Here is a 69,929-nt window from a genome sequence, read left to right as displayed (position 1 = left end):
ACCCTATTTCGGAGATTTTTACAAGATATTGACATAAAAAAGGCGATTATTAGGATTTTTTTTAAAAACTGCAGAACTGTAACAAAACAGATTTGCTGTTGTTTTTTTATTTGGTCGGGTTGTTGTCTCTTTGACACATTCCCCATTTCCATTCTCAATTTTATTGGTAAAGGGAGCAAATAATAATAAACCACACTGTCATTTTTATTGAAGGTTGTACTTTTCATTATTTCTTAACATCTTTTAGTGAAACAGTCATTATGTTTTGTTTTGTAATCATTTTATTGAATTTACTTTATGGCATTTAAAACTGTTGACACTTTAGTTCTATTTTTTCCCTAAACTGCAATGAAGTTGATATTTAAGGGTCAGTATATCCAAAATTAAAGCTCCTTTCTATTTTTATACAGATGTATTCTTCCTGCTCTGTTAGTTTTTATGAGAAAATTATATTTTTGTTTTCCGTCCATTATTGAAATTATTGATATGAGTTGTATTTTTAAACTATAAAAGGTAAAGTAATCCGTCCCAACTTTTGATATAATTCTGTTAGAGAATGTCAATCTACCTCATAGATTAAATAGTTAGACTTAGATCTAACAAGTTATTTATAAACAGTGTTAACATGGGTAATATTTATTGTTATTAGACTTTATAGAAATTACTTGGTTTGTATAATTAAAACGGCTATTTTAACAGAAATAATTTGTAATGTTAAATGCAGATTATGGTAAAGATAGCTAGTGGCTCAAAATGTATAAGATAAAATTTGATTGCAACAATAATGTACAATATATAACCGTTTCGCATCATTTCTGCACATGAACTAAGTTTTATGTCACACAAGTCTCTACCGTTAACCTTGCCTTTATCAATCACATATGTATGTATTATCTATTTTATAGTTAATTTTAGATCTGAGTCTATTTATACACAATCTGTGATTGGTTTATACTTGATTATAACAGAAGTTTATTTACAATCAGTCTTGTTGATCATTTATAATTATATAATAAAAATCTGTTACATTTTGTTGAATTATATATCAGTTATTCATCCAGTTACCAAACTCATTGTTTGATATGATGTCTTTCATCCAGTTAACGAAATTCATGGAACAATATGATGTCTTTCATCCAGTTAACGAAATTCATGGAACAATATGATGTCTTTCATCCAGTTAACGAAATTCATGGAACAATATGATGTCTTTCATCCAGTTAACGAAATTCATGGAACAATATGATGTCTTTCATCCAGTTAACGAAATTCATGGAACAATATGATGTCTTTCGTCCAGTTATCCAAACGTATTGATCTATATGATGTCTTTTATCCAGCTGACCAAACTCATTGATCGATATGGATGTCTTTTATCCAGTTAACGAAACTCATTAATCGATATGGATGTCTTTTATCTAGTTAACGAAACTCATTGATCGATATGGATGTCTTTTATCTAGTTAACGAAACTCATTGATCGATATGGATGTCTTTTATCCAGTTAAAGAAACTCATGAATCGATATGGATGTCTTTTATCTAGTTAACGAAACTCATTGATCGATATGGATGTCTTTTATCTAGTTAACGAAACTCATTGATCGATATGGATGTCTTTTATCTAGTTAACGAAACTCATTGATCGATATGGATGTCTTTTATCTAGTTAACGATTCTCATTGATCGATATGGATGTCTTTTATCCAGTTAACGAAACTCATTGATCGATATCGATGTCTTTTATCCAGTTAACGAAACTCATTGATCAATATGGATGTCTTTTATCCAGTTAACGAAACTCATTGATCGATATGATGTCTTTTATCCAGTTATCCAAACTTATTGAACGATATGACGTCTTTCGTCCAGTTCACAAAACTCATGCATCGATATGATGTTTTTCATCTAGTTATCAACACTCATTGTTTGATATGTCTTTTATCCAGTTAACGAAATTCATGGAACAGTATGATGTCTTTCGTCCAGTTATTCAAACGTATTGATCTATATGATGTCTTTTATCCAGCTGACCAAACTCATTGATCGATATGGATGTCTTTTATCCAGCTATCAAACTCATTGATTGATATGATGTCTTCGTCCAGTTAACAAAACTCATGGAACAATATGATGTCTTTCATCCAGTTACCAAACTCATTGTTTGATATGGATGTCTTTCATCCAGTTATCCACACTCATGCATCGATATAATGTTTTTCATCTAGTTATCCAAACGCGTGGATCTATATGATGTCTTTTATACAGTTACCAAACTCATTGATCGATATGATGTCTTTCATCCAGTTTATGAAATTCATGGAACAATATGATGTTTTTCATCCAGTTACCAAACTCATTGATCGATATGATGTCTTTCATCCAATTACCAAACTCATTGATCGATATGATGTTTTTCATCTAGTTATCGAAACTCATGGATCTATATGATGTTTTTTATCCAGTTATCGGAACTCATGGTACGATATGATGTCTTTGATCCAGTTATCCACACTCATGCATCGATATGATGTCTTTAATCCAGTTACCAAACTCATTGATTGATATGATGTCTTTCATCCAGTTATCGAAACTCATTGATCGATATGATGTTTTTGATCCAGTTATCGAAACTCATTGATTGATATGATGTCTTTCATCCAGTTATCGAAACTCTTTGATCGATAAGATGTTTTTGATCCAGTTACCAAACTCATTGATTGATATGATGTCTTTCATCCAGTTATCGAAACTCATTGATCGATATGATGTTTTTGATCCAGTTACCAAACTCATTGATTGATATGATGTCTTTCATCCAGTTATCGAAACTCATTATTCGATATGATGTTTTTGATCCAGTTATCGAAACTCGTTGCTCCATATAATGTCCAGTTATCAAAACTCATTTTTCGATATGATGTCTTTCATCCAGTTATCAAAACTCATTTTTCGATTGTGATGTTTTTGATCCAGTTATCGAAACTCGTTGCTCGATATAATGTCCAGTTATCGAAACTCATTGATCGATATGATGTGTTTGATCCAGATACCAAACTCATGAATCGATATGATGTCTTTTAATTCAGTTATCGAAACTCATTGATCCACATAAAACGGTTCCTCTCAAAGTTTTTGATTTTTTTTTTAGAAATTGGAATTGCATGTGTCACTGTGATTTCATTTATCATCCGAAAGTCTATGCAATACCTCAGTTACCTGTTTTATAAATTTAGACAAAACACGGTAGACTATTTCATGATCAGGTGTTTCAGTGAAATACCCAATACCCTGGATAAATGAATTGCGAGAATTCATTTTATCGTGGCCTCTAATAATTAAACTAAACTGGAATTAAATCATGTCAATATATTTTTGTTATGATACGGATAATAAATGTCCAAAACTGCAGGTAAATAATTACACTTACTGACACCATCTTCGTATCACATACCTATCGTCGGAGTCTTGAAGATTATGGTTTAATAAAGAAAATTATGGAAATTCAAATAATGCATTGAATACATATTGGTGACCTTCTTCTGTTGTCTGTTCTATGTTCAGGTTGTTGTTGTTGACACATTTGCCATATCCATTGTCAATTTTTATCTTGTTTAGTTTTCTCTTGTATGTTAACTTCAATTTCCGTTATATCAGAGAATAATTGAAAGTTTGGCGACTATATCGAACGCATCTATACCAATTAACTTGAAATAAAGGACACAACAGAAACAGTAGTAACGTTTGTCTTATATCTTGACTTGTAGTTGAGAACAAAACTTTACGACAAGAGATGAATTAGCTTTCCCCTTGTGAACCTTCCATTGCTATTTAGCATCCCATCAGCGCTTTAGCATTTGGTTTTCACGTTGATACAATATCCTAATGTATCCGACGCATTTCCATATCTACATTCCAAGCTATACAGCTATTTTTGCATAGGTACTATTTCTGTATTAAACATTTGTAGTACTGGAAATCTACCTTTAATGTTCAGTACTATTTTGTTACTGTAAATTATTGTAATATTTAGGTAACTGTATTTTACAGTACTTTATTTGTACTTGAAATTTAGGTACTACAGATGTTTGGTTACTACCTTTACATTTTTAGCATTTTGAAAGTTTTCTATTTCAAATCTCTTAAAGTTATGATTTTCAAACATGGAATATTGTATTATTTCTGTACCAAAATATTTAGTACAAATCTAATACTGTAAAATACAAGTACCTAAATATTACAATAGTTTTAACGTAAAGAAATATAACTAAATATTAAACGTAAATTTTCGGTACTGCATTTTTAGTACAGATATAGTACCTATGGAAAAGTAGCTGTGTAGGGGTAAATCGAGTCCCCTTTTTGTTAGCGAGACATAAGCACTGTAAGTGAGTGAGTCTTACATATTCCGCCATTCTCCATTTCAGATTAACCAAGAGAATGCCAAATCATATCTAACAATGATTTTGGTAACTGGATGAAAGACACCATATTGTTCTATGAATTTCGTTAACTGGATGAAGGAGATCATATCAAACAATGAGTTTGGTAACTGGATGGAAGACATTATATCGATCAATGAGTTTGGTAACTGGATGAAAGACATCTGTCAAACAATGAGTTTGAAACTGGATGGAAGACATCATATCAATCAATGAGTTTGGTAATTGGCAACTCTTTTTGTTAGCGAGACATAAGCACTGTGAGTGAGTGAGTCCTAAATATTCCGCCATTCTCGTTTTCAGATTAACCAAGAGAATGCCAAACATTTTCTTTGTAACCCATTCGAATTTTCTTCCAAAGAAGTTTAGTTAAGACAGGTACATCTGTATTCTTAGAGGTAAGATTTGTTGTCCGTCTATTGTGTTGTTAAAAGAGTACAAATTAAAGTCTTTATGACAGTTAGGTCCCTGAACCAAATTGTAAGTTTTTATTTAAGACAAATACAGACTACGATGACTTTCTTCCGTGAACAATAATTAATTCTAAAACTTTTGTCGGGGTCGACATCATATTTTCCGATACGATCATGTTTCTCGTTCTTGGATCGATTTTTTTCTTCAGTTTTATGATCGATAGGGATACCACGTACCAATTTAATGCGCGGTGTCGACCAGAAGCAAGGTCTTGTCGAAATTAGTCTCGGCATATTATCTCTTCTTTTTGGCAAATCTTGAACAGTTTATGCAAGATATGATGGTTTGGATTTTGATAAGTCAACTGTTTCTTTTGATTAAGATACTCCTCCTTGTGTCTTTTTCGTTCCTACTCTTCTCTTTTCATCTTTGTGCCTTGTCTCCTTGATCCTCCTCGAGTCCTCTGTCTGCCCTTTTCCCTACTCCCTCTTCTAATATCTCTCCCCTTTTCTCTCCTAGCTAAGATTGAATATAAATGATCAATGAAATTTGAGTTCGTAATTGTAAACAACTTTACGTAAAGAGCGAAGAGTCCCCCTGGAAAATGTTATATTTTCAGCTATTTTCCCCGATACCATATGTTTTAAGTGGATAGTGGTAATATGCAGAATTAATCATCTTGTATCCAGATCTAGAATTGCCTACTATGCGTGTTGCCGACTTGTTTCTTTATTCTTATGAGGCTGACATCATACAAGAACTTCTTAGGAAGAAAGATAAGAAGTTAGCAATATTCTTTTTAAATCTACTTTCCGCTATATTGATGATGTTCTTTCACTAAATAATTCAAAATTAGTTGACTATGTTGAACGCATCTATCCCATCGAACTAGAGATACAGGATATTACAGATACAGTTAAGTCGGCCTCATATTTTGACTTACATCTAGAAGTTGACAATGAGGGTCGGTTGAAAACAAAACTTTACGACAAAAGAAATGATTTCAGCTTTCCAATTGTGAACTTTCCAATTGTGAACTTTCCATTTTTAAGAAGTAGCATTCAAGCAGCACCTGCATGCGGGGTATATATCTCCCAATTGATTCGATATTCCCGTGCTTGCATTTCCTATCATGACTTTCTTGATGGAGGGTTGCTGCTCAAAAGGAAGGTATTAAACCAAGAGTTTCAAATGGTGAAGTTGAAATCATCCCTTCGTAAATTTTACCGACGCAACCACGAGTTGGTTGACCGTTATGGATTAACTGTTTCACAAATGATATCGGACATGTTACTTACGTCGTAACCACAATCCCTTCCCTTTCATGAATGTGACGTACCGAATAAGACTATTTGCCGGGTTGTTATCACTAAAGCAACACGACGGGTGCCACATGTGGAGCAGGATCTGCTTATCCTACCGGAGCACCTGAGATCACCCCTAGATTTTGGTGGGGGTCGTGTTGCTTATTCTTCAGTGTTCTATGTTGTGTCATGTGTACTAATGTTTGTCTGTTCGTCTTTTTCATTTTTAGCCATGGCGTTGTAAGTTTATTTTCGATTTATGAGTTTGACTGTTCCTCTTGTATCTTTCGTCCCTCTTTTATGCATGTTCTGTAATTATTCACAAACGTAGTTCAAGGAAAATATATTTCCGTTCTTAAAATCTGCAGTTAAAATGAATGAAGATAAAACACATCTTCAATTTGAAAATACCATCTATCATCAAATAATGGTTTGGGATCTATTCCGTGCGCTTTGTAAGGGCCATAAATTTGTAACAGACCATATATGGTAGGAGGCGTATGGAAATGCATATAGATACAGAAGGGGGCAGCAGGAGGAGAAATGGAGTACGTAGGAGAAGGCATTGCATCATTTGATTCATGCCGTACAGACCATCAATAGTAACACCTACCTTGATACTAAAATAGCCTATAACATATATAAAATATATAAAGTAAAGCAGTTGTCTGTTGTCACTCTCTAAATTGAGGGATTCATATTGATTACAAATATCCTATTGTCTGTTATAATTATAATGCAGATAAATTATCTTAATTTTTTATTCTTCATATGCTTTTGATCATTCCTCCGTGAAAAAAACCCGGTATGATTGAGAATGGTATACCTACTGAATGATCATAAGGAATCTCAATGTTTGAATTTAGAATTTTTTGAAAGTTTTTTGTCGAGCCTGCTACTTATTACGCAGGAAGCTCGACATAGGGATAGTGATCCGGCGGCGGTGTTAGCTCACTTCTTAAAATCTTTATATTTGAGAAGGTGGAAGACCTGGATGCTTCATACTTTGTATGTGGATGCCTCATGTTACGAAGTTTCTGTCAGTCACATGTCCAATGTCCTTGACCTCGTTTTCATGGTTCAGTGACTACTTGAAAAAAAAGTTAAGATTTTTTGTAATGTTAAATTATCTCTTATTATAAGTAATAGGATAACTATATTTGGTATGTGCGTACCTTGCAAGGTCCTCATGCCCGTCAGACAGTTTTCACCTGATCTCGACCTTATTTCATGGATCAGTGAACAAGGTTAAGTTTTGGTGGTCAAGTCCATATCTCAGATACTATAAGCAATAGGTGTAGTATATTTGGTGTATGGAAGGACTGTAAGGTGTACATGTCCAACTGGCAGGTGTCATCTGACCTTGACCTCATTTTCATGGTTCAGTGGTTATAAATAAGTTTTTGTGTTTTGGTCTGTTTTTCTTTTACTGTATGCAATAGGTCTACTATATTTGGTGTCGTGAATGATTCAGTGTAAGGTGTTCATGTCTATTTTGACCTTGACCTCATTTTCACGGTTCATTGCTTTGTGTTAAGTTTTTGTGTTTTTTTCTTTTGTTTTTAAACAATAGGCAATGGGTCAACTATATTTGTTGTATGGAAGAATTGTTAGCTGTACATGTCTGCCTGGCATGGTTCATCTGACCTTGACCTCATTTTCATGTTTCAAAGGTCAATGTTTAGTTTTCTTGGTTTGTTAAATTTATGTGACAGTTGTAATAAAGCTTTATATTTAGGACTATCAACATAATATCTATGATTCGTAAAGAAGGCGAGACATTTCAGTGTGTGCACTCTTGTCTACCTTTGGCATAGGTTATCTTAGCTGCATTTGGCAAAACTTTTTGAAATTTGGTCCTCAATGCTCTTAAACTTCGTTCTCTATTTGGCCTTTTTAACTTTTTTTGGATTCGAGCGTCACTGATGAGTCTTTTGTAGACGAAACGCGCGTCAGGCGTATTTACAAAATTCAGTCCTGGTATCTATGATGAGTTAATTTGCTAGTTACATGCTACGAGATATACATAGTATCTGGCTTTGCTAGTAGGGCTTTCATATTCTTAATAAAATTAATTGACCAATGTGTAAGTCATGGTTTTACTAGTGCATGTCATATTGTATAAATATAAACATTTGTGTGGTCGTCTTTTGTTTTTTGTCTTTGATAACACATTGTCATTTAAACTTTTATTCAAACCTATGTTCTTTTTTCGTACACAAAACTCGTACAACTTCTGATAATCAAGGGTGTTACGGTCATGAGAATAAGCTTCTGTCGTAACATATCACTTGGTTTTTTTTTCATAGTGTAAAAATGAAACTTAAGTGAAATGTTACGACAGATGCCGGTGGATGTCTCACCCTAAAAGCCATTAATCCTTGTACAATGTTCATGATTTTTTTATTGTGTAAAAATTAAACTTATGAACATTGTACATGGAATTATGGCTGTCATGGTGAGACATCCAGCGGCAACTTGAAAGCATAGCCAGACGAGAACCTGTTATTGTGATATATGGATATTATGGGCCAGCTGAGTTCTGGTTGCTTTGATTTAGCCACCAAATACCCAGGTCACCAACATCTAACTGTATCTAACTGTACACAGTCCTATAAGTCAACATTTTGTGATTACTGAATTCCAGATTACTAAAAGTGACAGTCTTCATATACAAATCTTGGTAGGGCAAACTCGACCTGTACAAAACACAGTAAATCTACCTTCATTGCAGATTACTAGCAGTCAGCCTTAACCTATACATATCATGGTAGATCAAACTCTACCTGTAAAAATCACAGTTAATCTACATTCATTGCAGATTACTAACACTCAGCCTTAACCTAGACAGATCATGGTAGGTCAAACTCTACCTGTACAAAATACAGTAAATCTACCTTCATTGCAGATTACTAACAATCAGCCTTAACCTAGACAGATCATGATAGATCAAACTCGACCTGTACAAAATACAGTAAATCTACCTTCATTACAGATTACTAACAGTCAGTCTTAACCTACACAGATCATGGTAGGTCAAACTCTACCTGTACAAAATACAGTAAATCTACCTTCATTGCAGATTACTAACAATCAGCCTCAACCTAGACAGATCATGATAGATCAAACTCGACCTGTACAAAATACAGTAAATCTATCTTCATTGCAGATTACTAACAGTCAGCCTTAACCTATACAGATCATGGTAGGTCAAACTCGACCTGTACAAAACACAGTAAATCTACCTTCATTGCAGATTACTAACAGTCAGTCTTAACCTACATAGATCATGGTAGGTCAAACTCGACCTGTACAAAACACAGTAAAGCTACCTTCATTACAGAGTACTAACAGTCAGTCTTAACCTATACAGATCATGGTAGGTCAAACTCTACCTGTACAAAATACAGTAAATCTACCTTCATTGCAGATTACTAACAATCAGCCTTAACCTATACAGATCATGGGAGGTCAAACTCTACCTGTACAAAACACAGTAAATCTACCTTCATTGCAGATTACTAACAGTCAGCCTTAACCTAAACTGATCATGGTAGGTCAAACTCTACCTGTACAAAACGCAGTAAATCTACCTTCATTGCAGATTACTTAAAGTCAGCCTTAACCTACACAGATCATGGTAGGTCAAACTCGACCTGTACAAAACACAGTAAATCTACCTTCATTGCAGATTACTAACAGTCAGCCTTAACCTAAACTGATCATGGTAGGTCAAACTCTACCTGTACAAAACACAGTAAATCTACCTTCATTCTACCTGTACAAAACACAGTGATTCTACCTTCATTGCAGATTACTAACAGTCAGCTTTTAGATCATGGTAGGTCAGATTCTACCTATACAAAACACAATAAATCTAACTTCAGTATTTATAACTGAAAATCAGTATCTACCTTCCAGATCATATTAGATTAAACTCTACCTGAACAGAATACATAAGTCTACTTTATTGGCGACAATTGAAAGACAGCCCATACATTAACCATCCAGATACTTACTATCTACAAAGAATTCTTGTGTGAGTGTATCAGATATTACCTTTAAATAACCTCCAATTATTAATTAACCTAATACTTCTATAACATGGCAAAATAAATGTGAATAATTTACAAGTTACCAATTAACAGCAATATATGTCAAGTACATGAATTACAAAGAAACAGAATTCAGGTCTTACTTCATTTTGGTTAGTCACTTGGTCAGAATTTTGATTAATATGAAAAATCAAATTGCTAATATTTATTACATTATCTTTGTAATATTTTTTTACATTTTAATGCAGTAAATTAAATTTCAACAATCAAAAATATATATACATTTACAATTTTACATACTAAATATACTATTTCTAATAAATAATTCCATTTGAAACCAGAAAAACTATTAAATGATACTAAATTACAAACGAGAACATTTATCAGATATATCCACCAATATTGTTTGTTGTAGTATTTCATCTTTCAAAAAGACTAATGGATTAGAGATAAGTTTTACAACTTAGTAACATCTTCTCTGTTTATTTAAGTGGTATCCAACACTTGAACTAAAATTAATTTGGCTTGTTTTATTTTCTTAAAATTTTGACAAAGTATTTTACTTTGACCATTTGACAAAAATATGAAGAAAAAAAAAATTTGAACCAACCGTTTAACAGAAAAATTACACTGGTTATATAGCAGTCTGACAAACACTCATTTTGATTATTGAGAAGCTTAATATTCTTTCTACAACACAATGTAATTAAAACGTTTAGCTTATTTTACAGAGTTATCTCCCTGCAGTGTTAGGTACCACCTTAAAGGTTTAATATTAATGAGATTTTGCTGTTTCTATATTCATTATGAAATGTTCTAATGGTATGTCATTACTGAGAAATCATTATTTATAAACAAATATAGAAATTAAGTGATATTATTTTCCTATATAAATTCATATTTTTCTTTAAACAGTGATTTTCTTCAAATTATACATCATGGGATTTGCTCATTGTTGAAGTCCATACAGTGACCAGTAGTTGTTAATTTCTGTGTCAATTTGGTCTCTTGTTCAGGGTTGTTTTATTGGCAATCATACCACATTGTCTTTTTATATTATAAACATATTTCATAAGTACTGCAAGAATCTGCTGACATATAGCTGAATTTTCAAAAGTGATATTTTGTTCTTGAAAAGCTGTCATGAGTGCCTTAAGTTGCCTTGAAATAAATGGGTTTTTTTAAATTTGACTGCTACCTGGTAACAGATGTTCTGCAGGTAATGAATGTAAGCAAATATCTTAGATTCGGCATGTCACAATACCATGTAAAGACCACTGTTTAGCCTAAAGACCAACTGAGACCAGAGACAAATTCTAAAACATATTGAAGACAAAATGATTATTTAAATAGTTAACTGACCAAAACCAGCATATATTCAAACTAATTAACCTATATATTCAAAAATAACTGTTGCTTCTGTATTAAATTTCAAGAGTGAACTAAACATGTGATAAAACAGATAAATAACAAGACTTTAACTGAAGCTGCCTTATTGTTAACACTTATTGCTGACAGTTGATGAATCTTAATACAATAGTTCATTTTTACAATTGTAAAACTTCCAAATTTCTGCTCAAACAGTCCAAAATGAAACAGAAATCTGTTTTACATAACTAAACTGAACATGGTGTGTTACCTTAAACTATCAACGATCATGTGCAGACTACTAATCAGTGTTGACTGATGTTTGCACAGGGAAAGTCATTTCAGTGAAATTTGAATAATTATTTAATAAATGATAATTTTTCACTTCTCAATTAGTAACATTGAACTATTTCCATATTCACAATCAAAATTAGTAGTATTAAACAAAGTGCACATGTTTAAGCTCTGACTGAATTACTGACCATTTACAATATTTACATATATGTACATTTATGATATCTATTTACATGATAATTACATAAAATTTACATATGTTACAGAATATACAAGGATGAAGTAACCTACCCTGTTTATAACAATTATCTTTGAATTCTACTATCTGTATCGCATTAAAGCAATGCATTCAGTGTGTATAACTATAAAACACAGAGCAATACATAAAATGTGTGTTACTGTAACACACAAGGCAAAACATTAAGTGGGTATTACTATAACACACAAAGCAAAACATTAAGTGTGTATTACTATAATACACAAAACAATGTGTTAAGTATTTATTATTATAACACACAAAGCAATATATTAAGTGTGTGCTACTATAACACACAGAGTATAAAATTAAGTGTGTATTACTATAATACACAGAGCAATGCATTAAGTGAGTGTTACTATAACACACAAAAAAGTACTTTAAGTGTGTATTTCTAATACACACAAAGCAATGCATTAAGTGGCAATACATAAAGAGTGAATTACTGTAACACACAAAGATTAACATAAAGTAGGTATAACTATAACACACAAAGCAATGCATTGAGTGAGTGTTACTATAACACACATATTAGTTAAAATTTTAATTACTGTAAGTTGCACTTTGTAAATACAGCTGTTTCACAAACCACGCCTCTTTTAGGGAGATAGATAATATTTATTGACAAACCTGTTCCAAGATTTGATCTCATAGACAAAAACTTGGGACTTTTACCAGTATAAAAACATACTATTGCGATAAAAATTGAATTCTAAACGTGAGACACAAATAGGAGGTAGAAGTAGTACAGAAATTTAGTAGATGTTTAAACTCTTAACAAGTTCAGGGCATATAAATGTTTAAAATGTGCCGCACAGCCCTAGGTTTTGACCTTTGAAAAAAATGGAAGTGCATTACATCTTTCCATTCTAGGATATAATTTGTTATGTTATTTTGTAGTAAAAGTGGCACAGTAAGGGAGTTATATGGAAAATTGAATTGTCTATATTTACAGAAATGCAACCTATAACAAACAAAGCAATACATAAAATGTGTATAACTGCAACAAAGATTTGAAACAAGTAAAAAAATTCCTAGTCCAAACCATTTTCTTATTTAGATATAAGAAGATATGGTATGAGTGCAAAAGAGACAACTCTCTCATCCAAGTTGCAGTTTGTAAAGTAAACCATTATAGGTCAAAGTATGGTCTTATATAGCTTTAACTCACAAAGTACAGCAAGATATAAAGGGCCCCAAAAAGTTACAAGTGTTAAACCATTCAAACAGGAAAACCAACGGTCTAATCTATATGAGAAATGAAAAACACTTGTGAACCACATCAACAAACAACAACTACTGAACATCAAATTCTTGACTAAGGACAGGTGCAAACAAATGCAGCTAGTAATTATTGTGTGAATATTTCCAATAACTACTAATCAAATAGAATATTTCTGATACCTAAAAATTGATTTGATTTTTTTTTTAAATGTCACGTTAATAAGCAATTTTTAAACTTTATTATATATGTAAAAATATATCTATTGAAAACAGGATTCCAGTAAAAACATTAATATGTACATGAAACATTTACACTATACAAGACAAAAAACAATTTAAACCAAAAACTACCAAGGAAAATGGAAAAACAATAAAACAACCTGTCCCATTTAATTGATTATCAGATGTGTTATAATATTCTTACATAATGTATACTGATACACTAACAAAATGTACAGAGAGACACTTACAAGATGTACACCAATACAGTAACAAGATGTCTACTGATACACTAAAATGATGCTTATACACTGACATGATGTGTACCGATACACTTACATGATGTTTACAGATACACTTACAAGATGTGTACCGATACACTTACATAATGTTTACCGATACACTTACATGATGTTTACGGATACACTTACAAGATGTTTACCGATACACTTACATGTTTACGGATACACTTACATGATGTTTACCGATACACTTACATGTTGTTTACCGATACACTTACATAATGTTTACCGATACACTTACATGATGTTTACAGATACACTTACAAGATGTTTACCGATACACTTACATGATGTTTACCGATACACTTACATGATGTTTACCGATACACTTACATAACGTTTACTGATAAACTTACATGATGTTTACGGATACACTTACAAGATGTTTACCGATACACTTACATGATGTTTACGGATACACTTACATGATGTTTACCTATACACTAACATAATGTTTCAAACACTTACATGATGTGTACCGATACACTTACATGATGTTTCAAACACTTACATGATGTGTACCGATACACTTACATGATGTGTACCGAGACACTTACATGATGTGTACCGAGACACTTACATGATGTTTCAAACACTTACATGATGTGTACCGATACACTGACATAATGTACACTGATATGATTAAATGATGTTTACTGATACAGTCAGGGTATGCCATAGCATAAAATATTTGTCTTATGTGGCACATAATACATTGTTATAAATAGCCACTATAGTCTGGGGGATCAGGCATTACATTATCATTGGTTTGGAAGTTTGTAATTATCCCCTTTTTGCAGCCTAAAGCATTAAAACGTGATCATTTGGAAATTCTTATTCTAATACAAATTACAGAGAAAGAATTTTACTTAGTTCTTATATAGGATGTATTTATTTTTAAGTTGAAGCTTCGATCAACGATTATCGGTAGATATAAGAGAAAAATATTAACCTGCCCTCCTGTGCCCTAAATATAATAGTGTGTATATGATGATCTATATATAACTAATAGTTTAGGGTTAAGAATTTCTACCTTGATTATTCTTGTAATTGTTTCTTTATTTGACTATACTTGTGTTGTGTAATACCATATCATTTTTCAGAATTTATTGATTGTTGTGAAAATTTGGCAAAATATTTTTTCATTTTGAGTTACAATTTATCAACTAATTTTGAGATATTAAAGCATTAAATTGTCAGACTCAAATATCTCATGCAAAAATTGTCAAGTCCAAATAGAATTATAGTAAAGTCATCTTTATATGATTAAAACAATCTTAATAAGTGTGTGAATTCTTTAGACAAATGGTCATGGAGTAGATTCATTTAGTGTCAGGTTGCAATCGGTCAAAAATTGTCAAATTCCCATTACTTGGCAAACATTGTTAAATTTTAGTGGGAAATAGTACGGTCAATAGCATATGATGAAAAACCAATTTATCAGATAAGAAATGTGTTACTGGACAATGGAAAGACCAAGAAAGGGACAAATAAAGACATTTTTATGCCTTATTTTACAATATCGCATGGTAAAAGAACTCCCATGAACATAGCACCTTGTACACTAAATAACTAAACGATACATACAATATTGAATACATAACCAAAACAATAACAAAAAGAAAATAGCACTTCTCTGCATCAACAAATGAATGAGAGTATATACAAAATCACAGAATGTTTATGTACAAAATGATCACCAAAATGTGCAAGAAAATATATAAATAATTTACACCTTTTTAAGTGTTATCATTTATCAACAAAAAGTTCTGATTTTGGCAATTTTACCAGATAAAGAGAAAATGGTGATTCATATTGTCATACAAAAGCAGTGGTATTAATTTGACAACAGAAAATAGATGCAGATTAAGATTTTTTTTTTTAAATTACAGAAAAACTTTTTCATGTTTTACTTCTAACTAAACCAGATGTCAAATATCTTATACATACAAATAGAACATTTAACTTCTACAAAGGTTTGATGTGAAATCTAAAGCAAATATACATATGACCGTTCAATGATTTAGATATAACATAATAAAAATACTTCACTAATAAAAATATACATGAATGAATTGAATATAGTAACTAAAAATACTGTGTAGCTATTTAATTTAGTAATGCCTGTTTCCATATCTTCATGTTTTTTGGTTATCTAGTTTAACAGTACACAGCACAATGTTAAGTTAATAGAAATTTTCTACGCTTAGACAACACAGAAATGTTTTTACCGTTATTGGTCATAAAGGTACCCCTATTACAACCCTCTTTCTTGCCTGCTGAAGCGGTGAGACATTGTTTCCAATCAAATCATGTTTCAGGATTTATCTATTTAGTTTTCATTATTTTCTTCATAACAGTGGAAAGCATATATAATGTTTAAAATTATGGTCAGACTGTGTAAGAAGTGTTGCATATTGTCGTAAATCTAAATTGGTGGTATTACTTATTTCGTTTTGTTTGAAAGTAGATATTTTCTTTAAAATTGTTCAAAGATAAGTCGTATCAAGCAAATATAATGTCTTAGGCCTTTGGTCAGTATAAAACAGAAAGTAGTAATACATTGACAATAAAAAAAACATCATATAATCATATTTAAGTTATTTTGGTCTATTCCTGAATGAAAATGAACAATTGAATGTTTTGACTAGCACTTTTCAAAAATAATTTATTATATTCAAATGTTATAATGCCATCTGATGCTTATGAGCCCTGTGCAACAATTAATTTTATTGACTATATCAATAAAGTGGTTGATAAAAGTGGTTTAGTTTCAGTGTTAAGATAAAATTGAGAAAGGAAATGGTGAATATGTCAAAGCGACAACCACCAGACCATAGAGCAGACAACAGTGGAAGGCAACCAATGGGTCTTCTGACTAAATAGATGAATGGGGCTGAATATTAAAATACTACTTTTTGATAGAACTGCTTACACTAGTCTATACAAAAACCAAAAATTACATGGTTGCCTTTTTTCATGACATTATAATAGGAAATTTTGAAGGTAGCAAGAAATTTTGACTGCATAATCCAATTTTGACCAATGAAGAACTGAGACTAAAAAAACTACACGCTCATTAAATAAAAATAATCAACCATTAAAATAAAGATAAATTCTGTAAGAATTAGAGAAAAACAAATACACATCTTATAACATTAGCTTTCAATCTACGCTGTAAAATGTAACTGAATATAATGCATTCAGTGAGAAATTTAAATAAAAATTATATCATCTTGTATAGATTTGAATGATTTTAACTGCACATAAAGATTTTTAACAATATTTACAAAAGGTAACTTTTTTGTCCATAGTAATTTTAACTAAGGACACTTGTTGTCATACTTGGGTGTGTTTGATTGGTTGAAATCCAGATGTGCTTGGACTAGCTGACAATGATATATTGGGATCAGAAATGTCTGTTATATCTGATGTTTCTGAATCTGTTGTCTGCATGTCTTGTGAGTCCCGTGAATCACGAGAGTCCTGCCCAAGTGGCATAAAAGTATACATGTTTGGCTGATGCTGGTATCGTAACCTGATATCTTGTGTATTATTTCCCTTTGGTACAGTCTGTTCCGGGCTACCATCTTCTAGACTACTCGATGATACACTAAAAGAGAAAACATGTCCATGGAATATGTACATATGATAAGATTGTCAAAACAGAGCTGTATAAGAAATCTTTAATATATTGAGGATCTATGGATAACTTACCAATATCCCAGAAAAATCAATCTTAAGTACAGGTTCATTCAAAAATGAATATTGACATGATTGATATGCTGTAATTTATATGCATTCTGTGCATCCTATCTGAAGATTTTCAGAAAAATGTTATACATGCTCAGATATTCAAGTTACAAAACAATGTTAAGCCTGTCAAGAAAATTACATAACTTTTGCAAGGTGCAAGAATCTAATATGTGTTCTAAAAATATAAATGATGTCATTGTTAATTTCATCTTGAAAAATTGGAGTTATCTATCTTGTCCAGAATTGTAGTCAAATCAACTTAAACCAAAGCTTTATTGACAAAGCAATATTCTATTTTATTTCCAACAGAACCCGACCATAGAACAGACAGCTTCTTCAGCTACTGAAAGTAAAATAATGTCAAAATTGAAAGTGAAACAAGAGTGAACAATTATTTCTCCAAGCCAGGGATGGACATGCATTACATTATCTGGTGTGATTGGTCCTATATGTAACTTACCTATGGTGGCTGTGGGCTAAGGGATGGACATGCATTACTTTATCTGGTGTGATTGGTCCTATATGAAACTTACCTATGGTGGCTGTGGGCTTAGGGATGGACATGCATTACTTTATCTGGTGTGATTGGTCCTATATGAAACTTACCTATGGTGGCTGTGGGCTAAGGGATGGACATGCATGACTTTATCTGGTGTGATTGGTCCTATATGTAACTTACCTATGGTGGCTGTGGGCTAAGGGATGGACATGCATGACATTATCTGGTGTGATTGGTCCTATATGTAACTTACCTATGGTGGCTGTGGGCTAAGGGATGGACATGCATTACTTTATCTGGTGTGATTGGTCCTATATGTAACTTACCTATGGTGGCTGTGGGCTAAGGAATGGACATGCATTACTTTATCTGGTGTGATTGGTCCTATATGTAACTTACCTATGGTGGCTGTGGGCTAAGGGATGGACATGCATTACGTTATCTGGTGTGATTGGTCCTATATGTAACTTACCTATGGTGGCTGTGGGCTAAGGGATGGACATGCATTACGTTATCTGGTGTGATTGGTCCTATATGTAACTTACCTATGGTGGCTGTGGGCTAAGGGATGGACATGCTTTACTTTATCTGGTGTGATTGGTCCTATATGTAACTTACCTATGGTGGCTGTGGGCTAAGGGATGGACATGCATTACTTTATCTGGTGTTATTGGTCCTATATGTAACTTACCTATGGTGGCTGTGGGCTAAGGGATGGACATGCATTACTTTATCTGGTGTGATTGGTCCTATATGTAACTTACCTATGGTGGCTGTGGGCTAAGGGATGGACATGCATTACTTTATCTGGTGTGATTGGTCCTATATGTAACTTACCTATGGTGGCTGTGGGCTAAGGGATGGACATGCATTACATTATCTGGTGTGATTGGTCCTATATGTAACTTACCTATGGTGGCTGTGGGCTAAGGGATGGACATGCATTACTTTTTCTGGTGTGATTGGTCCTATATGTAACTTACCTATGGTGGCTGTGGGCTAAGGGATGGACATGCATTACTTTATCTGGTGTGGTTGGTCCTATATGTAACTTACCTATGGTGGCTGTGGGCTAAGGGATGGACATGCATTACTTTATCTGGTGTGGTTGGTCCTATATGTAACTTACCTATGGTGGCTGTGGGCTAAGGGATGGACATGCATTACATTATCTGGTGTGATTGGTCCTATATGTAACTTACCTATGGTGGCTGTGGGCTAAGGAATGGACATGCATTACTTTATCTGGTGTGATTGGTCCTATATGTAACTTACCTATGGTGGCTGTGGGCTAAGGGATGGACATGCATTACTTTATCTGGTGTGATTGGTCCTATATGAAACTTACCTATGGTGGCTGTGGGCTAAGGGATGGACATGCATTACTTTATCTGGTGTGATTGGTCCTATATGTAACTTACCTATGGTGGCTGTGGGCTAAGGGATGGACATGCATTACATTATCTGGTGTGATTGGTCCTATATGTAACTTACCTATGGTGGCTGTGGGCTAAGGGATGGACATGCATTACATTATCTGGTGTGATTGGTCCTATATGAAACTTACCTATGGTGGCTGTGGGCTAAGGGATGGACATGCATTACTTTATCTGGTGTGATTGGTCCTATATGTAACTTACCTATGGTGGCTGTGGGCTAAGGGATGGACATGCATTACATTATCTGGTGTGATTGGTCCTATATGTAACTTACCTATGGTGGCTGTGGGCTAAGGGATGGACATGCATTACTTTATCTGGTGTGATTGGTCCTATATGTAACTTACCTATGGTGGCTGTGGGCTAAGGGATGGACATGCATTACTTTATCTGGTGTGATTGGTCCTATATGTAACTTACCTATGGTGGCTGTGGGCTAAGGGATGGACATGCATTACTTTATCTGGTGTGATTGGTCCTATATGAAACTTACCTATGGTGGCTGTGGGCTTAGGGATGGACATGCATTACTTTATCTGGTGTGATTGGTCCTATATGTAACTTACCTATGGTGGCTGTGGGCTAAGGGATGGACATGCATTACTTTATCTGGTGTGATTGGTCCTATATGTAACTTACCTATGGTGGCTGTGGGCTAAGGAATGGACATGCATTACTTTATCTGGTGTGATTGGTCCTATATGTAACTTACCTATGGTGGCTGTGGGCTAAGGGATGGACATGCATTACTTTATCTGGTGTGATTGGTCCTATATGTAACTTACCTATGGTGGCTGTGGGCTAAGGGATGGACATGCATTACTTTATCTGGTGTGATTGGTCCTATATGTAACTTACCTATGGTGGCTGTGGGCTAAGGGATGGACATGCATGACTTTATCTGGTGTGATTGGTCCTATATGTAACTTACCTATGGTGGCTGTGGGCTAAGGGATGGACATGCATTACATTATCTGGTGTGATTGGTCCTATATGTAACTTACCTATGGTGGCTGTGGGCTAAGGGATGGACATGCATTACTTTATCTGGTGTGATTGGTCCTATATGTAACTTACCTATGGTGGCTGTGGGCTATGGGATGGACATGCATTACATTATCTGGTGTGATTGGTCCTATATGTAACTTACCTATGGTGGCTGTGGGCTAAGGGATGGACATGCATTACTTTATCTGGTGTGATTGGTCCTATATGAAACTTACCTATGGTGGCTGTGGGCTAAGGGATGGACATGCATTACTTTATCTGGTGTGATTGGTCCTATATGTAACTTACCTATGGTGGCTGTGGGCTAAGGGATGGACATGCATTACTTTATCTGGTGTGATTGGTCCTATATGAAACTTACCTATGGTGGCTGTGGGCTAAGGGATGGACATGCATTACTTTATCTGGTGTGATTGGTCCTATATGTAACTTACCTATGGTGGCTGTGGGCTAAGGGATGGACATGCATTACGTTATCTGGTGTGATTGGTCCTATATGTAACTTACCTATGGTGGCTGTGGGCTAAGGGATGGACATGCATTATGTTATCTGGTGTGATTGGTCCTATATGTAACTTACCTATGGTGGCTGTGGGCTAAGGGATGGACATGCATTACTTTAACTGGTGTGATTGGTCCTATATGTTACTTACCTATGGTGGCTGTGGGCTAAGGGATGGACATGCATTACTTTATCTGGTGTGATTGGTCCTGTATGTAACTTACCTATGGTGGCTGTGGGCTAAGGGATGGACATGCATTACATTATCTGGTGTGATTGGTCCTATATGTAACTTACCTATGGTGGCTGTGGGCTAAGGGATGGACATGCATTACTTTATCTGGTGTGATTGGTCCTATATGTAACTTACCTATGGTGGCTGTGGGCTAAGGGATGGACATGCATTACTTTATCCGGTGTGATTGGTCCTATATGAAACTTACCTATGGTGGCTGTGGGCTAAGGAATGGACATGCATTACTTTATCTGGTGTGATTGGTCCTATATGTAACTTACCTATGGTGGCTGTGGGCTAAGGGATGGACATGCATTACTTTATCTGGTGTGATTGGTCCTATATGTAACTTACCTATGGTGGCTGTGGGCTAAGGGATGGACATGCATTACTTTATCTGGTGTGATTGGTCCTATATGTAACTTACCTATGGTGGCTGTGTGCTAAGGGATGGACATGCATTACTTTATCTGGTGTGATTGGTCCTATATGAAACTTACCTATGGTGGCTGTGGGCTAAGGGATGGACATGCATTACTTTATCTGGTGTGATTGGTCCATATGTAACTTACCTATGGTGGCTGTGGGCTAAGGAATGGACATGCATTACTTTATCTGGTGTGATTGGTCCTATATGTAACTTACCTATGGTGGCTGTGGGCTAAGGGATGGACATCCATTACTTTATCTGGTGTGATTGGTCCTATATGTAACTTACCTATGGTGGCTGTGGGCTAAGGGATGGACATCCATTACTTTATCTGGTGTGATTGGTCCTATATGTAACTTACCTATGGTGGATGTGGGCTAAGGGATGGACATGCATTACTTTATCTGGTGTGATTGGTCCTATATGTAACTTACCTATGGTGGATGTGGGCTAAGGGATGGACATGCATTACTTTATCTGGTGTGATTGGTCCTATATGTAACTTACCTATGGTGGCTGTGGGCTAAGGGATGGACATGCATTACATTATCTGGTGTGATTGGTCCTATATGTAACTTACCTATGGTGGCTGTGGGCTAAGGGATGGACATGCATTACTTTATCTGGTGTGATTGGTCCTATATGTAACTTACCTATTGTGGCTGTGGGCTAAGGGATTGACATGCATTACATTATCTGGTGTGATTGGTCCTATATGTAACTTACCTATGGTGGCTGTGGGCTATGGGATGGACATGCATTACGTTATCTGGTGTGATTGGTCCTATATGAAACTTACCTATGGTGGCTGTGGGCTAAGGGATGGACATGCATTACTTTATCTGGTGTGATTGGTCCTATATGAAACTTACCTATGGTGGCTGTGGGCTAAGGGATGGACATGCATTACTTTATCTAGTGTGCTTGGTCCTATATGTAACTTACCTATGGTGGCTGTGGGCTAAGGGATGGACATGCATTACTTTATCTGGTGTGATTGGTCCTATATGTAACTTACCTATGGTGGCTGTGGGCTAAGGGATGGACATGCATTACTTTATCTGGTGTGATTGGTCCTATATGTAACTTACCTATGGTGGCTGTGGGCTATGGGATGGACATGCATTACATTATCTGGTGTGATTGGTCCTATATGTAACTTACCTATGGTGGCTGTGGGCTAAGGGATGGACATGCATTACTTTATCTGGTGTGATTGGTCCTATATGTAACTTACCTATGGTGGCTGTGGGCTAAGGGATGGACATGCATTACTTTATCTGGTGTGATTGGTCCTATATGTAACTTACCTATGGTGACTGTGGGCTAAGGGATGGACATGCATTACTTTATCTGGTGTGATTGGTCCTATATGTAACTTACCTATGGTGGCTGTGGGCTAAGGGATGGACATGCATTACTTTATCTGGTGTGATTGGTCCTATATGTAACTTACCTATGGTGGCTGTGGGCTAAGGGATGGACATGCATTACATTATCTGGTGTGATTGGTCCTATATGTAACTTACCTATGGTGGCTGTGGGCTAAGGGATGGACATGCATTACTTTATCTGGTGTGATTGGTCCTATATGTAACTTACCTATGGTGGCTGTGGGCTAAGGGATGGACATGCATTACTTTATCTGGTGTGATTGGTCCTATATGAAACTTACCTATGGTGGCTGTGGGCTAAGGGATGGACATGCATTACTTTATCTGGTGTGATTGGTCCTATATGTAACTTACCTATGGTGGCTGTGGGCTAAGGGATGGACATGCATTACTTTATCTGGTGTGATTGGTCCTATATGAAACTTCTTGGCTGGACTTATATATCCATCTGAGGAATCATGATCCACTATAAATAAAAGAGATTATTCTGTACTGATAAAACTTTAGTCAGTCTTTCTAAATGAATGAATATGCAAACTGTAAACCAACTTATTTTTGCAGATATTTCATTTGGTGTTTTTTCTTATTCTTGTTCACCTCGGGACTATTTAATTTCGTAATATTCTTATTAACTTAGTTTAGTTTAATAAGGTGAGATCCAAATTTTAAATGTTCGTGGCGATTTCTATTCGCATAATTTTTCTTATTGCAAAATTTGCCAAAAAATAAATTGCGCGCAAAAATAAGTTTACAGTAATCACCTGCGTAAAAAGGTATAATCACCGCATGCTTTTTTTTATACAATGTTTGACTTTAAGTTGATTTTGGTAAATACCTATTGTTTTATACATATTTTTCTTTCTCTGAACATAGAATAAATCAATTACTGTTTCGATAAATATGTTTTTAGGTTTAATAGGTTTAATTGACTTTAGTAAAACCTAGTGACATTCACTTCTGTCCTTGGCCTCAGTGAATATCAGTAATAAAACCACACATATACCTCATCAAATGACAGTAATTGTATATTATTGTACAATAAATGGCTATAATGTTTATCATGTTCTACAAAATAAATGTAAATTTACCATAAATTACTTAAAACCTTTACTAAATTTTTCTGTAGATATCAAGATTTGGTTTTAAAGTTTGGTTGTAACTGTGAATATCAGATTATTACATGGCATTTTTCATATAGCATGTATTATCAGCCCTAGGTTCAATATCTGCCCAAGAGCCGCATGGTTGGAGGGCTGATATTAACCAAGGGCTGATAATACATGCAATATGAAAAATGACATGTTATGATCTTTTTATCAAATGCTTCAACAATGGAAAAAAATAACAGATTCATATATTGATCCTTTTACGTGGCTCTCGAATAGAAGTTCAAAGAGTAATGGAAAAAGTAACTTTCTAAATTATGTTTGAAACTTTTAAAAAATTCACAATATACTTTTCAGTATCCAAATAGTTGTTTTGTACACTACTTTGTAATTTTTTTCACTGAAAACGTAGCATTGGGGTGTATTTTCTGGAATAAGCAGAGTATCACCGGAATGCCATGCGATAACCTTACGGAAAGGCATGTGATAACAATCAAACCATGCGCCAAACTTTTCATACCACCCCTTAGCACAAATTCGAAAAATATGGAATTTACGTCAATTTAATGCTATTATTATACAGTAAAAATTATATGTTATTTAGTCTAAGAATATGATAAATACTTATATCAAATGGGATAGCAGTGGCACATCCTCATTTTTACAGAAATGTTGTTAACCGTGCTCGGAAATTTACAAATGATCCTGGTAAACTTATTGCTCCTTTGAATAAACTTATTCTAAAAAGTTACAAATTCAACAATATAATAAGATCATTGAATATCGTTTTTATTGGCGAAAATATTGATTTTGATATCATTAAATTAAAAGCAAAACTAAATATGTCTAGTATGTTATATACATATACACATTCATAGTTCATTCTTGAGTTGTACTGTTATACCACTGTCCCAGGTTAGGGTAGGGTTGGGATCCCTGTAACATGTTTAACCCTGCCACATTATGTAAGTATTTGGAATTATCATTAACACAAGAATGTGGCCTGCATTGTAGGATTATCATTCACACAAGAGTATGGCCTGGTTGTAGGATTATCATTCACACAAGATTATGGCTGGCCTTGTAAAATTATCATTCACACAAGATTATGGCCTGCCTTGTAAGATTATCGTTCACACAAGATTATGGCCTGCCTTGTGGAATTATCATTCATAGATTTTGACCTGATTGTAGGATTTTCATTCACACAAGATTATGGCATGCCTTGTAGAATTATCATTCTTACAAGAGTATGGCATGCCTTGTAGGATTATCATTTACACAAGATTATGGCTGGCCTTGTAGAATTATCATTCACACAAGATTATGGCCTGCCTTGTGGGATTATCATTCACACAAGATTATGGCCTGCCTTGTGGGATTATCAATCTTACAAGATTATGACATGCCTTGTAGGATTATCATTCACACAAGATTATGATTGGCCTTGTAGAATTATCATTCACACAAGATTATGGCCTGCCTTGTAGGATTATCATTCACACAAGATTATGGCCTGCATTGTAGGATAATCATCCTTACAAGATTTTGGCCTGCATTGTAGGATTATCATTCACACATGATTATGGCTGGCCTTGAAGAATTATCATTCACACAAGATTATAGCTGGCCTTGTAGAATTATCATTCACACAAGATTATGGCCTGCCTTGTAGGATTATCATTCACACAAGATTATGGCCCAGCATTTTAGGATTATCATTCACACATGATTATGGCTGGCCTTGAAGAATAATCATTCACACAAGATTATGGCCTGCCTTATAGGATTATCATTCACACAAGATTATGGCCTGCCTTGTAGAATAATCATTCACACAAGATTATGGCCTGCCTTGTATGATTATCATTCACACAAGATTATGGCCTGCATTGTAGGATTATCATTCTTACAAGATTATGGCCTGCCTTGTAGGATTATCATTCACACAAGATTATGGCTGGCCTTGTAGAATAATCATTCACACAAGAGTATGGCCTGCCTTGTAGGACTATCATTCACACAAGATTATGGCCTGCCTTGTAGGACTATCATTCTTACAAGATTATGGTCTGCCTTGTAGGATTATCATTCACACAAGATTATGGCTGGCCTTGTAGGACTATCATTCTTACAAGATTATGGCCTGCCTTGTAGGATTATCATTCACACAAGATTATGGCTGGCCTTGTAGAATTATCATTCACACAAGATTATGGCCTGCCTTGTAGGATTATCATTCACACAAGATTATGGCTGGCCTGAATAATCATTCACACAAGATTATGGCCTACCTTGTAGGATAATCATTCACACAAGATTATGGCCTACATTGTAGGATTATTATTTTTACAAGATTATGGCCTGCATTGTAGGATTATCATTCACACCAGATTATGGCCTGCATTGTGGGATTAACATTCACACAAGATTATGGCATGCCTTGTAGGATAGTTATGTGAACTTTAGGTCTACCACAAATAAATGCATGATTGCCTAACTGAGATATGAGACCTAGTGTGGTGGTATAATTAGTTACCAAAGATACCAATCTTATAATTGGATATGCTAGATGCGTTTTTCTTCTACATAAGACTCATCAGTGACGCTGAGATAAAAAAAATCAAAGCGCTGTAAGCACTGTAGGCAGTTAACCAAAAACCAGGGCAAACATAATTATGAAAACTGTGGCAATGTTACTTCAACTATTTTTTAAAGATTTAAAAGAACAAGCATTAAACATTCATATATAATTGTGCATTTATGTTCATTTAATGAATTAAACATTAAGGCAAATAATTCATATTTTGTCAAGGTTTTCAATAGCAACGCACATGACCACGAATGGTCATGAGATTTTCATGAGTCAGCAGTGGAACAAATCTGCAATGATTGCAGTTCTTCTAGTTGAGTGTATTTGTTCGTATTAGTTGACTGTTAGTAGTTCAAGTTGACTTTAGTACGAGCTTGTAAAAGTATGAATGGACTTGCTTCCCTGGAAAGAAAACTGAGTTTGTGTTTTACAGTACAAAAGTTATGAGACACAAATCAGACAAATGTTTACTACTACAGGGATCAATGGTGAGTTCTGACTGATCTGTCCATAGTAAATGTAAATGACTGCCACCTTCACCCCAAGTCCATGATGTCTAAGTTTGGAATAAAATGACAGGTGTTAGGGTCTAGAAAAGTGATATGCATATGTGTCGCCTATGAGATTGACCTTGTATGTCATTCAATCTTTTTGAAATGAAAAACAGGAATGAATATGGTTTAGGCGTTGGTATCTACATCTTTTACAAGTTCTCAAAACACACACAAGAGGGTGTGGGATGACCCTAGGGACTACCCCTATTTTGATTATTTGATTTTTTATATTGTCCCATACATGAATATATATGGTTTATGGGTGGGGATTTCGACCGTTATCATGTTTTCAAACAGGAGGGGGTAGGGGACCCCAGTGACTTCCCCTATATTTCATTTGATTTGTTATGTTGTCCAATACATGAATATATATGGTTGAGGGGTGAGGATCTCATCTGTTTCTAAGTATCAAACAGAAGTGGGTAGAATGGCCCCACGAACTCCACCTATTTTTCATTTGATTTTTTATATTGTCCCATACATGAATATATATGGTTTAGGGGGGGATATTGACCGTTACCAAGTTTTGGTCATTTTGTTTTTTTGTGGATAGTTGTCTCATTGGCAATCATACCACATCTTTTTTTTATATAAGGAACTTCCAGCTATTTTAACTGACCTATCAAAATTGAGAAGAAAAAAATACCCCTTGAAATTGCAGTAATATGTTTAACTTGAAAAGCATTTAACATACATTACCAACATTTATCACTGATAAAAAAAATTATACTGTTACCAGGAACATATATATTGTTAGATAAACTGTTCCCAGCTGTCACTTGTATTGGATTTTAACATTAAAATTGGTGTACAAAATATTTTTCTGCTTTTTCTTTCTTTTAAACAATTTTGGTTTTCAATTCTGGTGTTTATATTTATTTACCATGCATAGCTGTATTTTGTCACCTGTCTGAATTTTTTTAGTTGATAGTCCAAAAACCCAGGATTACCCTTATCCGCTTCCGGAATCAGATCCAATATTGTAATCTTGCGGAAGCCATTTTGTTTACAATGTTGTTTTTGACAGAAAGTGAGATACGATTTTACTCGGATTTACACATTATTTATTACATTGGTTGCAATGAATTACATTGATTTCTGAGTTAGATAAAAACCGATAATTTCACTTGTGAAATAAACGTGGTTATTTCACTCTCTGACGTCATACAACAATAGGCGTTGTCAAGACGTCGATAACGTCGGATCAAAACAAATTGTGAATGCCTAGGAAAAACATATAGTTCCTTTCATTTTCTACATAGTATAACTAATCGCCGTATTTAAATATCAAAAATAAGACAACTTGTGACCGAACGCCGCTTTGGATTAAACTCGTGCGATTAGTTATACTATAATTATCGGCAATTTTCTGTATAAAGTAAGCAGTTGAACAAATTGAACATCGCTGTCATGAATAGTAATGATGAAAATAAGTTTGAGATCGTTTTTTAGGAAACTTTGGTAAAAATGTTTGCAAAGTTGGTTTTTTTTTCAAGGTCCGTCGGGCGTAGCTAGTAATTAAGTAGAAAGTCCGACAGCAAAAGTGGAAGATCACAGACCCAGACCACCGCTAATTTGAACCCCTGCGTCCAAATTTAAAATATGCGAAAAATTTCATCTTCTAATTCAAAATTGCTGCCAACAGCGTGATCAGTTGAACTTATATACATAGTTGACTACGTATTGACGACAAACAATATTTCTACGAGTTTCGCAATTTGTCTTTAGAGATTTTCGTCGATTGAATATTTCATACATTTGTCCTTTGACATCTTAGCCAAAAGCTCAGGAGATAATAAACTACATAAGGATTCCTAATGTGCCCTTCTTCCTATGTGCAACTTCAAAACTTTTGGGAAAATAGACAATCATTTAAGGTTTTTCTGGTCATATTTTTTTGTAATCCAGAATGAAAAGTATGTTCAATAAGTTATAAATAATATAGTAGCCAGTTGATGATAACAATGGCACGTATTTCATCATTTATTGGGTAGCACATGGTACACAAATACAGGGTGCTAGCATAAGGCAGCTTAACTGCCTAAAAACTAGAATGCTAAATACTTCATATTTTGGGGAATTTTATAACAAGAGGCTGTCACAACGACAGCAAACCGGATTTATTAACCATTATTTGTGTCCTGGCAATATCACAAGAACCATTACTGATGATTGGTGAAAGTCAAAATCGTCATTATTGAACTTGACCTCTATTTTGTCATCAGTAACAACATATTAAAATTTGAAAAGCTTTGGTTGAATGGTTCATGAGAAAATTCACGGACACAACTGGATACACCATTTTTCAATCTTCCAAGAACCATAACTCCTGAACGGTAAAAGTCAAAATCGTTATTATTTAACTTGACCTCCATTTAGTCATCAGTAACAACATATTAAAATTTGGTAAGCTTTGGTAGAACAGTTCATGCGTAAATGCACGGACACAACTTGAAACGCCATTTTACGATCTTTCAAGAACAATAACTATTGAGCGGTAAAAGTCAAAATCATCATTATTGAACTTGACCTCTATTTTGTCATCAGTAACAACGTATTAGAATTTGAAAAGCTTTGGTTGAATGGTACATGAGAAAATGCACTGACACGACTGGAAACACCATTTTTCAATCTTTCAAGAACTATAACTCCTGAACGGTAAAAGTCAAAATAGTCATTATTGAACTTGACCTCCATTTTGTCACCAGTAACAACATATTAAAATTTGGGAAGCTTTGGTAGAACAGTTTATGCGTAAATGCATGGACACGACTGGAAACACCATTTTTCAATCTTTCAAGAACCATAATTCCTGAACGGTAACAGTCAAAATCGTCATTATTGAACTTGACCTTCATTTAGTTGTCAGTAACAACATATTCAAATTTTAAAAGCTTTGGTTGAACGGTTCATGAGTAAATACATGGACAACATTTGATTGTCACCAGCCCGCACGCACGCCCGGCCGCCCTCCGAGCAACCCCAAATCAATAACCGACATTTTTGTCACAAAAATCCGGTTAAAAATGACCACATAATTGATAAGTGCTGACTAATACTATATCTTACATCTTCTTTTTCCAAGTGGACTTGGTCTTACTGCTATAGGACTCAAACTTCTGAAAGAAATGACAGGTTTATTTAAGATTAATTTGTTTATTGTGTTCATAATTAAATCAGGTTGCTGAATTTTTAATGTTTTTTTTTAATTGTTTCACATTTTGTCACGTCAGGGCCTTTCATAATAGACTATATGATATGAGTTTTGCTCTTGTTTATGGCAGCCAAGTGACTTAGTTGATTAAATCTGCTTCATTGCAATCTGTTGAATAGTTGCCTCAATCATTACGTCTCTCCTTGCTTTATAGTAGGATACAAAAGTGAGAATGAAACAATCTATTTTGCTGACTTTCTTTGAGTCTCCTATTCCCAAACATTAAAATACGTACAATAGTATATCTACCTCTTCAAGTTACCAGTCTACATTGTGACCTTTTCAAAATGTTTTAATACAATATCACAAATTGAAAATGTTAAACTGTGAGTAGAAACAGTTCATAACCTATATAAAATAATGGATCCATGGATAAAAACACTGATTTATGTAGTAAAAGATTGATGATAATGTGCTTTGTCTATATAAATAATGGATCCATGGATAAAAACACTGATTTATGTAGTAAAAGATTGATGATAATGTGCTTTGTCTATATAAAATAATGGATCCATGGATAAAAACACTGATTTATGTAGTAAAAGATTGATGATAATGTGCTTTGTCTATATAAAATAATGGGTCCATGGATAAAAACACTGATTTATGTAGTAAAAGATTGATGATAATGTGCTTTGTCTATATAAAATAATGGATCCATGGATAGAAACACTGATTTATGTAGTAAAAGCTTGATGATAATGTGCTTTGTCTATATAAAATAATGGGTCCATGGATAAAAACACTGATTTATGTAGTAAAAGCTTGATGATAATGTGCTTTGTCTATATAAAATAATGGATCCATGGATAAAAACACTGATTTATGTAGTAAAAGCTTGATGATAATGTGCTTTGTCTATATAAAATAATGGATCCATGGATAAAAACACTGATTTATGTAGTAAAAGCTTGATGATAATGTGCTTTGTCTATATAAAATAATGGATCCATGGATAGAAACACTGATTTATGTAGTAAATAATGGATCCATGGATAAAAACACTGATTTATGTAGTAAAAGCTTGATGATAATGTGCTTTGTCTATATAAAATAATGGATCCATGGATAAAAACACTGATTTATGTAGTAAATAATGGATCCATGGATAAAAACACTGATTTATGTAGTAAAAGCTTGATGATAATGTGCTTTGTCTATATAAAATAATGGATCCATGGATAAAAACACTGATTTATGTAGTAAAAGCTTGATGATAATGTGCTTTGTCTATATAAAATAATGGATCCATGGATAAAAACACTGATTTATGTAGTAAATAATGGATCCATGGATAAAAACACTGATTTATGTAGTAAAAGCTTGATGATAATGTGCTTTGTCTATATAAAATAATGGATCCCTGGATAGAAACACTGATTTATGTAGTAAATAATGGATCCATGGATAAAAACACTGATTTATGTAGTAAAAGCTTGATGATAATGTGCTTTGTCTATATAAAATAATGGATCCATGGATAAAAACACTGATTTATGTAGTAAAAGCTTGATGATAATGTGCTTTGTCTATATAAAATAATGGATCCATGGATAGAAACACTGATTTATGTAGTAAATAATGGATCCATGGATAAAAACACTGATTTATGTAGTAAAAGCTTGATGATAATGTGCTTTGTCTATATAAAATAATGGATCCATGGATAAAAACACTGATTTATGTAGTAAATAATGGATCCATGGATAAAAACACTGATTTATGTAGTAAAAGCTTGATGATAATGTGCTTTGTCTATATAAAATAATGGATCCATGGATAAAAACACTGATTTATGTAGTAAAAGCTTGATGATAATGTGCTTTGTCTATATAAAATAATGGATCCATGGATAAAAACACTGATTTATGTAGTAAAAGCTTGATGATAATGTGCTTTGCCTATATAAAATAATGGATCCCTGGATAGAAACACTGATTTATGTAGTAAATAATGGATCCATGGATAAAAACACTGATTTATGTAGTAAAAGCTTGATGATAATGTGCTTTGTCTATATAAAATAATGGATCCATGGATAAAAACACTGATTTATGTAGTAAATAATGGATCCATGGATAAAAACACTGATGTATGTAGTAAAAGCTTGATGATAATGTGCTTTGTCTATATAAAATAATGGATCCCTGGATAGAAACACTGATTTATGTAGTAAATAATGGATCCATGGATAAAAACACTGATGTATGTAGTAAAAGCTTGATGATAATGTGCTTTGTCTATATAAAATAATGGATCCCTGGATAGAAACACTGATTTATGTAGTAAATAATGGATCCATGGATAAAAACACTGATGTATGTAGTAAAAGCTTGATGATAATGTGCTTTGTCTATATAAAATAATGGATCCCTGGATAGAAACACTGATTTATGTAGTAAAAGCTTGATGATAATGTGCTTTGCCTATATAAAATAATGGATCCCTGGATAGAAACACTGATTTATGTAGTAAATAATGGATCCATGGATAAAAACACTGATGTATGTAGTAAAAGCTTGATGATAATGTGCTTTGTCTATATAAAATAATGGATCCCTGGATAGAAACACTGATTTATGTAGTAAAAGCTTGATGATAATGTGCTTTGCCTATATAAAATAATGGATCCCTGGATAGAAACACTGATTTATGTAGTAAATAATGGATCCATGGATAAAAACACTGATGTATGTAGTAAAAGCTTGATGATAATGTGCTTTGCCTATATAAAATAATGGATCCATGGATAAAAACACTGATTTATGTAGTAAGAGCTTGATGATAATGTGCTTTGTCTATATGCCTTTTTGTGCTTCTTTGTTACATATTAAATTGTTTTATAGTGATTAAAATTATACACAAAATTGACTGCTCCACCCCTATTTTTAACATTTTTACCAATTATGTCTGTTTGTTTTGTTCACACATCAGTGTCAAAATAATGGAAGTTGTTGTGACTGTCATACAGGTAAGAAATGTAAGATGTATAGCTAGCTATAAAACCAGTTTATTCCACCATTTTCTTCAAAAGAAAATGCCTGTACCAAGTTAGGAATAAGACAGTTGTTAATCATTTGTTTTTATTGTGTTTGAGCTTTTGATTTTGCCATTTGATTAGGGTCTTTCCGATTTGAATTTTCCTCAGAGTTGATTTTTTTGTTATTTAACTATATACATAAACACTGATTTATGTATCAACAGCTTGCATATACATACACACTGTTTTATGTACTAGAAAGTCAACAAGTCTGGTTGATTGTCAAAGTTCCACAATCTTTTACTGATACTGATTTACATGGATGCAAGTAACATTCTGCTAGTGGTTGACAAAAGTAATTCTCTTTATATTATCTAAGTTATCTAAATGTTCTTTTCTTCGTTTCTTAATGCATTTGTAACATACCTGATGAAATTTTTCCTTGTCGGACTTGGACTTGGGCTGGGTGTAAATGTGCTATTCACCACTGGCTTCTGCATTGATGGACTAAAACATTGCTAAAAAAGTAAAAATATAAATAGGTTTCTAAGTAGTAAGTCATTGATTGTAGATGATTGTCACAAACAACAACCATAGTGACCACACTGAATAACTTTGGGATTTGATATGTTATTTACTAATGTTAACAAGGCCAGGATAAGGTTCCTATACTTGATGTTTACTACACTGTAGATATGCCACTGTAACAGATTGAACCCAACCCAAATGTAATACTGTAGGTATGCCACTGTAACAGATTAAACCCAACCCATATGTTACACTGTAGATATGCCAATGTAACAGATTGAACCCAACCCATATGTTACACTGTAGATATGCCACTGTAACAGATTGAAACCAACCCATATACTACACTGTAGGTATACCACTATAACAGATTGAACCCAACCAATATGCTACACTGTAGGTATACCACTGTAACAGATTGAACCCAACCCAAATGTTCCACTGTAGATATGCCATTGTAACAGATTAAACCCAACCCATATTCTCCACTGTAGGCATGCCACTATAACAGATTGAACCCGATTGAACCAAACCCTATGCCACACTGTAGGTATGTCACTGTAACAGATTGAACCCAACCCACATGCTACACTGAAGATATGCCACTATAACAGATTGAACCCAACCCATATTCTCCACTGTAGGTATGCCACTGTAACAGATTAAACCAAACCCATATGCTACACTGTAGGTATGCCACTATAACAGATTGAACCCAACCCACATGCTACACTGAAGATATGATATGCCACTATAACAGACTGAACCAAACCCATATTCTCCACTGTAGGTATGCCACTGTAACAGATTAAACCCAACCCATATGTTACACTGTAGATATGCCAATGTAACAGATTGAACCTAACCCATAGGTTACACTGTAGATATTCCACTGTTACAGATTAAACCCAACCCATATGCTACACTGTAGGTTTGCCACTGTAACAGATTGAACCCAACCAATATGCTACTCTGTAGATATGCCACTGTAACAGATTGAACCTAACCCACATACTACACTGTAGATATTCCACTGTTACAGATTAAACCCAACCCATATGCTACACTGAAGATATGCCACTGTAACAGATTGAACCCAATTCATATGCTACACTGTAGGTATGCCACTGTAACAGATTGAACCCAACCCATATGTTACACTGTAGATATGCCACTGTAACAGATTAAACCCAACCAATATGTTACACTGTAGGTATGCCACTGTAACAGATTAAACCCAACTCACATGTTACACTGTAGATATTCCACTGTTACAGATTAAACCCAACCCATATGCTACACTGTAGGTATGCCACTGTAACAGATTGAACCCAACCCATATGCTACACTGTAGATATGCCACTGTTACAGATTAAACCAAACCCATATGCTACACTGTAGGTATGTCACTATAACAGATTGAACCAAACCCATATTCTCCACTGTAGGCATGCCACTGTAACAGATTAAACCAAACCCACATGCTACACTGTAGGTATGCCACTGTAACAGATAAAACCCAACCCATATGTTACACTGTAGGTTTGCCACTGTAACAGATTAAACCAAACCCACATGCTACCCTGTAGGTATGCCACTGTAACCGATTGAACCCAACCCATATGTTACACTGTAGGAATGCCACTGTAACAGATTGAACGCAACCCATATGTTACACTGTAGATATTCCACTGTTACAGATTAAACCCAACCCATATGCTACACTGTAGGTATGCCACTGTAACAGATTGAACCCAACCCATATGCTACACTGTAGATATGCCACTGTAACAGATTGAACGCAACCCATATGTTACACTGTAGATATTCCACTGTTACAGATTAAACCAAACCCATATGTTACACTGTAGGTATGCCACTGTAACAGATTGAACCCAACCCATATGCTACACTGTAGATATGCCACTGTAACAGATTGAACGCAACCCATATGTTACACTGTAGATATTCCACTGTTACAGATTAAACCCAACCCGTATGCTACACTGTAGATATTCCAGTGTTACAGATTAAACCCAACCCATATGTTACACTGTAGATATTCCACTGTTACAGATTAAACCCAACCCATATGCTACACTGTAGATATTCCAGTGTTACAGATTAAACCCAACCCATATGTTACACTGTAGATATTCCACTGTTACAGATTAAACCCAACCTATATGCTACACTGTAGGTATATGCCACTGTAACAGATTGAACCCAACCCATATGCTACACTGAAGATATGCCACTGTAACAGATTAAACCCAACCCATATGCTACACTGTAGGTATATGCCACTGTAACAGATTGAACCCAACCCATATGTTACACTGTAGGTATGCCACTGTTACAGAATAAACCCAACCCTCATGCCACACTGTAGATATTCCACTGTAACAGATTGAACCCAACCCATATGTTACACTGTAGATATTCCACTGTTACAGATTAAACCCAACCCATATGCTACACTGTAGGTATATGCCACTGTAACAGATTGAACCCAACCCATATGCTACACTGTAGGTATATGCCACTGTAACAGATTGAACCCAACCCATATGTTACACTGTAGGTATGCCACTGTTACAGATTAAACCCAACCCACATGCCACACTGTAGATATTCCACTGTAACAGATTGAACCCAACCCATATTCTCCACTGTAGGCATGCCACTATAACAGATTGAACCCAATCCATATGCTACACTGTAGATATGCCACTGTAACCGATTGAACCCAACCCATATGCTACACTGAAGATGTGCCACTGTAACAGATTGAACCCAGCCCACATGCTACACTGAAGGTATGCCACTGTAACAGATCAAACCCAACCCAAATGTAACACTGTAAGTTTGCCACTGTAACAGATTAAACCCAACCCATATGTTACACTGTAGATATGCCACTGTAACAGATTGAACCCAACCCATATGCTACACTGTAGATATGCCACTGTAACAGATTGAAACCAACCCATATGCTACACTGTAGATATGCCACTGTTACAGATTAAACCCAACCCATATGTTACACTGTAGGTATGCCACTGTAACAGATTGAACCTAACCCATATGCTACTCTGTAGGTATGCCACTGTAACAGATTAAACCCAACCCACATGTTACACTGTAGGTATGCCACTGTAACAGATTAAACCCAACTCACATGTTACACTGTAGATATTCCACTGTTACAGATTAAACCCAACCCATATGTTACACTGTAGGTATGCCACTGTAACAGATTAAACCCAACCCACATGTTACACTGTAGGTATGCCACTGTAACAGATTGAACCCAACCCATATGCTACACTGTAGGTATATGCCACTGTAACAGATTGAACCCAACCCATATGCTACACTGTCGGAATGCCACTGTAACAGATTGAACCCAACCCATATGCTACACTGTAGGTATATGCCACTTTAACAGATTGAACCCAACCCATATGCTACACTGTCGGAATGCCACTGTAACAGGATGATCCCAACCCATATGCTACACTGTAGGTATATGCCACTGTAACAGATTGAACCCAACACATATGCTACACTGTCGGAATGCCACTGTAACAGATTGAACCCAACCCATATGCTACACTGTCGGAATGCCACTGTAACAGATTAAACCAAACCCACATGTTACACTGTAGATATGCCACTGTAACAGATTAAACCAAACCCATATGCTACACTGTAGGTATGTCACTATAACAGATTGAACCAAACCCATATTCTCCACTGTAGGTATGCCACTGTAACAGATTAATCCAAACCCACATGCTACACTGTAGGTATGCCACTGTAACAGATAAAACCCAACCCAAATGTTACACTGTAGGAATGCCACTGTAACAGATTGAACCCAACCCATATGTTACACTGTAGATATTCCACAATTACAGATTAAACCCAACCCATATGCTACACTGAAGATGTGCCACTGTAACATATTGAACCCAGCCCACATGCTACACTGAAGGTATGCCACTGTAACAGATCAAACCCAACCCAAATGTAACACTGTAAGTTTGCCACTGTAACAGATTAAACCCAACCCATATGTTACACTGTAGATATGCCACTGTAACAGATTGAACCCAACCCATATGCTACACTGTAGATATGCCACTGTAACAGATTGAAACCAACCCATATGCTACACTGTAGATATGCCACTGTAACAGATTGAACCCAACCAATATGTTACACTGTAGATATTCCACTGTTACAGATTAAACCCAACCCATATGCTACACTGTAGGTATGTCACTATAACAGATTGAACCAAACCCATATTCTCCACTGTAGGTATGCCACTGTAACAGATTAAACCAAACCCACATGCTACACTGTAGATATGCCACTGTAACAGATTAAACCAAACCCACATGTTACGCTGTAGATATGCCACTGTAACAGATTAAACCAAACCCATATGCTACACTGTAGGTATGTCACTATAACAGATTGAACCAAACCCATATTCTCCACTGTAGGTATGCCACTGTAACAGATTAAACCAAACCCACATGCTACACTGTAGGTATGCCATTGTAACAGATAAAACCCAACCCAAATGTTACACTGTAGGAATGCCACTGTAACAGATTGAACCCAACCCATATGTTACACTGTAGATATTCCACTGTTACAGATTAAACCCAACCCATATGCTACACTGTAGGTATGCCACTGTAACAGATTGAACCCAACCCATATGCTACACTGTAGATATGCCACTGTAACAGATTGAACGCAACCCATATGTTACACTGTAGATATTCCACTGTTACAGATTAAACCCAACCCATATGTTACACTGTAGATATGCCACTGTAACAGATTGAACCCAACCCATATGCTACACTAAAGACATGCCACTGTAACTGATTGAACCCAATTCATATGCTACACTGAAGATGTGCCACTGTAACAAATTGAACCCAACCCACATGTTACACTGTAGGTATGCCACTGTAACAGATTGAAACCAACCAATATGCTACACTGAAGATATGCCACTGTAACTGATTGAACCCAATTCATATGCTACACTGTAGATATTCCACTTTTACAGATTAAACCCAACCTATATGCTACACTGTAGGTATATGCCACTGTAACAGATTGAACCCAACCCATATGCTACACTGAAGATATGCCACTGTAACAGATTGAACCCAACGCATATGTTACACTGTAGATATTCCACTGTTACAGATTAAACCCAACCCATATGCTACACTGTAGGTATATGCCACTGTAACAGATTGAACCCAACCCATATGCTACACTGAAGATATGCCACTGTAACAGATTGAACCCAACCCATATGTTACACTGTAGATATTCCACTGTTACAGATTAAACCCAACCCATATGCTACACTGTAGGTATATGCCACTGTAACAGATTGAACCCAACCCATATGCTACACTGAAGATATGCCACTGTAACTGATTGAACCCAATTCATATGCTACACTGTAATTATGCCACTGTAACAGATTGAACCCAACCCATATGTTACACTGTAGGTATGCCACTGTTACAGATTAAACCCAACCCACATGCCACACTGTAGATATTCCACTGTAACAGATTGAACCCAACCCATATTCTCCACTGTAGGCATGCCACTATAACAGATTGAACCCAATCCATATGCTACACTGTAGATATGCCACTGTAACCGATTGAACCCAACCCATATGCTACACTGAAGATGTGCCACTGTAACAGATTGAACCCAACCCACATGCTACACTGTAGGTATGCCACTGTAACAGATCAAACCCAACCCAAATGTAACACTGTAAGTTTGCCACTGTTAAAGATTAAACCCAACCCTGATGTTACACTGTAGGTATGCCACTGTAACAGATTGTACCCAACCCACATGCCACACTGTAGATATTTCACTGTAACAGATTGAACCCAACCCACATGCCACACTGTAGATATTTCACTGTAACAGATTGAACCCAACCCACATGCCACACAGTAGATATTTCACTGTAACAGATTGAACCCAACCCACATGCCACACTGTAGATATTCCACTGTAACAGATTGAACCCAGCCCATATGTTACACTGTAGGAATGCCACTGTAACAGATTAAACCCAACCCAAATGTTACACTGTAGGTATGCCACTGTTACAGATTAAACCCAACCCTGATGTTACACTGTAGGTTTGCCACTGTTTCAGATTAAACCCAACCCACATGCCACACTGTAGATATTCCACTGTAACAGATTGAACCCAACTCACATGCTACAATTTAGGTATGCCACTGTAACATATTCCAATGTAGTTGTTTATTTCTGTGTCATTTGGTATCTTGTGGAGATTTGTCTGATTGGCAATCATACCACATTTTTCTTTTTATATTCATAAAACAATAAACTTACCCTTCCTGGTCCAACTCTTGTTGGTGATGGGGCACTAGCTAGCATGTTAGGGGATGTAAAAATATGAAGAGTTTCACTAAAGGATCTTGGCCTCTTTTGTACCTCTGGCATCATGGGCTCATCCTGTAAAACAAAGTGTTTATGTACTTCTAACCACAGACAATGTTTAGACTCAGGAGTCAAAGATACTTCTGACCACAGACAATGTTTAGACTCAGGAGTCAAAGATACTTCTAACCACAGACAATGTTTAGACTCAGGAGTCAAAGATACTTCTAACCACAGACAATGTTTAGACTCAGTAGTCAAAGATACTTCTAACCACAGACAATGTTTAGACTCAGTAGTCAAAGATAATTCTAACCACAGACAATGTTTAGACTCAGGAGTCAAAGATACTTCTGACCACAGACAATGTTTAGACTCAGGAGTCAAAGATACTTCTGACCACAGACAATGTTTAGACTCAGGAGTCAAAGATACTTCTAACCACAGACAATGTTTAGACTCAGGAGTCAAAGATACTTCTAACCACAGACAATGCTTAGACTCAGGAGTCAAAGATACTTCTAACCACAGACAATGTTTAGACTCAGGAGTCAAAGATACTTCTAACCACAGACAATGTTTAGACTCAGTAGTCAAAGATACTTCTAACCACAGACAATGTTTAGACTCAGGAGTCAAAGATACTTCTAACCACAGACAATGTTTAGACTCAGGAGTCAAAGATACTTCTAACCACAGACAATGTTTAGACTCAGGAGTCAAAGATACTTCTGACCACAGACAATGTTTAGACTCAGGAGTCAAAGATACTTCTAACCACAGACAATGCTTAGACTCAGGAGTCAAAGATACTTCTAACCACAGACAATGCTTAAACTCAGGAGTCAAAGATACTTCTGACCACAGACAATGTTTAGACTCAGGAGTCAAAGATACTTCTAACCACAGACAATGTTTAGACTCAGGAGTCAAAGATACTTCTGACCACAGACAATGTTTAGACTCAGGAGTCAAAGATACTTCTAACCACAGACAATGTTTAGACTCAGGAGTCAAAGATACTTCTAACCACAGACAATGCTTAGACTCAGGAGTCAAAGATACTTCTAACCACAGACAATGTTTAGACTCAGTAGTCAAAGATACTTCTGACCACAGACAATGTTTAGACTCAGGAGTCAAAGATACTTCTGACCACAGACAATGTTTAGACTCAGTAGTCAAAGATACTTCTGACCACAGACAATGTTTAGACTCAGGAGTCAAAGATACTTCTGACCACAGACAATGTTTGGACTCAGGAGTCAAAGATACTTCTGACCACAGACAATGTTTAGACTCAGTAGTCAAAGATACTTCTGACCACAGACAATGTTTAGACTCAGGAGTCAAAGATACTTCTAACCCCAGACAATGTTTAGACTCAGTAGTCAAAGATACTTCTGACCACAGACAATGTTTAGACTCAGGAGTCAAAGATACTTCTAACCACAGACAATGCTTAGACTCAGGAGTCAAAGATACTTCTAACCACAGACAATGCTTAAACTCAGGAGTCAAAGATACTTCTGACCACAGACAATGTTTAGACTCAGGAGTCAAAGATACTTCTAACCACAGACAATGTTTAGACTCAGGAGTCAAAGATACTTCTGACCACAGACAATGTTTGGACTCAGGAGTCAAAGATACTTCTGACCACAGACAATGTTTAGACTCAGTAGTCAAAGATACTTCTGACCACAGACAATGTTTAGACTCAGGAGTCAAAGATACTTCTAACCCCAGACAATGTTTAGACTCAGTAGTCAAAGATACTTCTGACCACAGACAATGTTTAGACTCAGGAGTCAAAGATACTTCTAACCACAGACAATGTCTAGACTCAGGAGTCAAAGATACTTCTAACCACAGACAATGTCTAGACTCAGGAGTCAAAGATACTTCTAACCACAGACAATGTTTAGACTCAGGAGTCAAAGATACTTCTAACCACAGACAATGTTTAGACTCAGGAGTCAAAGATACTTCTGACCACAGACAATGTTTAGACTCAGGAGTCAAAGATACTTCTAACCACAGACAATGCTTAGACTCAGGAGTCAAAGATACTTCTAACCACAGACAATGTCTAGACTCAGGAGTCAAAGATACTTCTGACCACAGACAATGTCTAGACTCAGGAGTCAAAGATACTTCTGACCACAGACAATGTTTAGACTCAGGAGTCAACGATACTTCTAGACTCAGGAGTCAAAGATACTTCTAACCCCAGACAATGTTTAGACTCAGGAGTCAAAGATACTTCTGACCACAGACAATGTTTAGACTCAGGAGTCAAAGATACTTCTAACCACAGACAATGTTTAGACTCAGGAGTCAAAGATACTTCTAACCACAGACAATGTTTAGACTCAGGAGTCAAAGATACTTCTGACCACAGACAATGTTTAGACTCAGGAGTCAAAGATACTTCTAACCACAGACAATGCTTAAACTCAGGAGTCAAAGATACTTCTAACCACAGACAATGTTTAGACTCAGTAGTCAAAGATACTTCTAACCACAGACAATGTTTAGACTCAGGAGTCAAAGATACTTCTAACCACAGACAATGTTTAGACTCAGGAGTCAAAGATACTTCTAACCACAGACAATGTCTAGACTCAGGAGTCAAAGATACTTCTAACCACAGACAATGTTTAGACTCAGTAGTCAAAGATACTTCTAACCACAGACAATGTTTAGACTCAGGAGTCAAAGATACTTCTAACCACAGACAATGTTTAGACTCAGGAGTCAAAGATACTTCTAACCACAGACAATGTTTAGACTCAGGAGTCAAAGATACTTCTAACCACAGACAATGTTTAGACTCAGTAGTCAAAGATACTTCTAACCACAGACAATGTTTAGACTCAGGAGTCAAAGATACTTCTAACCACAGACAATGTTTAGACTCAGGAGTCAAAGATACTTCTAACCACAGACAATGTTTAGACTCAGGAGTCAAAGATACTTCTAACCACAGACAATGTTTAGACTCAGGAGTCAAAGATACTTCTAACCACAGACAATGTTTAGACTCAGTAGTCAAAGATACTTCTAACCACAGACAATGTTTAGACTCAGGAGTCAAAGATACTTCTAACCACAGACAATGTTTAGACTCAGTAGTCAAAGATACTTCTGACCACAGACAATGTTTAGACTCAGTAGTCAAAGATACTTCTAACCACAGACAATGCTTAGACTCAGGAGTCAAAGATACTTCTGACCACAGACAATGTTTAGACTCAGTAGTCAAAGATACTTCTAACCACAGACAATGTTTAGACTCAGGAGTCAAAGATACTTCTAACCACAGACAATGTTTAGACTCAGGAGTCAAAGATACTTCTAACCACAGACAATGTTTAGACTCAGTAGTCAAAGATACTTCTGACCACAGACAATGTTTAGACTCAGGAGTCAAAGATACTTCTAACCACAGACAATGTTTAGACTCAGTAGTCAAAGATACTTCTAACCACAGACAATGCTTAGACTCAGGAGTCAAAGATACTTCTAACCACAGACAATGTTTAGACTCAGTAGTCAAAGATACTTCTAACCACAGACAATGCTTAGACTCAGGAGTCAAAGATAATGTCTTTAAGAAGAATAAAAACCAATTTAAAATTTATTATTCCAATGGAAATTCATTACATAAAATCAGTGTTAAAGTGCAATATGTTCTAATTTGATAGAATCACTGTAAAATTACAATAACTTGACTTATGATCAAATCAATGTAAAATTACAAAAACTTGACTTCAGATCAAATCAATGTAAAATTACAATAACTTGACTTTTGATCAAATCAATGTAAAATTACAATAACTTGACTTCTGATCAAATCAATGTAAAATTACAATAACTTGACTCATGATCAAATCAATGTAAAATTACAATAACTTGACTTATGATCAAATCACTGTAAAATTACAATAACTTGACTTATGATCAAATCACTGTAAAATTACAATAACTTGACTCATGATCAAATCAATGTAAAATTACAATAACTTGACTTATGATCAAATCAATGTAAAATTACAATAACTTGACTTTTGATCAAATCAATGTAAAATTACAATAACTTGACTTCTGATCAAATCAATGTAAAATTACAATAACTTGACTCATGATCAAATCAATGTAAAATTACAATAACTTGACTTATGATCAAATCACTGTAAAATTACAATAACTTGACTTATGATCAAATCACTGTAAAATTACAATAACTTGACTCATGATCAAATCAATGTAAAATTACAATAACTTGACTTTTGATCAAATCAATGTAAAATTACAATAACTTGACTTCTGATCAAATCAATGTAAAATTACAATAACTTGACTCATGATCAAATCAATGTAAAATTACAATAACTTGACTTATGATCAAATCACTGTAAAATTACAATAACTTGACTAATGATCAAATCACTGTAAAATTACAATAACTTGACTCATGATCAAATCAATGTAAAGTTACAATAACTTGACTTCTGATCAAATCAATGTAAAATTACAATAACTTGACTTATGATCAAATCAATGGAAACCTTTAATAAAAACAGTAAAACATGATTCAAACATAGAACATACTGTTTTCTTAATATAAATCATTTATATTCTTGGAATGATTCTCTCTTACCAAGAAAAATCTTGTCTTAAGTCAATATTCCAGGTTTTTTTGTCTGCATTAAAAAAAAGAAATGCAGCTACCAAGGAAAAGTTAACATTTAAAGATTTTCTGTTTCTTGAACAATAGGAATTGCCATGGATATATTATAAAAAAATTTAAAAAAAAATCTAAACATGCTAATCATTCCATGAGTTTTCTACAATCACCAAGGATAGTTCATTCCAAGAGTTGTCTACACTTACCAAGGATAGTTCATTCCAAGAGTTGTCTACACTTACCAAGGATAGTTCATTCCATGAGTTGTCTACACTTACCAAGGAGAAATCATTTCATGAGTTGAGATTTATAAGTACCCGGCCAGTCCACTTTTATTTTTTGTCTATCTGATGAGTTAAGCCTTTTTCAACTGATTTTTATAGTTCTTTCTTATGTTGTACTGTTATACCACTGTCCCAGGTTAGGGGGAGGGTTGGGATCCTGCTAACATGTTTAACCCCGCCACATTATTTATGTATGTGCCTGTCCCAAGTCAGAAGCCTGTAATTCAGTGGTTATCGTTTGTTTATGTGTTACATATTTGTTTTTTGTTCATCTTTTTATATATATAAGGCCGTTAGTTTTCTCGCTTGAATTGTTTTACATTGTCTTATCGGGGCCTTGTATAGCTGACTTTATGCGGTAAGGGCTTCGCTCATTGTTGAAGGCCGTACGGTGACCTATAATTGTTAATGTTTGTCTTTTGTGGATAGTTGTCTCATTGGCAATCATACCACATCTTTTTTATACACTTACCAAGGAAAAATCATTCCATGAGTTTTCTACACTAACCAAGGAGAAATCTTTCCATGAGCTATCTGCAATTACCTAGGAGAAATCTTTCCATGAGTTTTCTAAACCCACCAAAGAGAAATCATTCCATGAGTTATCTTCACTTACCAAGGAGTAATAATTCCTTGAGTTTTCTACACTTACCAAGGAGAAATCATTCCATGATGTTGACATTTTCAGCTGTGAACAAATATCTCTGCAAGAGAAATGAATTTACCTGACATAACAACTTAACATTCCAAAGTCATAGGTAGTGAATTCCATTATATATGGTGTATTTTCTTTATTTATCTTCTTTGATTAAAGTGAGATATAAAAGTTGGGAAAAGAGCTTGTTAGTAATGAAAGGTACAGATTGCATTCATTTTGCAATGGTAAAATTAAATATTGCAATGTATTAAGCATTGGAAGGCATTACATTTGCAGATATAAAATTAGAGAACTCCAATTCAAATATAACATTAATAATGGCATTATTGATAATTTTGTATACTAGATTTCTACATTAATATTATGCACAATATATGTAATTGTCAAGTATGGTGGTACACATCATTTTGTACCTTAATTATATGAGTATATATATCAAGTAGTATGAACAAATCTTAATTGAAAACTATGTTCAAACCTATGATTGCGTTGGATAAAAACGGCAATTTTTATATGTGTGCATGTAAAACAAATTTTGTTGTAGAAGGATCTAAAATAGTATGTATAGACTGTTGTGATCTAGGCAATATATTTTGTGTATTTCAAAAGCAGTGATAAAATCTGTAAATTGATGACTGTCAAACCTGCCAAATAAGGGTTTTGATTGCATGTAGGGAATCTTTATCCAAAAAAAACAACTGTCAGTAATTGCTAGTAATCATTTGTTAATTTATGTTTATCATTGTCATTTAGCTCAATTTCTTCTGTCACCTATTCTAATATAGTAGGGGTACTTGGACTTCTGTCACCTATTCTAATATAGTAGGGGTACTTGGACTTCTGTCACCTATTCTAATATAGTAGGGGTACTTGGACTTCTGTCACCTATTAAAATATAGAAGGGGAACTTGGACTTTTTTTCAAGTAAGTTTTACTGTGTGTGTATTAATTCCACATAGACTGGAGGTACAATGTATAGAGGAGGATTGAGATATCACAAAACATGGTTTATCCCATCATGTTTTTGTGTCCGTTCCAAATCAGGAATCTAAAGCCTTTGTTAGTCTTTGTGTTTTTCACTTTTGATTCATCAGTATGTTTTGGAGTTAAGTGTGGCATTCATCTGTATGTTTTGGAGTTTAGTGTGGCATTTATCTGTATGTTTTGGAGTTTATTGTGGCATTTATCTGTATGTTTTGGAGTTTAGTGTGGCATTCATCTGTATGTTTTGGAATTTAGTGTTGTCTTCATCTGTATGTTTTGGAGTTTAGTGTGGCATTCATCTGTATGTTTTGGAGTTTAGTGTGGCATTCATCAGTATGTTTTAGAGTTTAGTGTGGCATTCATCTGTATGTTTTGGAGTTTAGTGTGGCATTCATCTGTATGTTTTGGAGTTTAGTGTGGCATTCATCTGTATGTTTTGGAGTTTAGTGTGGCATTCATCTGTATGTTTTGGAGTTTAGTGTGGCATTCATCTGTATGTTTTGGAGTTTAGTGTGGCATTCATCTGTATGTTTTGGAGTTTAGTGTGGCATTCATCAGGTCCGAGAACACAATTAATTCGTAGTGCATTTCTTTTAGAACATAAATGAAAATTAAAAAAATCCCACCTGCGCTTTCCCAATGAAACTTTTACAGTGTGTTGTACTACTTTTGGGACAAATTATATCAAAATTATAGAAAACTTCATCGCCTCTAACTCAAAATATGGACAATTTTGTGTTTAGGGTGTCTTGAAATCTTTTGACAGCTTCCGAAGTGCTAATTTTTAACCTTTTTCAGCTGGACCAAATCACTACTTTCCTGTAAAATTCTGGACCCAAATTTTTTTACAGTGTAATTTCACCCCCCTACTTACAATTTGAGGCATTAAACTCGGAGAAATAAATTTGGAAGGGGTATAAAAATTATTGGCAAGTAACCCACTGTTAACACTAGGGACTATATTCGTGAACAACGAAAATCAAGGGACGACAATTGTGGTCTCAGACCAGTATGTTTTGGAGTTTAGTGTGGCATTCATCTGTATGTTTTGGAGTTTAGTGTGGCATTCATCTGTATGTTTTGGAATTTAGTGTGGCCTTCTTTTCAACAAAACCAGAGAATCCCGAAAATTCCTTAAAAGAGAAAGTAGAATGGAGTGTTTTCTGATCCTTATTAACAAAACATGGACAGAGGATATGTATTTTAATCTGATTGAAGTAAAATCTCATGATATTTCAAAGAGCTGTCTTTCTTTAAAAAAAAACTTTGTCCATTAGAACAATCTGTCTAACATCTTTATTTAGAGATGTCCTAAAAATAAAAGTAACATCGCAACCATTTATTTTTTCTTGCCAAACCACAAAAAATAGTCATGAAATATAAGCTAAAGCAGTTGATATTCTAACATAGCAACAAATTGCTTCTGATAAAGATTTTATGTTTGGAGGCTATACAAATTTTACCTTTCTTGTTCTTTTTCTTTCTCTGCAACTGTTACAAAACTCTCTTCTCTTTTGATTTCATTCACTCTGTTTGGTATTTTAACAGGTGCCTGCAATACATATAAAATAAAGGAGTTTCAAAGAGTTATCTAGTATAGTTTAGAAATATCCATCCTGTAATGAATACCCATGCTAATAAAAAAAAATCAAAATATAGATTGGTGGTCTTCTGCTGTTGTCTGCTCTATGGTAATGTTGTTGTCTCTTTGACACATTCCCCATTACCATTCTCAAATTTATTCTTCATTTGATTTTCACTCAAATTTTATATATTGAATAAATTCCAAAAATATATTTGTCTTATATAAACATGTGACATTTTAATATTTTCTATGTAAATTTGATGTAGTTCAAATTTAACAAATCAATGTAAGAAATGTTTACTGTAGTTAACTATTACTGACACATGGTAATTATAGCAATAAAAATGATAGTGTTGGGAGAACACCAAATACATGACCAAGGTTATAAACAATCAAGGAGTTTTAGGGAGAAATCACTCCAAGTTTCTCCCAGTTTTCTCCAAAGATGAGAGTTGTTGGAGTTTCTTGGTATGACGCCAAGTTTTTACACAGTGTTTGAAGTATGAGAATCAGTACTCTCTGTATGTACTGTCCAATGTATAATGATACTTTCAAATCAAATATTACATAGACAGAAATATACATGTGTCTTACTAGAAAATATCAAAATTGCACAAATTCTTTCTTTTTAAAAGCAGACTACAATCATGACAACATGAAGGAAAATCCTAATTATGTTCTCTAATATTGGTCAAATAAAGGAAGCATATCATATGTATTGAACAGTCTAATTCCTACTATTATATGAAAAGATCCTATTTACATTGTATGTTTATTAATATTGGTTAAATTACAACAAATGGAAGTTTTTAAGACCTTGACTGGCCATATAGCCCTTGCACGGTTGGTTAAATTAAGGAAGCATATCATGTAATAAATGGATGATACCATTTAGTAAATGGACGATACCATTCAATAAATGGACTTTTAGTTTACCATTTATTAAATGGACTATACCGTTTAGTAAATGGACTATACCATTTAAAAAATTGACAATAACATTTAATAAATGGACTTAACCATTTAGAAAATGCACTATACTGGACAAATACTATTTAGTAACTACCAATACTTACTGCTATTGGAGAATTGAGAGACAGTGAACTAGAACTGAATCTTCTTATCCGTGAAGTATCACCAGCTTGTCTAAAGGTCTGTGTATGACTATGTTGACTAAAACAGAAAATTTTTAACATTGTAATATAGTGAAATGAACAAAAAACACTATAATGTACGGACATGAACAAACACAAATGAACTGACATGAACAAAAACACTAATATACTGACATGAACAAAAAACACTATAATATACTGACATAATGATGAACAGAGATACATACACTAAAGATGATAAATACAACAAACGAATCCATGACAAGTCGCCCCACTGGCAAATTGCCCCACACCTAATCGCCCCACTTTTACACCAACTCGCCCCACTTTGTAAAAAAACGCCCCAACCTGGATTACCAAATCGCTCCACTTTTTAAAAAATCGCCCTACTTGTGAAATGTGTTAAATCCCGTTAATATTACTCCTGAAAACTCGCCCCACTGAATGGAAAACGATAAAATCTAGATTAATATTTTTTTTAACCAGGATGAATTAAGTAAAGCCAACTCGCCCCACTTATGGAAAAAGATGTTATCCATACAAGTTAAATTCCGTGAATATTACTCCTGCCAACTCGCCCCACTTATGGAAAACGATAATATCTAGATTAATATATTATTAACCAGGATGAATGTAGTAATGCCAACTCGCCCCACTTATGGAAAAAGATGTTATCCCGTTGTATATAAGTTAAATTCCGTGAATATTACTCCTGCCAACTCGCCCCACTTATGGAAAAAGATGTTATCCCATTGTATATAAGTTAAATTCCGTGAATATTACTTCGAGGAACAGAATAACCTTGGCAGTTTGAAAAGTTTTAATGCCTGGCATCCACTAGTTTTATATTTATATATAAATTAAATGCATTTTATCTTGTAACTTTTATATATCCAGTGGATGCCGGGCTTTAAACTTATCAAACTGCATAGGTTATTCTGTATACAGAGTAGTGTAAAATTTGTCAATACAGCCATACATGTACATGTATTTGTTCATTTGTTAAGATGAACATGAAAATAGCATTTCAAGGCACCCAGAATTATTTTCTGTATAAAAATTACATATATGAATACCAAAAATTACTAATAACCTGATCTCTGGTGGACTTTGTGTAGTGTTCACTAAAACATTTATCATGGGTGCACTGTTTGATCGCTTTAAGTTTGTGTTTCCTTGTCCATGTGAATGACTTACAGGAAGGTCCACTTCCATACTATTTTCTCGTTCAATAGACATAATGTTCATTTAATTGTTGGTAGTTAATTCAACAATTACACGATACAGAGAATGACGAAATCACATTTGAAGAAATAAACAAATAATTTACAGTAAAATAAACATAAACAAGGTCATATTTTTGCACAAAAATAAATTTTTACGTCCTGACATCTTAGTTCATGTCTTGTTTACAATAAATAGTTATATATTTGTTTAAACTTAGTCCACGGTATTCGCTATAAGACAAGGAGGATGCAAGCATTGTGACATGTTGGAGAAATCTTTCAGTTTCATGAACGAGCTGAATTTAGTCTACATTTTTGATTTATATCGTTCCATGAACCATCTGTTCCGAAACTGCCAATGCAAGCCGGTTTCTGATTGGTCGAAGGTTATTGGACATAAAACTCTATTTTTAGCCAAATGTCGACAGCTTTTAGAGAAATTCGGCTGTAATTGGCGTTTTTAAATGCTACAGCTCATTCTCTCTTCATGTTATTGCTATATTGAGTTAAAGTGAAATAAAATAAATTTACAAAAAAGTAACTAATCAGAGTCGGCGTTACAAATGAAGTAAATAAATTTTATACTAATACGGAAAAACTACAGTTTTCCGTAACTTGAATGACGAGGATGTGTAAGGTAGTAAAAGTGATAGCTTTACTAAAAAGCTCACTTTCTAATAGCTGGTTATGTGCACTTTTTTCATACTTTTTAGTTTTAGTAATAAAAAAAGCTTTGGCATGGCTTTTTTGCAGAAAAGGTACATGAAAGAGCAGTGCGTTTTGTCAGAGACATATATACACATGTGTATATATGTCTGGTTTTGTTTACGAGGATTAAAGCAGCTCCTATGAGGACCTTTATACATAACGCTATGGTGCCCTCTTTGCAAGTGAATGATTCGACCTTATTGAAGCCGTGTTCATGTGAACATCAAACGAATGTCAATATTAAAAGTGAAACAAAGGTCAAAAGTGAATCATTTGATTGACTGAATGGAGCCACCAAACAAATCATTCTTATACAGGTGAAAACGACGATTAACATGCATTTTTAATATTTAATATGTAATTACACAAGACCTAGACAAAGCCAACATATTCGCTTTCTGTTCTATTTCTATTTATGTTTATATCGCTTATATCACCAACGAGGTCTTCGAAAGTCAACTCGATAATTCATTAGATGACAATGATGATCGAAGACTAAAATACACAGGAAACGAAGCTACATATTATCGACCCCATTCCCAGGAAAATTGTTTATATTAGACTTTTTATAATTTTGATAAATGTTTAACATAGTTATAAATGAAATATGAGAATTTGAGTCAAATTGGTGAACATGAATTTAATAGATAACTATAGTGCCCCTTTAAAAGTCTTTTTCAACCCTGGAACGGTTTGGAATGTAGCTGTTATGTTTGCAGATAACTTTTAAGGGATAATCAATGCACGTTGAAAATAGTCTGTTCTTTGGAATTTCTAGATCTCGAAGCATATAATATAGTTCCAAACTCAGTTTAATTCGATTTTTGTAAAAGTAATTTATTTACTGCATAGTTACTGTATTATTAATATAAAAAAAAAACAATTAAAGGGGAAAAGATATGAATAAATGCTTTATTTCATTCCAAATTGATAACTATTTACACCACTAGGTCGATGCCACTGCTTGTGGAGTTTCGTCCCCGATGGTTTCACCAGCCTAGTAGTCAACACTTCGTTGCTGACATGAATATCAATAATGTTTTCATTTTTATAAATTTCCTGTTTACAAAACTTTGAATTTTTCGAAAAACTAAGGATGCTCTTATCCCAGGCATAGATTACCTTAGCCGTATTTGGAATAACTTTTTGGAATTTTGAATCCTCAATGCTCCTCAACTTTGTACTTGTTTGGCTGTATAAATATTTTGATATGAGCGTCACTGATGAGTCTTATGTAGACGAAACGCGCGTCTGGCGTACTAAATTATAATCCTGGTACCTTTGTTAACTATTTACTGCTTATTTTTTATTGCATGCTATATATGTTATGATAGTATGATACTTAAACCGTAAGGGAAGGGATTGTGCTTGATTTTCATATGACGAAGACATAATTCAACATTTAGGACTGCAGCTGGCATGTCAGTAATTACTAGTAGTTCTTTGTTGATTTATGAATTATTGTCGGTTTACTTAGTTTCTTTTGTTGCCTGTTCTGACATCGGACTCAGACTTCTTTTAGACCGAGCTTTACTTGGCGTGTTGCAATGTGTCTATTTATTCTACATTGGCTAGAGAATAAGGGGGGGGGGGTCGAGATCTTACAAAACACATCTTTTAGTCTTAAATGCATGATTTTTTTAAAAGTTGTTACTGGCTTTGAACTAGCTATCAGTAACTGCGAGTACTCTCAGATCCGTACTTCTTTTTGTCTTTTTGTTGTTGGGATATACAAGTACCCCGACACGTCCACTCTGTGTTTTTGTTATTAGATTTATTTATATTTGCATCCCTCTGATGAGTTAAGCCTTTTTCGACCAATTTTTATAGTTCGTCCCTTTGTTGTACTGTTACACCACTGTTCCAGGTTAGGGGAAGGTTTGGGATTCCGTTAATATGTTTAACATCGCCACATTCTGTATGTGCTTATCCAAAGTCATGAGTCAGAAGCCTGTGATTCAGTGGTTGTCGTTTGTTGATGTGCTACATTTTTTTTCGTGAATTCTTTTGTAGAAAATAAGGCCGTTAGTTTCCTCGTTTGAATTGTTTTACATTTGTCATTTTAGTTTCTTTTATAGTTGACTATGCGGTATGGGCTTTGCTCATTGTTGAAGGCCAAACAGAAACCTGTAGTTGTTCTTTGTTATTTTGGTCTCTTGTGTAGAGTTGTCTCATTGGCATCATACCACATTTTCTTTTATATTAACCCCACCGCATTTTTGAGCCTGTCCCAAGTCAGGAGTCTCTGAGCTTTTTTTTTAGTCTTGTATGGTTTTTTTTATTTTATAGATATAGGAAGATGTGGTGTGAGTGCCAATGAGACAACTCTCCATCCAAATAACAATTTAAAAAGTAAACCATTATAGGTTAAAGTACGGCCTTCAACACGGAGCCTTGGCTCACACCGAACAACAAGCTATAAAGGGCCCCAACATTACTAGTGTAAAACCATTCAAACGGGAAAACCAACGGTCTAATCTATATAAACAAAACGAGAAACGAGAAACACGTATATATTACATAAACAAACGACAACTACTGTACATCCGATTCCTGACTTAGGACAGGTGCAATCATTCATTTATATGGTTTGGAGTTTAGTATGACATCCATTTCCACTGAACGAGTACACATTTTTATTTAGGGACAAGCCGAGGCCTCCTCCAGGTGCGGAATTTTCTCGCTGCGTCGAAGACACATGGTCTCTTAGTCAAGTTGTCTCTTTGACATTTTCCCCATTTTTATTTTCAATTTCATGTGAGAGATTCGTGCAGATTGTTTTACATCGTTGACACCTCAATTACACTCCCTGAGCACCCGAGATTCATCTGATCATCGACTTATATTACTTCTTTTGTATCTTCCGCTTCTCGTTTACACAGCCAGTCAATTTTCATCTCTTCTTATTTGACTTTTTTTCCAAAAATATGTTCCTTCCTCGCCTTGAGAAAGAAAAGTCATTGGTGAAACATTGGATATTTTTTCAAGAATATGTTACTTCTCGTCTCGAGAATTAAAGTCACTGATGATAGTTTAGCCTCCAACTTTCAAACTTAAGTTTTCTGCCTTTCTGGCAGTTTCCTTTATGTTCGGAGCAAATCTATTTGTCCTCTAAAGACAACACACTCATTCGTAGAAGGGCATTGCTCAGGATCTTCGTATGCAGTAGCCGTATTTGGACAACTTTCTGAATTTTTAGTTATTGAAGCTCTATAAATTCCTATTTGATACAACTTTACAACTGTTTTAATTCTAGCACATGAATACGCTCGTCTAGTATCTCATTTGATGAGTTTTTACATAGAAGCATGATTAACTAGTTAAGTAACTTTCCATAGAAGAGGGAATATGTCGGTTCTATGAGACCATCTAAAACTAGAGGCTCTCTAGAGCCTGTGTCGCTCACCTGATTCTACTTTGGTTTTGGAAGTCATTTAAAAGATAGAACACCTCAAGAGAAACATTCATATCATAGATATAGGAAGATGTGGTGTCATGTTTGGTTTCAATCCCTTTACCGGTTTTCTAGAAGATGACATTTGCATATTTCCCCCATATGGTCCTTTGTCAAATAAGTACCACCGCAGTCATCTTGGTAGATAGATTTTCTACAAAGGAACAACATTTGGTCAGCAACTCATAGGAAACCTTCATGCCATGCTTGGTTTCATTCCATTCAGTGTTTCTCTTTAGAAGACATTTGTTTTTATTTCCCACACGGACCTATGTTAAACTAAATCCCTCTCTGGGAGCCATGTTGAATGATTGATCGACTTCAAATTATGAACACTTGGTCAGCATCTCATAACGTACATTATTGCTATGTTTGTTTCATTCTGTTCAGTGTTTCTCTAAACGAAGACTTATGTATGCATTGTCCTTAGGGTTCTGTGGTAAACGAAGTCCCCAGATGGCGGCCATCGTGGAAGATGGATCATCTACAAAGTAACAACACTTTGTTAGGAATGGTCAAAGGCCGAATATTTGAAAGCCAAATTTGTATAAGAACCGAACACGTTGAAGAATTATAAACCAAAGAGTACCTTAAAAAATCCATCTACGGCCAACTTTTCCATTTTCTGTGAACAGTAGTTTGTTCAGGCTATAATGATATGTGAAATCACCTATGACAAGGAGTTTGTTCAGGCTATAATGATATGTGAAATCACCTATGACAAGGAGTTATAACAAGCAGTTTGTTAAGGCTAAAATGATACGTGAAATCACCTCAGAAAGGGAGTTACACCCAGTAGTTTGTTCAGGCTATAATGATACGTGAAATCCCCTCTGAAAGGGAGCTACATCCAGCAGTTTGTTAAGGCTATATAAAGATACGTTAAATCACGTCAGAAAGGGAGCTATATGCAGTATTTTGTTCAGGCTACTAGTATATAAAGATTCGTGAAATCACCTCAGAAAGGGAGTTACACCCAGTAGTTTTTTCAGGCTATAACGAAACGTGAAATCACCTCCGAAAGGGAGTTACATCCAGTAGTTTGTCCAGGCTATAATGATACGTGAAATCACATCTGAAAGGGAGTTATAACAAGAAGTTTGTTCAGGCTTTTATGACACGTGAAATAATCTCTGAAAGGGAGTTATAGCAAGTAGTTTGTTCAGGCTATACTGATCTGTGAAATCATCTCTGAAAGGGAGTTACACACAGTAGTTTGTTCAGGCTATAAAAATACTTGAAATTCCCTCTGAAAAGGAGCAACATCCAGCAGTTTGTTCAGGCTATATAAAGATACGTGAAATCCCCTCTAAAAGGGAGCTACATCCAGCAGTTTGTTCAGGCTATATTAAGATACATGAATTCCCCTCTAAAAGGGAGATACCTCCAGTCGTTTGTTCAGGCTATAAGGACATGTGAAATCTCTGAAAGGGAAATACCTCTAGTAGTTTGTTTAGGCTTTTATGATACGTGAAATCCCCTCTGAAAGGGAGTTACCTCCAGTAGTCTTTTCAGGCTATAATGGCATGTGTAATCAACTCTGAAAGGGAGTAACATCCAGCAGTTTGTTCTGCCTATAATGACATGTGATATCACCTCTGAAAGGAAGCAACATCCAGCAGTTTGTTCAGACTAATGATATGTGAAATAATCTCTGACAGGGAATTACATCTAGTAGCTTGTTCAGTCTATAATTATACTTAAAATCACCTCAGAAAGGGAGTTATATCCAGAAATTTGTTCAAGTTTTGTAATGATACGTGTAATCGCTGCTGAAAGGCAATTACATCTAGTATTGCAGGCTATAATGAATAGAAAAATCACCTCTGAAAAGGAGCTACATCCAGTAGTTTGTACAGGTAATCATGAAAATAGAATCACCTCTGAAAGGGAGCTACATCCAGTAGTTGTTTCAAGCTACTAGTATAAGAATAAGAATAAGAATATTTTATTTCCAATTAAAGGGCCCTATAAAGAGCTTTCATGACATTACATACAAGTACATATGATTAGACATAAATTAGAGACATATAATATAAGAAAACAACATTGTTTAGTACTATTAAAAAAATGCTATAAAAGGCCAGGACAGAACCAGACAATACATTTTAGATCTTTAAAATATACCATTTAAAATCATATACCACTCAAAATATGTATATTTGTGGCTAATTTGTATTCATTATTTTTGAACTTTTCCTTATCTCTAGATTTTTAGATAAATACTTTCCTAAACATTTATACACATTTAAATTTTCTTGTGTGTCCTATAGCTATGTTCAAGCTATATTGACATGTGAAATCACCTCTGAAAGGGAGTTAAATGCAGTAGTTTGTTCAAGCTATAGTGACATGTGAAATAACCTCTGAAATGGAGTTAAATGCAGTTGTTTGTTCAAGCTATATTGACATGTGAAATGACCTCTGAAAGGGAGTTAAATGCAGTAGTTTGTTCAAGCTATATTGACATGCGAAATCACCTCTGAAATGGAGTTAAATGCAGTAGTTTGTTCAAGCTATTTTGACATGTGAAATGACCTCTGAAAGGGAGTTATATGCAGTAGTTTGTTCAAGCTATATTGACATGTGAAATAACCTCTGAAATGGAGTTAAATGCAGTAGTTTGTTCAAACTATATTGACATGTTAAATGACCTCTGAAAGGGAGTTATATGCAGTAGTTTGTTCAGGCTATATTGACATGTGAAATAACCTCTGAAAGGGAGTTAAATGCAGTAGTTTGTTCAAGCTATATTGACATGTAAAATAACCTCTGAAAGGGAGTTATATGCAGTAGTTTGTTCAAGCTATATTGACATGTGAAATAACCTCTGAAAGGGAGTTATATGCAGTAGTTTGTTCAGGCTATATTGACATGTTAAATGACCTCTGAAAGGGAGTTAAATGCAGTAGTTTATTCAAGCTATATTGACATGTTAAATGACCTCTGAAAGGGAGTTATATGCAGTAGTTTGTTCAGGCTATATTGACATGTGAAATAACCTCTGAAAGGGAGTTAAATGCAGTAGTTTGTTCAAGCTATTTTGACATGTGAAATGACATATGAAAGGGAGTTAAATGCAGTAGTTTGTTCAAGCTATATTGACATGTGAAATGACCTCTGAAAGGGAGTTAAATGCAGTAGTTTGTTCAAGCTATATTGACATGTGAAATGACATCTGAAAGGGAGTTAAATGCAGTAGTTTGTTCAAGCTATATTGACATGGGAAATAACCTCTGAAAGGGAGTTATATGCAGTAGTTTGTTCAAGTTATATTGACATGTGAAATAACCTCTGAAAGGGAGTTAAATGCAGTAGTTTATTCAAGCTATATTGACATGTAAAATAACCTCTGAAAGGGAGCTATATGCAGTAGTTTGTTCAAGCTATATTGACATGACCTCTGAAAGGGAGTTAAATGCAGTAGTTTGTTCAAGCTATATTGACATGACCTCTGAAAGGGAGTTAAATGCAGTAGTTTGTTCAAGCTATATTGACATGTGAAATGACCTCTGAAAGGGAGTTAAATGCAGTAGTTTGTTCAAGCTATATTGACATGACCTCTGAAAGGGAGTTACATGCAGTAGTTTGTTCAAGCTATATTGACATGTGAAATGACCTCTGAAAGGGAGTTAAATGCAGTAGTTTGTTCAAGCAATATTGACATGACCTCTGAAAGGGAGTTAAATGCAGTAGTTTGTTCAAGCTATATTGACATGTGAAATGACCTCTGAAAGGGAGTTAAATGCAGTAGTTTGTTCAAGCTATATTGACATGTGAAATAACCTCTGAAAGGGAGTTAAATGCAGTAGTTTGTTCAAGCTATATTGACATGTGAAATAACCTCTGAAAGGGAGTTAAATGCAGTAGTTTGTTCAAGCTATATTGACATGTAAAATAACCTCTGAAAGGGAGTTATATGCAGTAGTTTGTTAAAGCTATATTGACATGTGAAATGACCTCTGAAAGGGAATGAAATGCAGTAGTTTGTTCAGGCTATATTGACATGTGAAATGACCTCTGAAAGGGAGTTAAATGCAGTAGTTTGTTCAAGCTATATTGACATGTGAAATGACCTCTGAAAGGGAGTTAAATGCAGTAGTTTGTTCAAGCTATATTGACATGTGAAATAACCTCTGAAAGGGAGTTAAATGCAGTAGTTTATTCAAGCTATATTGACATGTGAAATAACCTCTGAAAGGGAGTTATATGCAGTAGTTTGTTCAAGCTATATTGACATGTGAAATGACCTCTGAAAGGGAGTTAAATGCAGTAGTTTGTTCAAGCTATATTGACATGTGAAATAACCTCTGAAAGGGAGTTAAATGCAGTAGTTTGTTCAAGCTATATTGACATGTGAAATAACCTCTGAAAGGGAGTTAAATGCAGTAGTTTGTTCAAGCTATATTGACATGTGAAATAACCTCTGAAAGGGAGTTAAATGCAGTAGTTTGTTCAAGCTATATTGACATGTGAAATCACCTCTGAAATGGAGTTAAATGTAGTAGTTTGTTCAAGCTATATTGACATGTGAAATAACCTCTGAAAGGGAGTTATATGCAGTAGTTTGTTCAAGCTATATTGACATGTAAGATAACCTCTGAAAGGGAGTTATATGCAGTAGTTTGTTCAAGCTATATTGACATGTGAAATAACCTCTGAAAGGGAGTTATATGCAGTAGTTTGTTCAAGCTATGTTGACATGTAAAATAACCTCTAAAAGGGAGTTATATGCAGTAGTTTGTTCCAGCTATATTGACATGTGAAATAACCTCTGAAAGGGAGTTAAATGCAGTTGTTTGTTCTAGCTATATTGACATGTAAAATAACCTCTGAAAGGGAGTTATATGCAGTAGTTTGTTCCAGCTATATTGACATGTAAAATAACCTCTGAAAGGGAGTTAAATTCAGTAGTTTGTTAAAGCTATATTGACATGTGAAATGACCTCTGAAAGGGAGTTAAATGCAGTAGTTTGTTCAAGCTATATTGACCTGTGTAATCACCTCTGAAAGGGAGTTAAATGCAGTAGTTTGTTCAAGCTATATTGACATGTGAAATGACCTCTGAAAGGGAATTAAATGCAGTAGTTTGTTCAAGCTATATTGACATGTGCAATAACCTCTGAAAGGGAGTTAAATGCAGTAGTTTGTTCAAGCTATATTGACATGTGAAATGACCTCTGAAAGGGAGTTAAATGCAGTAGTTTGTTCAAGCTATATTGACATGTGAAATAACATCTGAAAGGGAGTTAAATGCAGTAGTTTGTTCAAGCTATATTGACATGTAAAATAACCTCTGAAAGGGAGTTATATGCAGTAGTTTGTTAAAGCTATATTGACATGTGAAATGACCTCTGAAAGGGAGTTAAATGCAGTAGTTTGTTCAAGCTATATTGACATGTGAAATGACATCTGAAAGGGAGTTATATGCAGTAGTTTGTTCAAGCTATATTGACCTGTGTAATCACCTCTGAAAGGGAGTTAAATGCAGTAGTTTGTTCAAGCTATATTGACATGTGAAATGACCTCTGAAAGGGAATTAAATGCAGTAGTTTGTTCAAGCTATATTGACATGACCTCTGAAAGGGAGTTAAATGCAGTAGTTTGTTCAAGCTATATTGACATGTGAAATGACCTCTGAAAGGGAGTTAAATGCAGTAGTTTGTTCAAGCTATATTGACATGACCTCTGAAAGGGAGTTACATGCAGTAGTTTGTTCAAGCTATATTGACATGTGAAATGACCTCTGAAAGGGAGTTAAATGCAGTAGTTTGTTCAAGCAATATTGACATGACCTCTGAAAGGGAGTTAAATGCAGTAGTTTGTTCAAGCTATATTGACATGTGAAATGACCTCTGAAAGGGAGTTAAATGCAGTAGTTTGTTCAAGCTATATTGACATGTGAAATAACCTCTGAAAGGGAGTTAAATGCAGTAGTTTGTTCAAGCTATATTGACATGTGAAATAACCTCTGAAAGGGAGTTAAATGCAGTAGTTTGTTCAAGCTATATTGACATGTAAAATAACCTCTGAAAGGGAGTTATATGCAGTAGTTTGTTAAAGCTATATTGACATGTGAAATGACCTCTGAAAGGGAATGAAATGCAGTAGTTTGTTCAGGCTATATTGACATGTGAAATGACCTCTGAAAGGGAGTTAAATGCAGTAGTTTGTTCAAGCTATATTGACATGTGAAATGACCTCTGAAAGGGAGTTAAATGCAGTAGTTTGTTCAAGCTATATTGACATGTGAAATAACCTCTGAAAGGGAGTTAAATGCAGTAGTTTATTCAAGCTATATTGACATGTGAAATAACCTCTGAAAGGGAGTTATATGCAGTAGTTTGTTCAAGCTATATTGACATGTGAAATGACCTCTGAAAGGGAGTTAAATGCAGTAGTTTGTTCAAGCTATATTGACATGTGAAATAACCTCTGAAAGGGAGTTAAATGCAGTAGTTTGTTCAAGCTATATTGACATGTGAAATAACCTCTGAAAGGGAGTTAAATGCAGTAGTTTGTTCAAGCTATATTGACATGTGAAATAACCTCTGAAAGGGAGTTAAATGCAGTAGTTTGTTCAAGCTATATTGACATGTGAAATCACCTCTGAAATGGAGTTAAATGTAGTAGTTTGTTCAAGCTATATTGACATGTGAAATAACCTCTGAAAGGGAGTTATATGCAGTAGTTTGTTCAAGCTATATTGACATGTAAGATAACCTCTGAAAGGGAGTTATATGCAGTAGTTTGTTCAAGCTATATTGACATGTGAAATAACCTCTGAAAGGGAGTTATATGCAGTAGTTTGTTCAAGCTATGTTGACATGTAAAATAACCTCTAAAAGGGAGTTATATGCAGTAGTTTGTTCCAGCTATATTGACATGTGAAATAACCTCTGAAAGGGAGTTAAATGCAGTTGTTTGTTCTAGCTATATTGACATGTAAAATAACCTCTGAAAGGGAGTTATATGCAGTAGTTTGTTCCAGCTATATTGACATGTAAAATAACCTCTGAAAGGGAGTTAAATTCAGTAGTTTGTTAAAGCTATATTGACATGTGAAATGACCTCTGAAAGGGAGTTAAATGCAGTAGTTTGTTCAAGCTATATTGACCTGTGTAATCACCTCTGAAAGGGAGTTAAATGCAGTAGTTTGTTCAAGCTATATTGACATGTGAAATGACCTCTGAAAGGGAATTAAATGCAGTAGTTTGTTCAAGCTATATTGACATGTGCAATAACCTCTGAAAGGGAGTTAAATGCAGTAGTTTGTTCAAGCAATATTGACATGTGAAATGACCTCTGAAAGGGAGTTAAATGCAGTAGTTTGTTCAAGCTATATTGACATGTGAAATAACATCTGAAAGGGAGTTAAATGCAGTAGTTTGTTCAAGCTATATTGACATGTAAAATAACCTCTGAAAGGGAGTTATATGCAGTAGTTTGTTAAAGCTATATTGACATGTGAAATGACCTCTGAAAGGGAGTTAAATGCAGTAGTTTGTTCAAGCTATATTGACATGTGAAATGACATCTGAAAGGGAGTTATATGCAGTAGTTTGTTCAAGCTATATTGACCTGTGTAATCACCTCTGAAAGGGAGTTAAATGCAGTAGTTTGTTCAAGCTATATTGACATGTAAAATAACCTCTGAAAGGGAGCTATATACAGTAGTTTGTTCAAGCTATATTGACATGTGAAATAACCTCTGAAAGGGAGTTAAATGCAGTAGTTTGTTCAAGCTATAATGACATGTGAAATCACCTCTGAAATGGAGTTAAATGCAGTAGTTTGTTCAAGCTATATTGACATGTGAAATAACCTCTGAAAGGGAGTTAAATGCAGTAGTTTGTTCAAGCTATATTGACATGTGAAATAACCTCTGAAAGGGAGTTAAATGCAGTAGTTTGTTGAAGCTATATTGACATGTGAAATCACCTCTAAAAGGGAGTTAAATGCAGTAGTTTGTTCAAGCTATATTGACATGTGAAATAACCTCTGAAAGGGAGTTAAATGCAGTAGTTTGTTCAAGCTATATTGACATGTGAAATGACCTCTGAAAGGGAGTTAAATGCAGTAGTTTGTTCAAGCTATATTGACATGTGAAATAACCTCTGAAAGGGAGTTAAATGCAGTAGTTTGTTCAAGCTATATTGACATGTGAAATAACCTCTGAAAGGGAGTTAAATGCAGTAGTTTGTTCAAGCTATATTGACATGTGAAATCACCTCTGAAATGGAGTTAAATGTAGTAGTTTGTTCAAGCTATATTGACATGTGAAATAACCTCTGAAAGGGAGTTATATGCAGTAGTTTGTTCAAGCTATATTGACATGTAAGATAACCTCTGAAAGGGAGTTATATGCAGTAGTTTGTTCAAGCTATATTGACATGTGAAATAACCTCTAAAAGGGAGTTATATGCAGTAGTTTGTTCAAGCTATGTTGACATGTAAAATAACCTCTAAAAGGGAGTTATATGCAGTAGTTTGTTCCAGCTATATTGACATGTGAAATAACCTCTGAAAGGGAGTTAAATGCAGTTGTTTGTTCTAGCTATATTGACATGTAAAATAACCTCTGAAAGGGAGTTATATGCAGTAGTTTGTTCCAGCTATATTGACATGTAAAATAACCTCTGAAAGGGAGTTAAATTCAGTAGTTTGTTAAAGCTATATTGACATGTGAAATGACCTCTGAAAGGGAGTTAAATGCAGTAGTTTGTTCAAGCTATATTGACCTGTGTAATCACCTCTGAAAGGGAGTTAAATGCAGTAGTTTGTTCAAGCTATATTGACATGTGAAATGACCTCTGAAAGGGAATTAAATGCAGTAGTTTGTTCAAGCTATATTGACATGTGCAATAACCTCTGAAAGGGAGTTAAATGCAGTAGTTTGTTCAAGCTATATTGACATGTGAAATGACCTCTGAAAGGGAGTTAAATGCAGTAGTTTGTTCAAGCTATATTGACATGTGAAATAACATCTGAAAGGGAGTTAAATGCAGTAGTTTGTTCAAGCTATATTGACATGTAAAATAACCTCTGAAAGGGAGTTATATGCAGTAGTTTGTTAAAGCTATATTGACATGTGAAATGACCTCTGAAAGGGAGTTAAATGCAGTAGTTTGTTCAAGCTATATTGACATGTGAAATGACATCTGAAAGGGAGTTATATGCAGTAGTTTGTTCAAGCTATATTGACCTGTGTAATCACCTCTGAAAGGGAGTTAAATGCAGTAGTTTGTTCAAGCTATATTGACATGTAAAATAACCTCTGAAAGGGAGCTATATACAGTAGTTTGTTCAAGCTATATTGACATGTGAAATAACCTCTGAAAGGGAGTTAAATGCAGTAGTTTGTTCAAGCTATATTGACATGTGAAATCACCTCTGAAATGGAGTTAAATGCAGTAGTTTGTTCAAGCTATATTGACATGTGAAATAACCTCTGAAAGGGAGTTAAATGCAGTAGTTTGTTCAAGCTATATTGACATGTGAAATAACCTCTGAAAGGGAGTTAAATGCAGTAGTTTGTTGAAGCTATATTGACATGTGAAATCACCTCTAAAAGGGAGTTAAATGCAGTAGTTTGTTCAAGCTATATTGACATGTGAAATAACCTCTGAAAGGGAGTTAAATGCAGTAGTTTGTTCAAGCTATATTGACATGTGAAATGACCTCTGAAAGGGAGTTAAATGCAGTAGTTTGTTCAAGCTATATTGACATGTGAAATGACCTCTGAAAGGGAGTTAAATGCAGAAGTTTGTTCAAGCTATATTGGCATGACCTCTGAAAGGGAGTTAAATGCAGTAGTTTATTCAAGCTATATTGACATGTGAAATGACCTCTAAAAGGGAGTTAAATGCAGTAGTTTGTTCAAGCTATATTGGCATGTGAAATGACCGCTGAAAGGGAGTTAAATGCAGTAGTTTGTTCAAGCTATATTGACATGTGACATGACCTCTGAAAGGGAGTTAAATGCAGTAGTTTGTTCAAGCTATATTGACATGTGAAATAACCTCTGAAAGGGAGTTAAATGCAGTAGTTTGTTCAAGCTATATTGACATGTGAAATAACCTCTGAAAGGGAGTTAAATGCAGAAGTTTGTTCAAGCTATATTGGCATGACCTCTGAAAGGGAGTTAAATGCAGTAGTTTATTCAAGCTATATTGACATGTGAAATGACCTCTAAAAGGGAGTTAAATGCAGTAGTTTGTTCAAGCTATATTGGCATGTGAAATGACCGCTGAAAGGGAGTTAAATGCAGTAGTTTGTTCAAGCTATATTGACATGTGAAATGACCTCTGAAAGGGAGTTAAATGCAGTAGTTTGTTCAAGCTATATTGACATGTGAAATAACCTCTGAAAGGTAGTTACATCCAGTAGTTTGTTCATTATATAATTGTGTGTGAAGTCACATCTGAAAGGTAGTTACATCTAGTAGTTTGTTCATTATATAATGGTGTGTGAAGTCACATCTGAAAGGTAGTTACATCTAGTAGTTTGTTCAGGATAAAATGATACCTGAAATCATCTCTAAAAGGTAGTTACATCTAGTAGTTTGTTCATTATATAATGGTGTGTGAAGTCACATCTGAAAGGTAGTTACATCCAGTAGTTTGTTCATTATATAATGGTGTGTGAAGTCACATCTGAAAGGTAGTTACATCTAGTAGTTTGTTTAGCATATATTTATTAAAGAAATCCCCTCTGAATGGAAGTTACATCCAGTAGTTTGTTCATTATATAATGGTGTGTGAAGTCACATCTGAAAGGAAGTTACATCTAGTAGTTTGTTCAGGATAAAATGATACCTGAAAGCATCTCTAAAAGGTAGTTACATCTAGTAGTTTGTTCATTATATAATGGTGTGTGAAGTCACATCTGAAAGGTAGTTACATCCAGTAGTTTGTTCAGGATAAAATGATACCTGAAATCATCTCTAAAAGGTAGTTACATCTAGTAGTTTGTTCATTATATAATGGTGTGTGAAGTCACATCTGAAAGGTAGTTACATCTAGTAGTTTGTTCAGGATAAAATGATACCTGAAATCATCTCTAAAAGGAAGTTAAATCCAGTAGTTTGTTCATTATATAATGGTGTGTGAAGTCACATCTGAAAGGTAGTTACATCTAGTAGTTTGTTCAGGATAAAATGATACCTGAAATCATCTCTAAAAGGTAGTTACATCCAGTAGTTTGTTCATTATATAATGGTGTGTGAAGTCACATCTGAAAGGTAGTTACATCTAGTAGTTTGTTCAGGATAAAAATGATACCTGAAATCATCTCTAAAAGGTAGTTACATCCAGTAGTTTGTTCATTATATAATGGTGTGTGAAGTCACATCTGAAAGGTAGTTACATCTAGTAGTTTGTTCATTATATAATGGTGTGTGAAGTCACATCTGAAAGGTAGTTACATCCAGTAGTTTGTTCATTATATAATGGTGTGTGAAGTCACATCTGAAAGGTAGTTACATCTAGTAGTTTGTTCAGGATAAAATGATACCTGAAATCATCTCTAAAAGGAAGTTACATCCAGTAGTTTGTTCATTATATAATGGTGTGTGAAGTCACATCTGAAAGGTAGTTACATCTAGTAGTTTGTTCATTATATAATGGTGTGTGAAGTCACATCTGAAAGGTAGTTACATCTAGTAGTTTGTTCAGGATAAAAATGATACCTGAAATCATCTCTAAAAGGAAGTTACATCCAGTAGTTTGTTCATTATATAATGGTGTGTGAAGTCACATCTGAAAGGTAGTTACATCTAGTAGTTTGTTCATTATATAATGGTGTGTGAAGTCACATCTGAAAGGTAGTTACATCCAGTAGTTTGTTCATTATATAATGGTGTGTGAAGTCACACCTGAAAGGTAGTTACATCTAGTAGTTTGTTCAGGATAAAAATGATACCTGAAATCATCTCTAAAAGGGAGTTGCATCCAGTAGTTTGTTCATTATATAATGGTGTGTGAAGTCACATCTGAAAGGTAGTTACATCCAGTAGTTTGTTCATTATATAATGGTGTGTGAAGTCACATCTGAAAGGTAGTTACATCCAGTAGTTTGTTCAGGATAAAAATGATACCTGAAATCATCTCTAAAAGGGAGTTGCATCCAGTAGTTTGTTCATTATATAATGGTGTGTGAAGTCACATCTGAAAGGTAGTTACATCTAGTAGTTTGTTCAGGATAAAATGATACCTGAAATCATCTCTAAAAGGAAGTTACATCCAGTAGTTTGTTCATTATATAATGGTGTGTGAAGCCACATCTGAAAGGTAGTTACATCTAGTAGTTTGTTCATTATATAATGGTGTGTGAAGTCACATCTGAAAGGTAGTTACATCCAGTAGTTTGTTCATTATATAATGGTGTGTGAAGTCACACCTGAAAGGTAGTTACATCTAGTAGTTTGTTCAGGATAAAAATGATACCTGAAATCATCTCTAAAAGGGAGTTGCATCCAGTAGTTTGTTCATTATATAATGGTGTGTGAAGTCACATCTGAAAGGTAGTTACATCCAGTAGTTTGTTCATGATATAATGGTGTGTGAAGTCACACCTGAAAGGTAGTTACATCTAGTAGTTTGTTCAGGATAAAATGATACCTGAAATCATCTCTAAAAGGGAGTTGCATCCAGTAGTTTGTTTAGCATATATTTATTAAAGAAATCCCCTCTGAAAGGAAGTTACATCCAGTAGTTTGTTCATTATATAATGTTGTTTATTCTTTAGTTTTTCTGTGTTGTGTCATGTGTACTTTTGTTTTTCTGTTTGTCTTTTTCATTTTTAGCCATGGCATGGTCAGTTTGTTTTAGATTTATGAGTTTGACTGTCCCTTTGGTATCTTTCGTCCCTCTTTTGTCATGATAAAACTATATACTAATTATCTTATCAATATCTTCAAGAACAAAAAAAAAAAGGTTGGAAAACTGATTATCTCAGAGAATTTTATAAGCCAAAGGACCATAATTCTGCAGAAAATCATCAAACAAAATCTATTAGAAAAAATAAGTTATCTCCCTTTGAACAAAAATCTAGTAATTAACTAGTATTTCATCAAAAATTTAATACTAAGGAAAGAGCTTTAACTGAACACGGAGAACAATACACCAAATCAATATCTACCAGCATGAAGAAAAAAGTCAGGAAAACTGATCTGCCAGACTAGTGGATGGACAGACAGACAAGAGTGAAAACCTAAAGTCCACTTTGACTTAGTTGGTAGGGGACTAATAAAATAAAGTTACATGGCAAAAAATGAGAGTTTGTTATCCATTTTTTAATTGTTTAATGTCATCACGAATTGTGTTAAGTGGTTTCATTATGAGCAGATGATATAAAATACATGTTGCATGAATAAAACTAATGAAATACAAATGTTTGGTAAATTAATTCAGTAGTTTTACGATTTCAAATAAGTCCATCTAAATTAAGTAAACAATTACAATATTCAATATAATGCACCAAAAGATAAACTTACAGAAAGGAGTAGGTTTGAAAAGGTCTTAAAATAGCCCCTCATTCCAGCTACCGTTATACATGTAGTTTTCAAAGGTACCTGGGTAAAATATGAAATTCAGATTTAATGACCAATGTCACAATAAATCATAGCTAATTCGATGACTAAAAAGAAAACTTGTTGTACATAATAGCATACGATTCACGACATCACAAAAAGCACCCATTTTGATTTTCTACAAAAAAATCATTGAAAAAGGGCAATTTTTCAGAGATTTTTTTATAACAAAAAACAAACAGCACATGTGTCGGCAGAAAAAGGTCCTATAACATGTTTGTAATGACATTTTAAAAAACAGACTTGAAATTTTAGATTGTTGACGCCTGTGCTCTATTTGAATATTAAGATTGTTGACGGCTGTGCTGTATTTGAATATTTAGATTGTTGACACCTGTGCTCTCTTTGAATATTTAGATTGTTGACACCTGTGCTCTATTTGAATATTAAGATTGTTGGTGCCTGTGCTCTATTTGAATATTTAGATTGTTGACAGCTGTGCTCTATTTGAATATTTAGATTGTTGACACCTGTGCTCTATTTGAATATTAAGATTGTTGATGCCTGTGCTCTCTTTGAATATTTAGATTGTTGACACCTGTGCTCTATTTGAATATTTAGTTTGTTGACGCCTGTGCTCTATTTGAATATTTAGATTGTTGACGACCTGTGCTCTATTTGAATATTTAGTTTGTTGACGCCTGTGCTCTATTTGAATATTTAGATTGTTGACGGCAGTGCTCTCTTTGAATATTTAGATTGTTGACGCCTGTGCTCTCTTTGAATATTTAGATTGTTGACACCTGTGCTCTATTTCAATATTTAGATTGTTGACGGCTGTGCTCTCTTTGAATTCAGATTGTTGACACCTGTGCTCTCTTTGAATTCAGATTGTTGACACCTGTGCTCTCTTTAAATATTTAGATTGTTGACGGCTGTGCTCTCTTTGAATATTAAGATTGTTGACGCCTGCGCTCTATTTGAATATTTAGAATGTTGACGCCTGTGCTCTCTTTCAATATTTAGATTGTTGACGCCTGTGCTCTATTTGAATATTTAGATTGTTGACACCTGTGCTCTCTTTGAATATTTA

At 34.7% G+C, this 69,929-nt stretch overlaps 2 protein-coding genes across 3 annotated transcripts in view; both read right to left on the bottom strand.

Moving 5' to 3' along the window:
- Positions 1–10,105: 10,105 nt before the first annotated feature.
- LOC134712897 (P2R1A-PPP2R2A-interacting phosphatase regulator 1-like) lies at positions 10,106–51,639 on the bottom strand. Its single transcript, XM_063574892.1, has 9 exons — positions 51,011–51,639; positions 49,879–49,975; positions 48,681–48,769; positions 46,228–46,279; positions 40,551–40,673; positions 34,014–34,105; positions 30,463–30,512; positions 23,495–23,606; positions 10,106–17,490 (listed from the first exon to the last, which is right to left on the bottom strand). The coding sequence occupies exons 1-9, from the start codon at positions 51,163–51,165 to the stop codon at positions 17,217–17,219; spliced, it is 1,044 nt and encodes a 347-aa protein (XP_063430962.1). The 5' UTR covers positions 51,166–51,639; the 3' UTR covers positions 10,106–17,216.
- Positions 51,640–69,821: 18,182 nt separating this feature from the next.
- The window catches only part of LOC134712896 (neurogenic protein mastermind-like), a 21,611-nt gene continuing 21,503 nt past the window's right edge, over positions 69,822–69,929 (bottom strand). For both annotated transcript variants that reach the window (XR_010106331.1, XM_063574890.1), the window contains one exon: positions 69,822–69,929. This exon is cut by the window's right edge. The gene's annotated coding sequence lies outside the window, so the exon portion shown is untranslated.

This window comes from Mytilus trossulus, chromosome 3 (assembly GCF_036588685.1).
Source record: "Mytilus trossulus isolate FHL-02 chromosome 3, PNRI_Mtr1.1.1.hap1, whole genome shotgun sequence".
Taxonomy (NCBI): domain Eukaryota; kingdom Metazoa; phylum Mollusca; class Bivalvia; order Mytilida; family Mytilidae; genus Mytilus; species Mytilus trossulus.
This window is presented reverse-complemented; position numbering and strand designations above follow the sequence as displayed.

Excerpts from the sequence above, each read along its gene's own strand:
- LOC134712897 (XM_063574892.1), bottom strand. The coding sequence starts at position 51,165 with ATGAACATTATGTCTATTGAACGAGAAAATAGTATGGAAGTGGACCTT. Across the intron at positions 30,513-34,013 it reads ACAAGGAAAAATTTCATCAG|AAGTTTGAGTCCTATAGCAG; the intron begins GTATGTTACAAA and ends CATTTCTTTCAG. Across the intron at positions 17,491-23,494 it reads TTAGCCCACAGCCACCATAG|TGTATCATCGAGTAGTCTAG; the intron begins GTAAGTTACATA and ends TTTCTCTTTTAG.